This window comes from Palaemon carinicauda, chromosome 11 (assembly GCF_036898095.1).
Source record: "Palaemon carinicauda isolate YSFRI2023 chromosome 11, ASM3689809v2, whole genome shotgun sequence".
Classification (NCBI taxonomy): domain Eukaryota; kingdom Metazoa; phylum Arthropoda; class Malacostraca; order Decapoda; family Palaemonidae; genus Palaemon; species Palaemon carinicauda.
This window is the reverse complement of record NC_090735.1, coordinates 92,047,536-92,119,624: the sequence shown is the minus strand read 5'-3', so window position 1 is coordinate 92,119,624 and position 72,089 is coordinate 92,047,536. Positions and strand designations below refer to the sequence as shown.

At 44.8% G+C, this 72,089-nt stretch overlaps 2 protein-coding genes across 4 annotated transcripts; one reads left to right on the top strand and one right to left on the bottom strand.

The window, feature by feature from the left end:
- Positions 1-26,909: 26,909 nt before the first annotated feature.
- LOC137650092 (uncharacterized) lies at positions 26,910-31,132 on the top strand. 3 transcript variants are annotated; one of them, XR_011045910.1, is made up of 4 exons: positions 26,910-29,005; positions 29,528-30,052; positions 30,234-30,823; positions 31,014-31,132. XR_011045910.1 is itself a non-coding variant. In XM_068383185.1 (3 exons), the coding sequence occupies exons 1-3, from the start codon at positions 26,920-26,922 to the stop codon at positions 30,257-30,259; spliced, it is 2,637 nt and encodes an 878-aa protein (XP_068239286.1). In that variant the 5' UTR covers positions 26,910-26,919; the 3' UTR covers positions 30,260-31,132. The 3 variants fall into 3 exon arrangements, 2 of the variants coding, with proteins under 2 accessions (XP_068239286.1, XP_068239287.1); XM_068383185.1 differs by having other exon boundaries at positions 30,234-31,132; XM_068383186.1 differs by lacking the exon at positions 29,528-30,052 and having other exon boundaries at positions 30,234-31,132.
- A 4,930-nt stretch (positions 31,133-36,062) lies between these two features.
- On the bottom strand, positions 36,063-37,450 carry LOC137649383 (zinc finger BED domain-containing protein 5-like). The gene is made up of 2 exons (XM_068382365.1): positions 37,027-37,450; positions 36,063-36,481 (listed from the first exon to the last, which is right to left on the bottom strand). Exons 1-2 carry the CDS (start codon positions 37,448-37,450, stop codon positions 36,063-36,065), a joined length of 843 nt encoding a protein of 280 aa, XP_068238466.1.
- Between the last annotated feature and the right edge of the window lie 34,639 nt (positions 37,451-72,089).

The following is a 72,089-nucleotide window of genomic DNA, read 5'->3' as shown; positions in this document are numbered from 1 at the left end:
GGTTTTGGAGGTTGTTGTTTTGGCAGTTGTTTAGAGATTTTAAGGATTTTATGTCATTGGTTTTGGAGGTTATAGTTTTGGCAGTTGTTTAGAGATTTGAAGGATTTTATGTCATTGGTTCTGGAGGTTGTTGTCTTGGCAGTTGTTTAGAGATTTGGAGGATTACAAGTCACCGGTTTTTGAGGTTGTTATTTTGGCTGTTTACAGATTTGGAGGATTTTATGTCATTGGTTTTGGAGGTTGTTGTTTTGGCAGTTGTTTAGAGATTTTAAGGATTTTATGTCATTGGTTTTGGAGGTGGTTGTTTTGGCTGTTTAAAGATTTGGAGGATTTTATGTCATTGGTTTTGGAGGTTATTGTTTTGGCAGTTGTTTAGAGATTTGGAGGATTTTATGTAATTGGTTTTTGAGGTTGTTGTTTTGGCAGTTGTTTAGAGATTTGGAGGATTTTATAACATTGGTTTTGGAGGTTGTTGTTTTGGCAGTTGTTTAGAGATATGGAGGATTTTATGTCATTGGTTTTGGAGGTGTTGTTTTGGCAGTTGTTTAGAGATTTGGAGGATTTTATGTTGCTGGTTTTTGAGGTTGTTGTTTTGGCAGGTGTTTACAGATTTGGAGGATTTTATGCCATTGGTTTTGGAGGTTGTTGTTTTGGCAGTTGTTTAGAGATTTTAAGGATTTTATGTCACTGGGTTTTGAGGTTATTGTTTTGGCATGTTAAGAGAATTGGAGGATTTTATGTCATTGGTTTTGGAGGTTGTTGTTTTGGCGGTTGTTTAGAGATTTGGAGGATTTTATAACATTGGTTTTGGAGGTTGTTGTTTTGGCAGTTGTTTAGAGATATGGAGGATTTTATGTCATTGGTTTTGGAGGTGTTGTTTTGGCAGTTGTTTAGAGATTTTGAGGATTTTATGTTGCTGGTTTTTGAGGTTGTTGTTTTGGCAGTTGTTTACAGAATTGGAGGATTTTATGTCATTGGTTTTGGAGGTTGTTGTTTTGGCAGTTGTTTAGAGATTTTAAGGATTTTATGTCATTGGTTTTGGAGGTTATTGTTTTGGCAGTTGTTTACAGATTTGGAGGATTTTATGTCGCTGGTTTTTGAGGTTATTGTTTTGGCAGTTGTTTAGAGATTTGAAGGATTTTATGTCATTGGTTTTGGAGGTTATTGTTTTGGCAGTTGTTTAGAGATTTTGAGGATTTTATGTTGCTGGTTTTTGAGGTTGTTATTTTGGCAGTTGTTTACAGATTTGGAGGATTTTATGCCATTGGTTTTGGAGGTTGTTGTTTTGGCAGTTGTTTAGAGATTTTAAGGATTTTGTCATTGGTTTTGGGGGTTAATGTTTTGGCAGTTGTTTAGAGATTTTGAGGATTTTATGTTGCTAGTTTTTGAGGTTGTTGTTTTGGCAGTTGTTTACAAATTTGGAGGATTTTATGTCATTGGTTTTGGAGGTTATTGTTTTGGCAGTTGTTTAGAGATTTTAAGGATTTTATGTCGCTGGTTTTTGAGGTTATTGTTTTGGCATGTTAAGAGAATTGGAGGATTTTATGTCATTGGTTTTGGAGGTTGTTGTTTTGGCGGTTGTTTAGAGATTTGGAGGATTGTATATGGTTGGTTTTTTGAGGTTGTAGTTTTGGCGAGATTTGGAGTGCTGAATATCATTGATTTTTTTCGTTTCTGCTTAATCTTATTTACTGTGATTTGCAAATATATTACATCTCTTTTCCTTGTTACTCCTTCCGTGACCCTTCCCCTCCTCTCTACGCCGCCTCCTCCTTGTTCCTTGCCCCTTCACTTTCCTTGCTACCTACCCTCTTTTTAAGACTGAACCACGAATAGAGAAACTTAGCCTCATGATCCAGGACCAAGGCTCCCAATAAAATCAGTTTACCATGTAACAGAAAACCTTTATATATACTTTCAGTTTGTTTTTATGGAATGTGACAAAATATTATTCCAGAAGTGGGGTTTTTGATTAATATTAAGCCTTAGAATTTATAATGCTATAATAAAATTTAATGATGTTAATTTTGTCTTTTTACAGCCAACAACTAGTAATATATAAGAATACTTATACAACTAAACTAGTGGGGTCGCGGTCATAGCTTGAGGTGCATGATTGGGGTCGCCTGAAAAAAAGGTTGGGAACCACTGTTCTAGGCCCTCACAGAGAGTGTAGGTCCAGCAGGTGTCTCTTGGTCCTCGCAGAGAGTGTATGTCCAGCAGGTGACTTTAGAGCCTAGCAGACAGTTTAGGTCCAGCAGGTGTCTCTAGCCCCTTGCAGAGAGTGTGTGATCAGCAAGTGAGTCTAAAACCTCACAGAGAGTGTAGGTCCAGCAGGTGTCTCTAGGCCCTTGCAGGGAGTGTAGGTTCAGCAGGTGACTCTAGAACCTAGCAGAGAGTGTAGGTCCAGCAGGTGTCTCTAGGCCAGTGGTTCCCAACCTGGGGGGAAATATGAAGCTTCCAGGAGGGAAATAATAACACTACCTACTAACTAAAACAAGCGAAAAATGTCCTCATAGTACATGCGGCAATTTGTTTTTAGCCATTCAATTATGATATGATCATATCAGTTCTCAAAGACATGCTATTCAAGGGGAGAATTGGAGTGTCATGCCCATTTTTGAGGCAGGCGAGTGGGCATGAGGGCTGGGCGGGGCATGAAGGGGGAAATCTGGATGGTGGAACTGGGTGCAAGGGGGAAATGACAAAAAAGGTTGGGAACCACTGCTCTAGGCGTTCTCAGAGAGTGTAATTAAAGTAGGTGACTCTGGGCACTCACAGAGACTATAGGTGCAGTATGTGACTCTACGCCGTCGCAGAGAGTGTATGTCCAGCAGGTGACTATAGGTCCCTACAGAGAGTTGAGGTCCAGTAGGTGACTCCAGGCCCTCGCAGAGAATGTAGACCCAGCAGGTGACTCTAGGCCATCGCAGAGAGTGTAGGTCCAGTAAGTAACTCTAGGCCCTTGGAGAGAGTGTAGGTCCCGCAGGTTACTCTAGGCCTTCGCAGAGAGTGTAGATTCAGCAGGGGACTCTGGCACCTTGCAGAGTTCAAGTCCAGCTAGTATCTAGGCCCTCGCAGAGAGTGTAGGTCCAGCAGGTGATTCTAAGCCCTCACAGATAGTGAATGTCCCCTAAGGGACTTTAGGGACTCTTAGAGATTTTGGGTCCAGTAGGTGACTCTAGACCAGTGGTTCCCAACCTTTTTTTCAGGTGACCCCAATCATGCACCTCAAGCCATGACCGCGACCCCACTAGTTTAGTTGTATAAGTATTATTATATATTACTAGTTGTTGGTTGTAAAAGTAAGGGACAATAAATATCCTTCTATAAGATAGGTACTATAAGATTGGAAAAGACAGAACTAACATCACTAAATTTCATTATAGGATTATAAATTCTAAGGCTCATTATTAATCAAAAACCCCACTTCTGGAAAAATGTTTTATCACATTCCACAAAAACAAACTAAAAGTATATATAAATGTTTTCTGTTAAATGATAAACTGATTTTAATGGGAGCCTTGGTCCTGGATCATGATGCTAAGTTTCTCTATTTGTGGTTCAGTCTTAGAAATAGGGTAGGTAGCAAGGAAAGTGAAGGGGCAAGGAACAAGGAGGAGGAGGTGTAGAGAGAAGGGGAGGAGTCAAGGAAGGAGGAACAAGGAAAAGAGGTGTAAAATATTTGCAAATCGCAATAAATAAGACGAAGCAGAAACGAAAAAATATATGATTTACAGCACTCCAAATCTCGCCAAAACAACAACCTCAAAAACCAACCATATACAATCCTCCAAATCTCTAAACAACCGTTAAAACTACAACCACAAAAACCAATGACATAAAATCCTCCAAATCTCTAAACAACCGCCAAAACAACAACCTCAAAACCCAGTGACATAAACTCCTCCAAATCTATAAACAACTGCCAAAACAACAACCTCAAAACCCAGTGACATAAAATCCTCCAAATCTATAAACAACTGCCAAAACAATAACCTCAAAAACCAGCGACTTCAAATCCTCCAAATCTCTAAACAACTGCTAAAACAACAACTTCAAAAACCAATGACAAAATCCTCCAAATCTCTAAACAACCGCCAAAACAACAACCTCAAAAACCAGCGACATAAAATCCTCCAAATCTCTAAACAACTGCCAAAACAACAACCTCAAAACCCAGTGACATAAAATCCTCCAAATCTATAAACAACTGCCAAAACAACAACCTCAAAAACCAATGACTTAAAATCCTCTAAATCTCTAAACAACTGCCAAAACAACAACCTCATAACCCAGCGACATAAAATCCTCCAAATCTCTAAACAACTGCCAAAACAACCTCAAAAACCAATGACTTAAAATCCTCTAAATCTCTAAACAACTGCCAAAACAACAACCTCAAAAACCAATGACTTAAAACCCTCTAAATCTCTAAACAACTGTCAACACAACAACCTCAAAAACAAATGACAAAATCCTCCAAATTTCTAAACAACTGCCAAAACAACAACCTCCAAAACCAATGACTTAAAAGCCTCCAAATCTCTAAACAACTGCCAAAACAACAACCTCCAAAACCAATGACATAAAATCCTCCAAATCTGTAAACAACCGCCAAAACAACCTCAAAAACCAATGACTTAAAATCCTCTAAATCTCTAAACAACTGCCAAAACAACAACCTCCAAAACTATTGACATAAAATCCTCCAAATCTCTAAACAACTGCCAAAACAACCTAAAAAACCGGCGAAATAAAATCCTCCAAATCTCTGAACAACTGATAAAACAACAACCTCCAAAACCAATGACATAAAATCCTCCAAATCTGTAAACAACCGCCAAAACAACCTCAAAAACCAATGACTTAAAATCCTCTAAATCTCTAAACAACTGCCAAAACAACAACCTCCAAAACCAATGACATAAAATCCCCCCAATCTCTAAACAACTGCCAAAACAACCTAAAAAACCGGCGAAATAAAATCCTCCAAATCTCTGAACAACTGATAAAACAACAACCTCCAAAACCAATGACATAAAATCCTCCAAATCTCTAAATAACTGCCAAAACAACAACCTCCAAAACCAATGACTTAAAATCCTCTAAATCTCTAAACAACTGCCAAAACAACAACCTCCAAAACCAATGTTATAAAATCCTCCAAATCTCTAAACAACTGTCAAAACAACAACCTCAAAAACTAATGACAAAATCCTCCAAATCTCTAAACAACTGCCAAAACAACGACCTTTTCGACCGAGTGACCAGCGCCGGAGACGTGCCAACTTCACAAGAACATACAAATAAAATAACACATCTAATAACACAATTATTTTATTAAATGAAATAATAATCGAAACAATACAAATTTACAAGAGGTAAATAAAAAGGTAGGGGAGGAGTAAAGATGCGGAGAGGAAGGGAAATGGCAAGGAAATATCGAAGAGGAGGGGAGGGGGGGGGGGGTGTAAGAAGGAGGAGGAGAAGAGGGCAGGGGTAAAAAAGAAGCAGGGGGAGAAGGGGCCTGGAAAGACGGGGAAGGGGGGAGAGGAGCAAGGAAAAGGTGGCGAAGGTAAAGGGGAAAATGTAGGAGGAGAGGGCATGAAAAGTGCCCCTCTCCTTCTCTTCCTCTTCCCTTGCCCATCTCTCTCTTTAAAATCATGTGGTTTTAGAAGCCTTAATTATGAACACTGTGATAGGCTATCATCCACTGACATACTGTGATGCAATACTTCGTCAGTAAGGGAAGTACTCAGTTTCTATTGTTGGCATACCACTTTCTCATGAATGATTAAGAATTTTAAAGAAACAAAGATTGTGTAAAACTTACGCAGCACATTAAAAATCACTATACAGGTATAAATGCATCAACTATATAAGACGAACAAATAGTAGAGTGTTTCCTGCTGCGGCAATACAGCTGGAGTGGCTGCCTGGTTGGACGTGGACAGTGATGCTGTTCACGTATCAAATGTATACCGCACTCAAGGATACCACCATTAAAATTTAGTTTTTTATATTAATATATGAATAGATAGATATATAAAAGTCGATAAATGAAAATCCACAAATACGTTTATATATTTTTTCTTTACTGCAAGTTCTGCCATATTTTTAATTTTTATTTTTATTTTGGTATTTTGAGATTTTGGCGACCCCAGGAAAAGCACTTGGCGACCCCACTTGGGGTCGCGATCCTAGGGTTGGGAAACCTGAGCCTAGAGTTATCTGCTGAACTTACACTTTCTGTAAGGGCCAAGAGTCACCTACTGGACACACACTCTCTGCAAGGGCCTAGAGTCACTTACAGGACTTACATTCTCTCCGAGGGCCTAGAGTTACCTACTGGACCTACACTCTCTGTGAGATCCTAGACCTGCTCTACTTATACTCTCTGCAAGGGCCTAGAATCACCTGCTGGACCTACACTTTCTGCGAGTGTCTTGAGTCACTTGCTGGACCTACAATCTCCGCTAGGGCTCATAGTCCCTGCGGGATCTACACTCTCTGCAAAGGCCTAGAGTCACCTGCTGGACCTACACTCTATGCAAGGGCCTAGAGTTACCTACTGGACCCACACTCTCTGCGAGGGCCTAGAGTTACTTGCTACACCTACAATCTCTGCGAGGGCCTATAGCCCCTTGCTGGACCTACACTGTCTGCGAAAGCCTAGAGTCACCTACTGGACCTACAGTCTCTGTAAGGACATGGAATCACCTACTGGACCTACAATCTCTACGAGGGCCTAGAGTCACCTACTGGACCTACGCTCTCTGCGAGGGCCTAGAGTCACATGCTATGCCTACACTCACTGTGAATGCCTAGATTCACCTACTGGACCTACCTTCTCTGCAATGGTCTAGAGTCACTTACTAGACTTACACTCTCTGTGAGGGCCTAAAGTTACCTACAGGACCTGCACTCTCTGCCGGGGCCTATACCTGCACGACCTACACTCTCTGCGATGTCCTAGAGTCACTTGCTCGACCTACACTCTCTGCGAGGGTCTAAAGTCACCTACTGGACCTACAATCTCTGCGAAGGGCTAGACCTGCTCGACCTACACTCTCTTTGAGAAACTAGAGTCACCTACTGGACCTAAACTCTTGGCAAGGGCAAGAGTCAATTACTGAACCTACACTCTCTGCTAGGGCCTAGAGTTACCGACTGGACCTACACTCTCTGTGGGGGCCTACACCTGCTCTACCTACACTCTCTGTGAATGCCTAGTAACATGCTCTACCTACACTCTCTGCCAGGGCGTAGAGTCACCTACTAGAACTAGACTCTCTATGAGGGCCTAAAGTCCCGTAGTGGACCTTCACTATATACGAGGGCCTAGAAACACTTGCTATACCTACTCTCTCTGTGAGAGCCTAGACACACCTGATGGACCTATACTCTCAGTGAGGGCCTAGAGTCTCTTGTTGGACCTACACTCTCTGCGAGGGCCTAGAGTCACCTGCTGGAATTACACTCACTTCAAGGGACTAGAGTCACCTGCTAGACCTACACTCTCTGCAAGGGCTTGAAGTCACCTGCTGGAACTACATTCTCTGGGAAAGCCTAGAATCACGTGCTCACCGTACACTCTCTGCGAGGGCCTAGAGTCATTTGCTGGACTTACGCTCTCTGCGAGGGCCTAGAGGCACCTGCTGGAAATACACTCTCTGCGATGGCCTAGAGTCACCTGCTGGACTTACACTCTCTCTGAGGGACTAGAGTCATCTGCTGGAGCTACAATATCTGCGAGAGCCTAGTGTCACCTGTTTGACCTACAGGGCTTAGAGTCACACGCTGGATGTACACTCTCTGCAAGGCGCTAGAGTCTGCAGCTGGAGCTATACTCTGCATGAGGACCTAGAATCACCTGCTGGACATAAACTCTCCGCGAGGGCCTAGATTCCCCAACGGGTCATACACTTTCTGCAAAGGCTTAGTGTCACCTTCTAGACCTAAACTCTGCAAGGGCCTAGAGTCACCTACTGGACCTACAATCTCTGCATGGGCCTAGAGTCACCTACTGGACCTACACACTCTGCGAGGGGCTAGAATCACCTGCTGGACCTACACTCTCTGCGAGGGCCTAGAATCACCTGCTGGACCTACACTCTCGGCGAGGGCGTATAGTCACCTGCTGGACCTACGCTCTCTACGAGGGCCTGGAATCACATGCGGAATCTACACTCCCTATGACGGCCTAGAGTCACATACTGGACCTACACTCTCTGAGAGGGCCTAGAGTCATTTACTGGATTTGAACTCTCTATGAGGGCCTAGAGTTACCTACTGGACCTACAATCTCTGCTGGGCCCTAGACCTGCTCGACCTACACTCTCTGCGATGGCCTACAGTCACCTGCTTGACCTACACTCTCTACGAGGGTCTAGAGTCACCTACTGGACTTACAATCTCTGTGAGGGCCTAGAGCTGCTCGACCTACACTCTCTGTGAGGGCCTAGAGTCACCTACTGGACCTTCACACTCTGGAAGAGCCTAGAATCACTTACTGGACCTAGACTCTCCGCTAGGGCCTAGAGTTACTTACTGGACCTACACTCTCTGCTGGGGCATAGACCTGCTCGACCTAAACTCTTTGCGAAGGCCTAGACCTGCTTGACCTACACTCTCTGTGAATGCCTAGAGTCACCTGATGGCCCTACACTCTCTGTGAGGGCCTAGAGTCACTTGTCGGAACTATATTCTCTGTTAGGGCCTAGAGTCACTTGCTCAACGTACACTTTCTACGAGGGCCTAGAGTCATCTGCTGGACTTCCACTCTCTGTGAGGGCATAGAGTCATCTGCTGGACATACACACTCTGCTAGGTCCTAGAGTCACCTGCTGGACTTACACTCTCTTAGAGGGCCTAGAGTCACCAGCTGGACCTAAAATCTCGGCAGGGTGTAGAGTCACCTATTTGACCTACAGGGCCAAGAGTCCCATTCTGGATGTACACTCTCTGCAAGGCCCTAGAGTCTGCAGCTGGATCTACACTGTATGAGGGCCTAGAGTGACCTGCAGGACATACACTCTGCGAGGGCCTAGATCCACCAACGGGTCTTACACTTTTCGCGAAGGCCTAGAGTTACTTTCTAGACCTAAACTTTCTGCGAGGGCCTAGAGTCACCTACTGGACCTACACTCTCTGCAAGGGCCTAGAGTCACCTACTGGACCTACACTCTCTGCGAGGGCCTAGAGTCACCTGCTCGACATGAACTCTCTGCGAGGGCCTATAGTCAACTGATAGACCTAAACTCTCTGCGAGGGCCTGGAATCACCTGCCGAACATACACTCACAATGAGAGCGTAGATTCACCTAATGGACCTACACTCTCTGAGAGGCGCTAGAGTCACTTACTGAACTTGAACTCTGTGAGGGCCTAAAGTTACCTACAGGACCTGCACTCTCTGCTGGGGCCTAGACCTGCTCGACCTACACTCTCTATGACGGCCTAGAGTCACCTGCTGGACTTACACTCTGCGAGTGTCTAGGGTCACTAATGGACCTACAATCTCTGCGAGAGCCTAAAGTCCAATAGTGGACATTCACTCTCTGAAAGCCCCTAAAATCACCTGCTGGACCTACACTCTCTGTGAGAGCCTAGAGTCACTTGGACCTACACTCTCTGCAAAGGCCTAGAGTCACCTGCTGGACCTACACTCTCTGCAACAGCTTAGAGTCACCTACTGGACCTACACTCTCTGCGAGGGCCTAGAGTTACTTGTTAAACCTACAATCTCTGCGAGGGCCTATAGTCTCTTGTTGGCATTACACTCTCTGCTAAGGTCTAGAGTCACCTACTGGACCCACACTCTCTGTAAGGACATGGAATCACCTACTGGACCTACACTCTCTGCGAGGGCCTAGAGTCACCTACTGGACCTACACTCTCTGCGAGGGCCCAGAGTCATCTGCTAAACCTACACTCTCTGTGAATGCCTAGATTTACCTAATGGACCTACACTCTCTGCGAAGGCAAGAGTCATTTACTGGACCTACACTCTCTGCTGGGGCCTAGAGTTACTGACTGGACCTGCACTCTCTACTAGGGCTTTGAACTGCTCGACCTACACTCTCTGCAGTGGCCTGGACCACCTCTACCTACACTGTCTGTGAAAGCCTAGTCACATGCTGGACCTACACTCTCTGCGAGGGCGTAGAGTCACCTAGTAGACCTACACACTCTATGAGTGCCTAAAGGTCCGTAGTGCACCTTCACTCTCTACAAGGGCCTAGAATCATTTGATATTTCTACTCTCCCTGTGAGAGCCTAGAGTCAGCTGATGGACCTAAACTCTCTCTGAGGGCCTAGAGTCTCTTGTTGGACCTACACTCTCTGCGAGGGCTTAGAGTCACCTGCTGGAATTACACTCACTTCAAGGGACTAGAGTCATATGCTAGACTTACATTCTTTGCAAGGGCTTGGAGTCACCTGATGGAACTACATTCTCTTTGAGGCCCTAGAATCACGTGCTCAACGTACACTCTCTGCGAGGGCCTAGAGTCATCTGCTGGACTTACACTCTCTGCTAGGGCCTAGAGTCACCTGCTGGAAATACACTCTCTGCGAGGGCCTAGAGTCACCTGCTGGACTTACACTCTCTCTGAGGGACTAGAGTCACTTACTGGACCTACACTCTCTGCGAGAGCCTAGAATCACTTACTGGACCTACACTCTCTGCTAGGGCCTAGAGTTACTTACTGGACCTACACTCTCTACTAGGCCCTAGACCTGCTCGACCTACACTCTCTGCGAAGGCATAGACCTGCTCGACCTACACTCTCTGTGAATGCCTAGAGTCACATGCTGAATCTACACTCTTTGCGGGGGCCTAGAGTCACCTACTAGACCTATACTCTCTGTGAGGGCCTAAATTCCCATAGTGGACCTTCACTCTCTACGAGGGCCTAGAATCACTTGCTTGACCTACTCTCTCTGTAAGAGCCTAGAGTCACCTGATGGACATACACTCTCTGCGAGGGCCTAGAGTCACCTCCTGGACCTACTCTCACTTCAAGGGACTAGAGTCACTTTCTAGACCTACACTCTCTGCAAGGGCTTGGAGTCACCTGCTGGAACTGCATTCTCTGTTAGTGCCTCGAGTCACTTGCTCAACGTACACTCTCTACGAGGGCCTAGAGTCATCTGCTGGACTTACACTCTTAGTGAGGGCATAGAGTCACCAACGTGTCTTACACTTTTTGCGAAGGCCTAGAGTCACCTTCTGGACCTAAACTTTCTGTGAGGGCCTAGAGTCACTTACTGGACCTACACACTCTTAAAGGGCTAGGGTCACCTACAGTACTGGACCTACACTCTCTGCTAGGGCCTAGAGTCACCTGCTAGACATTAACTCTCTGCGAGGGCCTATAGTCAACTGCTTGACCTTCACTCTCTGCGAGGGCCTGGAATCACCTGCCTAACATACACTCACAGTGAGGGCGTAGATTCACCTAATGGACCTACACTCTCTGAGAGGCCCTAGAGTCACTTACTGAACTTGAACTCTGTGAGGGCCTAGAGTTACCTACTGGACCTACAGTCTCTGCTGGGGCCTAGACCTGCTCGATCTACACTCTCTATGACGGCCTAGAGTCACCTGCTGGACCTACACTTTCTGCAATAGCTTAGAGTCACCTACTGGACATACACTCTCTGCGAGGTCCTAGAGTTACTTGCTACACCTACAATCTCTGCGAGGGCCTATAGTCTCTTGTTGGACCTACACTCTTTGCGAAGGCCTAGAGTCACCTACTGGACCTACACTCTCTGTAAGGACATGGAATCACCTACTGGACCTACACACTCTGCGAGGGCCTAGAGTCACCGGCTACATCTACATTCCCTGTGAGTGCCTATAGACAGCTACTGGACTTACACTCTCCGCGAGGGCCTTGAGTCACCTGCTGAACCTATACTCACTGTGGATGTCTAGATTCACCTACTGGAAATACTTTCTCTGTGAGGGCCTAAAGTCATTTACCGGACTTACACTCTCTGTGAGGCCCTAGAGTTACCTACTGAACCTACAATTTCTGCTGGGGCCTAGACCTGATCGACATACACTCTCTGCGATGGCCTAGAGTCCCTTGCTGGACCTACACTCTCTGCAAGGGACTAGAGTCACATACTGGACCTACAATCTCTGCGAGGGCCTAGACCTGCTCGACCTACACTCTCTGTGAGGAACTAGAGTCACATACTGGACATATACTCTCTGCGAAGGCCTAGAGTCACTCACTGGACCTGCACTCTCTTCTAGGGCCTAGAGTTAACGACTGGACCTATACTCTACTAGGGCCTATACCTGATCGACCTACAGTCTCTGCGGGGGCCTAGACCTGCTCTACCTACACTCTCTGTGAATGCCTAGTCAAATGCTGGACCTACACTCTCTATGAGGGCCTAAAGTCCCATAGTGGACCTTCACTCTCTACGAAGGCCTAGAATCACTTGCTATACCTACTCTAGCTGTGAGAGCCTAGAGTCACTTGATGGACCTACACTCTCTGTGAGGGCCTAGAGTCACATGCTGGACCTACACTCTTTGCGAAGGCCTAGAGTCACCTACTAGACCTACACTCTCTATGAGGGCCTAAAGTCCCGTAGTGGACCTTCACTCTCTACGAAGGCCTAGAATCACTTGCTATACCTACTCTTGCTGTGAGAGCCTAGAGTCACCTGATGGACCTACACTCTCTGTGAGGGCCTAGAGTCAATTGTTGGAGCTACACTTTCTGCGAGGGCCTAGAGTCACCTGCTGGAATTACACGCACTTCAAGGGACTACTGTAGAGTCACCTGCTAGACCTACACACTCTGCAAGGGCTTGAAGTCACCTTCTGGAACTACATTTTCTGTGAGGGCCTAGATTCACGTGCTCAACGTACACTCTCTGCGAGGGCCTAGAGTCATCTGCATGACTTACACTCTCTGCAAGGGCCTAGAGTCACCTACTGGACCTACACTCTCTGCGAGGGCCTAGAGTCACCGGCTAGACATGAACTCTCTGCGAGGGCCTATAGTCACCTGCTAGACCTACACTCTCTGCTAGGGCCTGGAATCACCTGCTGAACATACACTCACAGTGAGGGCGTAGATTCACCTAATGGACCTACACTCTCTCGGAGGCCCTAGAGTCACTTACTGAACTTGAAATCTGTGAGGGCCTAGAGTTACCTGCTGGATCTACATTCTTTGCTGGAGCCTAGACCTGCTCGATCTACTCTCTCTATGACGGCCTAGAGTCACCTGTTGGACCTACACTCTCTACGAGTGTCTAGGGTCACTAATGGACCTATAATCTCTGCGAACGCATAAAGTCCCTTAGTGGACCTTCACTCTCTGCAATGTCCTAAAATCACCTGCTGGACCTACACTCTCTGTGAGAGCCTAGAGTCACTTGGACCTACACTCTATGTAAAGGCTTAGAGTCACCTGCTGAACCTACACTCTCTGCGAGGGCCTAGAGTTACTTGCTACACCTACAATCTCTGGGAGGGCCTATACTCTCCTGTTGGATCTACACTCTTTGCAAAGGCCTAGAGTCACCTGCTGAACCTACACTCACTGTGGATGTCTAGTTTCATCTACTGGAAATGCCTTCTCTGCGAGGGCCTAAAGTCACTTACTGAACTTACACTCTCTGCGAAGGCCTAGAGTCACTCACTGGACCTGCACTCTCTTCTAGGGCCTAGAGTTAACGACTGGACCTATACTCTACTAGGGCCTATACCTGATCGACCTACAGTCTCTGCGGGGGCCTAGACCTGCTCTACCTACACTCTCTGTGAATGCCTAGTCAAATGCTGGACCTACACTCTCTATGAGGGCCTAAAGTCCCATAGTGGACCTTCACTCTCTACGAAGGCCTAGAATCACTTGCTATACCTACTCTAGCTGTGAGAGCCTAGAGTCACTTTATGGACCTACACTCTCTGTGAGGGCCTAGAGTCACATGCTGGACCTACACTCTTTGCGAAGGCCTAGAGTCACCTACTAGACCTACACTCTCTATGAGGGCCTAAAGTCCCGTAGTGGACCTTCACTCTCTACGAAGGCCTAGAATCACTTGCTATACCTACTCTTGCTGTGAGAGCCTAGAGTCACCTGATGGACCTACACTCTCTGTGAGGGCCTAGAGTCAATTGTTGGAGCTACACTTTCTGCGAGGGCCTAGAGTCACCTGCTGGAATTACACTCACTTCAAGGGACTACTGTAGAGTCACCTGCTAGACCTACACACTCTGCAAGGTCTTGAAGTCACCTTCTGGAACTACATTTTCTGTGAGGGCCTAGATTCACGTGCTCAACGTACACTCTCTGCGAGGGCCTAGAGTCATCTGCATGACTTACACTCTCTGCAAGGGCCTAGAGTCACCTACTGGACCTACACTCTCTGCGAGGGCCTAGAGTCACCGGCTAGACATGAACTCTCTGCGAGGGCCTATAGTCACCTGCTAGACCTACACTCTCTGCTAGGGCCTGGAATCACCTGCTGAACATACACTCACAGTGAGGGCGTAGATTCACCTAATGGACCTACACTCTCTCGGAGGCCCTAGAGTCACTTACTGAACTTAAAATCTGTGAGGGCCTAGAGTTACCTGCTGGATCTACATTCTTTGCTGGGGCCTAGACCTGCTCGATCTACTCTCTCTATGACGGCCTAGAGTTACCTGTTGGACCTACACTCTCTACGAGTGTCTAGGGTCACTAATGGACCTATAATCTCTGCGAACGCATAAAGTCCCTTAGTGGACCTTCACTCTCTGCAATGTCCTAAAATCACCTGCTGGACCTACACTCTCTGTGAGAGCGTAGAGTCACTTGGACCTACACTCTATGTAAAGGCTTAGAGTCACCTGCTGAACCTACACTCTCTGCGAGGGCCTAGAGTTACTTGCTACACCTACAATCTCTGGGAGGGCCTATACTCTCCTGTTGGATCTACACTCTTTGCGAAGGCCTAGAGTCACCTGCTGAACCTACACTCACTGTGGATGTCTAGTTTCATCTACTGGAAATGCCTTCTCTGCGAGGGCCTAAAGTCACTTACTGAACTTACACTCTCTGTGAGGGCCTAGAGTTACCTACTGGACCTACACTCTCTGCTGGGGACTAGACCTGATCGACATACACTCTCTGCGATGGCCTAGAGTCCCCTGCTGGACCTACACTCTCTGCGAGGGACTAGAGTCACCTACTGGACCTACTATCTCTGCGAGGGCCTAGACCTGCTCGACCTACACTCTCTGTGAGGAACTACAGTCACATACTGGACATACACTCTCTGCGAGGGCCTTGAGTCACTCACTGGACCTGCACTCTCTTCTAGGGCCTAGAGTTAACGACTGGACCTACACTCTACGAGGGCCTATACCTGCTCGACCTACAGTCTCTGGGGGGGCCTAGACCTGCTCTACCTATACTCTCTGTGAATACCTAGTCAAATGCTGGACCTACACTCTCTGCGAGGGCGTAGAGTCACCTACTAGACCTACACGCTCTATGAGGGCCTAAAGTCCCGTAGTGGACCTCCACTCTCTACGAAGGCCTAGAATCACTCTCTATACCTACTCTCGCTGTGACAGCCCAGAGTCACCTGATGGACCGACACTCTCTGTGAGGGCCTAGAGTCAATTGTTGGACCTACACTTTCTGCAAGGGCCTAGGGTCACCTGCTGGAATTACACGCACTTCAAGGGACTACTGTAGAGTCACGTGCTAGACCTACACTCTCTGCAAGGGCTTGAAGTCACCTTCTGGAACTACATTCTCTGTGAGGGCCTAGAGTCACATGCTCAACGTACACTCTCTGTGAGGGCCTAGAGTCATCTGCTGGAATTACACTCTTTGCGAGGGCCTAGAGTCACCTGCTGGAAATACACTCTCTGCGAAGGACTAGAGTCACGTGCTGGACTTACACTCTCTCTGAGGGACTAGAGTCACTTGCTGGACCTACAATCTCTGTGAGAGCCTAGTGTAACCTCTTTGACCTACAGGGCCTGTAGTCACACGTTGGATGTACACTCTCTACAAGGCGCTAGAGTCAGCAGCTGAACCTATACTCTGCATGAGGACCTAGAATCACCTGCTGGACCTACACTCTCCGCGGGGGCCCAGATTCACCAACGGGTCTTACACTTTCTGCAAACGCCTAGTGTCACCTTTTGGACATGAACTCTCTGCGAGGGCCTATAGTCACCTGCTAGACCTACACTCTCTGCGAGGGCCTGGAATCACCTGCTGAACATACACTCACAGTGAGGGCGTAGATTCACTTAATGGACCTACACTCTCTGAGAGGCCCTAGAGTCACTTACTGAATTTGAAATCTGTGAGAGCCTAGAATTACCTACTGGATCTACAGTCTCTGCTGGGGCCTAGACCTGCTCAACCTACACTCTCTATGATGGCCTAGAGTCACCTGCTGGACCTACACTCTCTGCGAGTGTCTAGGGTCACTAATGGACCTATAATCTCTGCAAAGGCATAAAGTCCCTTAGTGGACCTTCACTCTCTGCAATGTCCTAAAATCACCTTCTGGACCTACACTCTCTGTGAGAGCCTAGAGTCACTTGGACCTACACTCTATGTAAAGGCTTAGAGTCACCTGCTGGACCTACACTCTCTGCGAGGGCTTAGAGTTACTTGCTACACCTACAATCTCTGGGAGGGCCTATACTCTCTTGTTGGATTTACACTCTTTGCGAAGGCCTAGAGTCACCTGCTGAACCTACACTCACTGTGGATGTCTAGTTTCATCTACTGGAGATGCCTTCGCTGCGAGGGCCTAAAGTCACTTACTGAACTTACACTCTCTGTGAGGGCCTAGAGTTACCTACTGGACCTACACTCTCTGCTGGGGCCTAGACCTGATCGACATACACTCTCTCGGATGGCCTAGAGTCCCCTGCTGGACCTACACTCTCTGCGAGGTCCTAGAGTCACCTACTGGATCTACAATCTCTGCGAGGGCTTAGACCTGCTCGACCTACACTCTCTGTGGAGAACTAGAGTCACATACTGGACATACACTCTCTGCGAGGGCCTTGAGTCACTCACTGGACCTGCACTCTCTTCTAGGGCCTAGAGTTAACGACTGGACCTACACTCTACGAGGGCCTATACCTGCTCGACCTACAGTCTCTGGGGGGGCCTAGACCTGCTCTACTAATACTCTCTGTAAATGCCTAGTCAAATGCTGGACCTACACTGCGAGGGCGTAGAGTCACCTATTAGTCCTACACTCTCTATGAGGGCCAAAAGTCCCGTAGTGGACCTTCACTCTCTACGAAGGCCTAGAATCACTTTCTATACCTACTCTCGCTGTGACAGCCTAGAGTCACCTGATGGACCTACACTCTCTGTGAGGGCCTAGAGTCAATTGTTGGAGCTACACTTTCTGCGAGGGCCTAGAGTCACCTGCTGGAATTACACGCACTTCAAGGGACTACTGTAGAGTCACCTGCTAGATCTACACTCTCTGCAAGGGCTTGAAGTCACCTTCTGGAACTACATTCTCTGTGAGGGCCTAGAGTCACGTGCTCAACGTACACTCTCTGTGAGGGCTTAGAGTCATCTGCTGGAATTACACTCTTTGCGAGGGCCTAGTTTCACCTTCTGGAAATACACTCTCTGCGAGGGACTAGAGTCACGTGCTTGACTTACACTCTCTCTGAGGGACTAGAGTCACTTGCTGGACCTACAATCTCTGTGAGAGCCTAGTGTAACCTCTTTGACCTACAGTGCCTGTAGTCACTGTAAGGGAATTTCATGTTAGTAACGCCATCTATTGATTGGTTTTGAAGTTACCGTATTTGCGAAGTTTCTGTTTATGATTTTATCCTTGTATTTTTAGTTTCATAATAGACTTTGAAAGATAAATTTTGTATTTTCTTTAGTCACGTTATAATCACCTAGCCGTGCAGTAAGTGGATTAACTGCTTGTGTTTATATGGAATATTGTTATCAGTTTTGTGAAATGTGTTAATCTTTGAAATTTTTGTCTTTAAAAGTGTTGTGAAGAATTTTCTTCACTCTTCTCCTTTTAATCGTATTTTTAGCTCTCTTCTACTAATACTATAGCTACCCCTTAAACATTCTCTCCTACATCTAGTTTTCTTTAACGAAACATAGGGAGGACTAACCTAAACTTGTTGACAGTGGCGCACGCCATGCTCGTGACGTCACAGCGTAGATACGCACGTTAGAGGGCCTTAGTGTAACCACGGCGTATGTTGGTTCTTTTCTTAAACTACGTGGGTTGAGATTAAATTCCTAAACTGCACATTTTAAATAAATTCCAATACTGCTGAATTAATGCATCTTATATTTCTCAATACCAATTAAGGTTTGTTAATTTTAAGATGTATGCCCATTGCACCAGTCCATTGCTAATTAATCATTTTGAATATTAATTTTTAGCAAGCCAGAATAGGTAGGATTATTGTATATATAAACTCCCTTAGAGCAGCAAGATTTATCTGAGTATTTAGTACAAAATCCTGCCTCCTCTGCACTCCTTGCAACAAAATGTTGCCCTGTCCTGAAGTCCCGATATGGCACCCTCAATGGATTACCGCGCGCATCAAGCTCTTCACCTGTCTGGAAAGGTGAAGCCAGGTGATCTCTTCGACCGTAGTGTCGACCCCATTCTACGAGAAGCTGCCCTGGCTAGCTGACCTGCCTGGTCATTGAACCCATGTACTTCTGGCTCACCCCCCCCTCTCTCTCCCAAAACTCGACTCACAAAAGGTTGCTGCCGGTCGGAGAGATTGAGAAGAAGAGGACCCTGATGTACCTAGTTACAGCTACAGTGAGAATTCTTGGGGTGAGCCAGGCAAGAAATTAGTGCGACAACCAGGTCAACAGCTATCAAGGGCATAGGACTAATCTTAAAGGAGTGCAGGTACTACATCAATGGCCATTTAGTTTTCCCCCATTTTTTATTAGCTTAGACTAATTTTAACTTGATAGGGAACCTGGCTCATTACACTATTCGGACTGTGTGCGGTGGGATTGTGTGTAAATATTTTTCCATTATTATTTCTTGCTTGGAGACTAGCATAGTCTCGGGGTCACGTGGGCCACGTGCCAGACCCCATTTGATTTTTTATTGTTGAAGACCACGTGTCTAACCCATCATTTTCATTATTTTAATTGCATCTCTTTCGATACCATTTTTTGTGTTGTTAAGATGTCTGTTTTGTTTTAATGTCAACTTGTGAAATAAATCAATATTAGGTTAATTAAACCTCCTTAGTATTTTTGCTCCCTCATTTATTTTAATGTGTGAAATGAATAGTTGATCACGGGACAAAGTACCCAATATTTAAAGAGAAAACCTAAGTAAGTCTATAGGTGGTAACAGCGAGGTACTTTGCATTAATATATTTGCTTCGAAGGTAAAGATCCTTATCTTTAAACTTTTAAACTACTTTACATCACTGCTCCCATTTTGGATTTTGTCTACCTTACATTAACGTAAAATAACTGTCCAGCATTTCATTGGGGTAGCTGGGACGGAGCCGGAACAGAGCCTGAGAATGAGATGACTATAGACCTGACAAAGCTAGAGTAGGCCATAAATTATTGTTAATCCTACGTGTGGAGTGCTTCGGCCTCTGGACAGTAAAATTTCCCCCTTTTGTATTTAGAGTGATGGTTAGTGAATTGTGACAGTAAAGTATTAGCAGGGTGTTTGTGCCCCGAGAGTAAGTGCTCATATCCTCCCCTGTTGAACTTTATGTAACTGTTATAAGGAGACTTTCCCGGACTAAGTTCCCACTCAGAACATAACCATTAAAAAATTCTCCACACGAGTGGTCCTTCGAACCGGATCTTTTACCTTTGACTTATGAAGCATTAACGTAATTAATCAGCTTGATTAAGCATATAGTAACTCGCTATATCACTTACCCACACGCACACAGCCAGTTTGTCGAATGTGTAATGCCCAGACTTTAATTGGGAAGAGAAATTTGTAATCAACATGATCTTTTTGTATCGACCACGTGTTTAAGGAAAGAGCTACGTAACCAGGTTAATTTGTTGCTTGAATGTTCTCTACAGAAAGACTAGAATTTGTCGTAGGAACTTCACTCTGTCTCGGATCCGTTCACCCACGTGTTGTGGCGGAATCCACTTATACCAGAAAGTTCTAAGCTACTTGAACTGAGGTTTTTTGTTGTTCAGACGCCCGTGTTTACTGCTCAGCTAGAGCGCCGGTGTACTCGTCCTGTCAACTAATTTTGCTAGCTAAGCATCTAATTTGTAACATTTTGTACCTTGGTCTACCTTCCTTTGTGTCGTTTACCTTCCCTAACCAACCTTAACCTTTTTAACTAACATCACCGTATACCTAGCACGTGTCCTTGTCCTAAAGAGCGAATTGGCGTAACATAATTTTAAGTCTTCTTACGAGTAACGTAGAAACTGAATTTCACCAAGTCCGTTTCATTCCACGTGTTTGTTCCGAGATGGCGGATCTTGTTTACAGCCCAAACTAAGGGTTAGTAATTGGTTGCTACCGTAAGTAAATAACTTCGTGTAGTTCATTTAATTTCCTTTAGCGAGGAAATATTGTTTTTGTCCTTTTGCGAGGATATTTTTGTTTTACCTCCGCGTGAGGGAAATTTCATTTTGTTTAGCCTCCAAGAGAGTGCACTTTAAAAACTAAGTCGCTGCCTTGTGCGCCAATCTACATTTTGAGTAGTTCAGTGGCTGCCTTAGTGCGCCCGTAATTGTGAAATCGTCACAACAGTGTCAGCCTCCACCTGTTATTTTAACTTTTAACTTGAGTCTTTGCATTCATAAGCCCGTGTGCTTTCTAATATGTTCTACTTTAAAGTAAATTAATTAGTCATTATCGCCACGTGCGTATATAATTCATTTTAGCAAAGTCTAAAGTCACGTGACCTGGGCATCGTCTGCTTTGTTGGACCCGGTCACTTTGAATTTTAAAGTAGTTTTGTTATTTACCTTTGTGTTGTCATTTAACCCTTTTTTCTCATCATGAGTAAATTTAAATATTCAATTGCCACGCTAGTAAATGTGTAAAGTTTCATTTTTACATTTCTTTTGAAAATTCAGTTACCCTTTGTTTGCTTTTACGAATCCGTTCATCAAAACGTGGTCATTCCAAGATGGCGGACTTCATGTTTAACGTAAACAACCCTCCACCGCCTAAGGCGGAAACGCTGAGCCCAGAGGAGATTAACGCTAGGCTTAAGGAACAGGAGTTGACGTTCACCTTTGTGTGTGAGGACGCAGACCTAGCACTTCATGCTCTTGCTTCTGTAGATTTTCCCAGCATGGGTTCAGAAGCCGTAAATCATTTTAAAAACCTTATTGGTAAAGTAAAAGATGAACTTTTTAATTACAAGAATTTTTGGAGACGTCATTACGGCCATCCTATTGTCAAATCAAATTATCCAGTGCTTGCTGCCTGTTCGAGTAAAGTTGAAATTGCATTCAACAGCCTCATGGCTCATCCTAATTTAATAATTAATCCTAATCAGTCTTTTTCTTCAACGAAGACGACACCTTCAGTGACACGTCCCGTTGAAAATTTTATTAACGATCCCCTAGTTGATCCTTTTAATGTCTTGGCAGTAAAGCACAATGTAATTAATTTTGCATTAAAACCCCAACCTGTTCAATCATCTCATTTCAATACTATGTTGCCAACACGGCATACAATTAGTAATTTTGTGTCAGCCCCACCTGCTCTGCCTTCATCTCCAAACCTTAAGCCACCAGCGTATGATCACCCTCAACCCCCTTTTTCTTTGCCGCCGGTGACAGTCCGTCCCGGAGGAAATACCATTCATCGTCTTAACATAGACCCCCCAAGTGGTAGCTCAAATACCACACAACTTAACCGTGTGCGTGATGGCCAGCAGAGGCCTGTACCGGTTGTAAATTCAATAACTAAAACCGTAGTTACCGTACCATTCCATGGACCAGTGCCCACGTTGCCTGATCGTCCTATCTTTAAGCCAGTAACTTCCGCTCCTACCCGTGTTGACGCTAAAATATCCACGTCAAAATCTGAAACTCGCTCTCAGAAGGAGCTGCGTGATCGCAAGGTTGAGACTTTAGTTGTCAGAAAGGAACCTTTTGCGCTGACGGCGGATTTAGCGAAGGTCACACATGTAGACCTAGCACCGGAGCTTAGAGCCTGTCTACGATTCACCTTGCTTAAGGATAACGGTACATTGAACGCCATTCATTATTTTCATTCACTTTTATATGGCGCAACTGTAAGCATTTATTATTTTTGCCACGTCATTCAGCAGCATTTTTTCAATCAATCCCATGCTTTAACTTTAAAACGTAAGTTTAATTCTTGCCTTGACAATTTGTCATTTTATTATAATCCCCCTGACATCCTTCAGCTCGTGCTGAATATAAGCTTTGTTTTTAATGTTCACCGTGCAAACATTTCCCTTGAAGATGACATCCAAGACCATAGCTGTCAGAAATACGATGTCCCCATAGACCTAGTTTGTCAAGATTTATCATTCAGGCTAGTGTCAAATAACTTTTCACCTTTTAACGCCGAGAAGGAGGTAACTTTTCTCCTTTTGGCAGGCGACGAATTCAAAGCTTTCATTACGCCAGTAATTTTATATGTAAAATCATTTCATGTAAAACGTTGGGTGTCAGACCGGGATTGGGATTCACCCCCATAATTTTTAATTTGTCATTTGGCCTGACTTGTTGCTGAACTCGACCGTTATTGGCTTTCGTTTTGTTTGCTCTATCCGTACCCCTAGGGTGGGAAGAATTGAGTGTTTTTAATCCTTTAATTACTATTGCATCGTACGTTTCAAGTTAACACTGATCATTTACTTATATTAACGCTTCCGTGAAGCATTGCCTGCGGGTTCAATATTCCCCAAATTCACGTGAAAGTATAACTTTTGATTCAATTGATTTCAATTAACGTTAAAGGCGTTTTGTTAACTTTAAACGGACGTTGATTTGAAGAACAACTTCTTTCTTCGTTCAGCCAGTAAGCTTATCTCACTCATACTAACAAGTAGTTGAATCACATTTGCCGGAACTAACCCCTCTCCCTTTTTTCTCCCCTTTATCCCCAGGGTGTGAAGAATTTTCTTCACTCTTCTCCTTTTAATCGTATTTTTAGCTCTCTTCTACTAATACTATAGCTACCCCTTAAACATTCTCTCCTACATCTAGTTTTCTTTAACGAAACATAGGGAGGACTAACCTAAACTTGTTGACAGTGGCGCACGCCATGCTCGTGACGTCACAGCGTAGATACGCACGTTAGAGGGCCTTAGTGTAACCACGGCGTATGTTGGTTCTTTTCTTAAACTACGTGGGTTGAGATTAAATTCCTAAACTGCACATTTTAAATAAATTCCAATACTGCTGAATTAATGCATCTTATATTTCTCAATACCAATTAAGGTTTGTTAATTTTAAGATGTATGCCCATTGCACCAGTCCATTGCTAATTAATCATTTTGAATATTAATTTTTAGCAAGCCAGAATAGGTAGGATTATTGTATATATAAACTCCCTTAGAGCAGCAAGATTTATCTGAGTATTTAGTACAAAATCCTGCCTCCTCTGCACTCCTTGCAACAAAATGTTGCCCTGTCCTGAAGTCCCGATATGGCACCCTCAATGGATTACCGCGCGCATCAAGCTCTTCACCTGTCTGGAAAGGTGAAGCCAGGTGATCTCTTCGACCGTAGTGTCGACCCCATTCTACGAGAAGCTGCCCTGGCTAGCTGACCTGCCTGGTCATTGAACCCATGTACTTCTGGCTCACCCCCCCCCCCCCTCTCTCCCAAAACTCGACTCACAAAAGGTTGCTGCCGGTCGGAGAGATTGAGAAGAAGAGGACCCTGATGTACCTAGTTACAGCTACAGTGAGAATTCTTGGGGTGAGCCAGGCAAGAAATTAGTGCGACAACCAGGTCAACAGCTATCAAGGGCATAGGACTAATCTTAAAGGAGTGCAGGTACTACATCAATGGCCATTTAGTTTTCCCCCATTTTTTATTAGCTTAGACTAATTTTAACTTGATAGGGAACCTGGCTCATTACACTATTCGGACTGTGTGCGGTGGGATTGTGTGTAAATATTTTTCCATTATTATTTCTTGCTTGGAGACTAGCATAGTCTCGGGGTCACGTGGGCCACGTGCCAGACCCCATTTGATTTTTTATTGTTGAAGACCACGTGTCTAACCCATCATTTTCATTATTTTAATTGCATCTCTTTCGATACCATTTTTTGTGTTGTTAAGATGTCTGTTTTGTTTTAATGTCAACTTGTGAAATAAATCAATATTAGGTTAATTAAACCTCCTTAGTATTTTTGCTCCCTCATTTATTTTAATGTGTGAAATGAATAGTTGATCACGGGACAAAGTACCCAATATTTAAAGAGAAAACCTAAGTAAGTCTATAGGTGGTAACAGCGAGGTACTTTGCATTAATATATTTGCTTCGAAGGTAAAGATCCTTATCTTTAAACTTTTAAACTACTTTACATCACTGCTCCCATTTTGGATTTTGTCTACCTTACATTAACGTAAAATAACTGTCCAGCATTTCATTGGGGTAGCTGGGACGGAGCCGGAACAGAGCCTGAGAATGAGATGACTATAGACCTGACAAAGCTAGAGTAGGCCATAAATTATTGTTAATCCTACGTGTGGAGTGCTTCTGCCTCTGGTAACAGCGAGGTACTTTGCATTAATATATTTGCTTCGAAGGTAAAGATCCTTATCTTTAAACTTTTAAACTACTTTACATCACTGCTCCCATTTTGGATTTTGTCTACCTTACATTAACGTAAAATAACTGTCCAGCATTTCATTGGGGTAGCTGGGACGGAGCCGGAACAGAGCCTGAGAATGAGATGACTATAGACCTGACAAAGCTAGAGTAGGCCATAAATTATTGTTAATCCTACGTGTGGAGTGCTTCGGCCTCTGGACAGTAAAATTTCCCCCTTTTGTATTTAGAGTGATGGTTAGTGAATTGTGACAGTAAAGTATTAGCAGGGTGTTTGTGCCCCGAGAGTAAGTGCTCATATCCTCCCCTGTTGAACTTTATGTAACTGTTATAAGGAGACTTTCCCGGACTAAGTTCCCACTCAGAACATAACCATTAAAAAATTCTCCACAAGTGTATCTAAAATTGTTTAAGTGCATATTTAATTAAGTCTTTACGAATTGTTATTAATCATAAGTGTTGTTAAATTTCACAAGTTATGTTCTTTCGTTTTCAGCTAGGGTAATCCTCGACCCTTGGGGAAACAGTGCACGACCTTAAGCAATCCCGAACCAAGAGATGCACTTTTTATAAATACTCGAACTATAATCACAGGTTCCCGCTGTTACATCGAAACATACGTTATATAGGGGACTCTGAATCCGAAATCCAAATTGGTGTTATTTAGCGTATGATAAATGTCAGACCCATGAACAGTGACTTGTGTTATGTTCTGTGTTGTAAGGGTTATTTTTCTCGAGCAATTTTTGAGGTATTTATTCGTAACAAGACCTTTGGTGATTTATTATTTTTGTAATGGATGTTAAAAGGGTGTCAGACAGATAAGTTAATTAATATTTTTATTGTTCATCATTTGTTTATTTCTTTATTTCAGTATCATATCTTTCAATTTCATAATCCATAGTGGTGTTAATAAACTATAAATTGTAATTAAACTTTGTTTCTAAATTTCTGTATTTGTTTTACCATACCTAATCACAAATAAGCAGTACTATCTTTACCAGGGAAAAATGTCTGAGGAATTCCCTGACATTAAGTGGTGTGCTCACCAGGGCTAATTTAAATATTTCCTTGTTAATACTGGCCTGCGTTACTTTGTGATTGGTTTGGTGATAGTCATTTATTTTCTATTACAACACATAAAAGTGCAATTAATTGGAGTGGCTGAAATTTATTTCGAGTATGTGGGCATTTTAAGAATACGGCTGGAAGGTCGCAAGTGGGAGACTTCCGATAGTTAATGGAATGTAAACCGAATTCTTGAAACAGTGTCCGGTAACATTGTTGTTACGTAAGAGTCCAGTTGACTCCAGAGATATACTGGTTTGACAATTTTAAAGTTATTGTTTTGTACTTCATATTTATTTTTATTAACTTTATTGTTGAATCTTGATGCTTGGTGAATGGTTACTGTTATTTAATGAAAGTGTGTGATTGTCCTTTATTCATAATAATTATTTCTAGTACAATTCAGTTCCCGCTTATTGTCATTGTGTAACAGGTATCTTAATGTTTCTTAAATTAAGTTGTTTGTAGGCAATGGTTAAAAACTGGATAATTTAAAATGGAATTTTATAAATTCTGGAAGGATGAAGGTTTGTCCATGGGACTCTCGGATGAAGCTCTTTTGAACTTTATAGAGAAGAAAATCAAAGATAGTGATGAGCGTAATAGAAGACATGCTGAAAGAGAAGAAAGGGTTTTGATGATTAAATACGAAGAAAATGAAAAGCAGAGGGAAGAAAATGAAAAGCAGAGGGAAGAAAATGAAAAGCAGAGGGAAGAAAATGAAAAGCGGAGGGCACATGAACTTGAATTGCAAAAGATCAGAGGAGCACCATCTAACCCTAGCCATGTAACAGTTGCTGTGGATACTACAAGACCTCTTCCATTTTGTGATACTGATGATATCACCGCCTACCTAGTAAGGTTTGAAAAGGTAGCAGTTTCTCTCAACTCTTGGTCAGTTCAGTTGGCATCACTTTTAAGAGGTAAGGCATTAGATATCTACACGTCGCTCTCAGATGATGTTACAAGTGACTATGCATCATTGAAGGAAGCTCTTTTGAAAGGATTCAAGAAGACTTGTGACTGGTACAGGACTGCGTTTAAAACTGCAAAAATGGATTCCAAGAGCACATATGAACAATATTTGAATATGTTATTTCGAAATTTTGACTTGTGGATAAATAGTCTTAGTGTAACGAAAGACTACGAAGATTTGCGAAACATTATAGTCTGTGATCAGTTCATGTCTACTTTACCTAAGGAAATGCGTCTTTTTCTTAAGGAGCGTAAACCTAGAACTCCAGAGGATTATTCATCATTGGCAGACACATATGCTTCAGCACACAAATGTTATCCTAAAGATGAGCAGAAGTACTTTAGGCATAATGCGAATTTATCTAGTTCCAGTGATAAGATCAGTGCGAGTGAGAAACCAGAGAAAACTAATTTGTCACGTCCTGGTAAGATTGCATGTTACGGTTGTGGTCAGAGTGGACATATTTCGAGAAACTATCCTAACAAGGTACCCAAAAAGAAATCTGAATCTTCTCTTGAGATAGGTCAAGTTCTGAATAACACTGGAGTATGTGGACCTATGGTATGTGGAACAGTGAATGGTGTTACAGTATCTACAATACTTAGAGATACAGGTTGTACAGGAGTAGTGGTATCAGAGGATTTGATTCCTGATCCTGGAACAAATTGTTCATATTCTACTCTTATTGATTATTTGGGCAGGAAGGACAGATTCCCTATTGTCAAGATTTATTTGAAATGTAATCTCTTTACAGGTTGGGTTAATGCTGTTCGGGCTCCAATAAAGTACTGTACTGTCTTATTAGGCAATATTCCAGGTGTTCAGGACCATAATTTGTTTCCTCTGAAAAATACGGATTCTTCCATAGACGTAAATGCAGTAACAAGAGCACAGGTAAAAAGGAGAAATATTGTACACCCTCTTTCTTTGCCAGAACCATTTGATATATCCATTGATCAAGAATCTTTTCTTAGAGAACAGCAGAATTGCGAAGCTTTGAAATATGCAAGAGAAATGAGTCAGTCTGGAGATGTCAAACGTTGCAAGAATGGTTTGCAGTACGAGTTCGTGATGAGAAATGGACTTCTCTACAGGAAAATACAGAAATGTAAAAAGCCTCAGTTACTGGGAAAGGAACAGTTGGTTGTACCAGTTAAATGCATAAAATTAGTTTTGCGCCTTGCACATGATATTCCGGTAAGTGGACATTTTTCTCATAGGAAAACCTTTAATAAGATTAATGAAATTTTCTGGTGGCAGGGTATGACGTCTGACATATATAAATATTGCAAATCTTGTGATGTATGCCAAAAATCTTCCCTTGTTGGAAAAGTAGAGAAGGCTCAGATGGTTAAATTACCAGTGATCTCTACGCCATTTTATAGAGTTGCTATTGACTTAGTGGGCCCGATTTCTCCTCCTAGTGAAGCAGGGCATAGATATATTCTGACTATGGTAGATTATGCTTCAAGCTTCCCGGAAGCAGTCGCTTTGAAGAACATAACATCTGAAGACATTGCAGAAGCCTTAATATCTATTTTTTCCAGAGTGGGAGTGCCGAAAGAAATTCTTTCTGACAGAGGACCACAATTTCGATCAGAACTTATGTTGCAAGTACACAAGTTATTAGGAGTGAAACCTCTTTTTAGTACCCCCTATCATCCTGCTGCCAATGGAAGAATAGAAAGGCAACACCAGATTTTAAAGAGTATATTGAAGAAAATATGTGAGTTAAAACATAATCAGTGGCATCGTTTCCTTCCAGCAGCACTGTTCGCCATGAGGGAAATTCCAAGTGATACAACAGGTTTCTCACCATTTGAGATTTTATATGGCCGTCAAGTGAGAGGTCCCTTGACAATATTGAAGGAACTATGGACAAATTCGGATATGTCTACAGGGGAAACTGATCTTTATTCTTTTGTTTTGGAACTACGTGAAAAGTTGTCCGATGTTTCTGATTTGGCTGTTCAAAACATGAATATATCTTCCAGTACATATAAGTCTTATTTTGATTTGAAGAGTAGTAAGCGCCGATTTAAAGCTGATGATGAAGTACTTTTGCTTATTCCAGAAAAACAAGGTAAATTGCAGTTCTCATGGAGAGGTCCATACAAGATAATTGATAAGCATGGTCCAGTTGACTACTGGGTAAACGTAGAAGGTAAGAAGAGACTGTATCATATCAATCTTATGAAGAAATATTACCGTAGAGAGAATGTTAGTATGTTACATGTAGCAGATGAAGATATGACAGGAATGATAAACACTGTTCATGTTAACCAAGTTGCTGTTATTAATGCCGATGAGGATGATTATCTGAAAATTGAAACTGTGGATACCAATCAGAGTACGTGCAACATAAACCCTAATCTTTCAGATGTACAGAAAGATGATCTTTGTAACTTATGTCAGAAGTACAAACATGTATTTTCAGATAAACCAGGTAAAACTTCTTTACAAGAGCATAATATTAAGATTAAGACTACTGAACCCTTTGTTCGTAAATATTATCCAATCCCAGCTCATTTAACTAAGGATTTTGATGACGAAGTACAAAGTTTGCTTGATCTTGGAATAATAGAGCAATCATCTTCTAATTATTCATCTCCTGCATTGCTTGTCAAAAAGAAAGAAGATAACTACAGATTGGTTGTTGATTTTAGAACTTTAAATGCAATTACAGATTTTGATTGTGAGCCCATGCCAAGCTTTGAGCAAGATCTTCATAAGTTTGCAGATTTTATGTACATTACAGAACTTGATATCTGCAAAGCATATCATCAGATTCCTCTAACACCAGAAAGTCGCAAGTATACAGCCTTTTCAACTAATCTTGGACTAATGCAATATGTAAGATTACCTTTTGGCCTTAGCACAGCTTGGGCGACGTATATTAGATTAATGAGGCAAGTATTGAAAGGTCTTTCTTTCGTAGTTTGCTATTTTGATAATATCTTTATTGTATCCAAAGACTGGAAAATTCATATGGCAGATTTGGAAACAGTCATATTGCGACTGCAAGAAGCAGGATTAACTGCCAAACCAGGAAAGTGTTTCCTCGGTTATGAAGAGATACAATATTTAGGATATGTAATAAAAAAAAGGGGTATTTTTCCTCAACAGGATAAAATTGGAGCTATTTTGGATATGCCTGCTCCCACTACCAAGAAACAGTTACGAAGCTTTATTGGATCTGTAAATTTTTATGGTAGATTTATTCCAAATTTGTCAGATAAACTAATTCATCTTACGAAGTTTTTGAAGAAGGGTAGTTCAGAAAAATTTTATTTTGATGAAGATGCATTGTGCAAATTTAATGAACTGAAATCTTGTTTAACTTCTCCTCCTATTCTTCAGGTGCCTGATCTAAATAACATTTTCTGTTTAAGAACGGATGCATCGTCTACAGGTCTAGGAGCAGTTTTGCTGCAGTATATAGACGGTGAACCTTATCCAGTAGCATTCGCAAGCAAGAAACTTCTTCCCCCCGAGACTCGATATGCAGCTATCGAGCGAGAATGCTTGGCCATAGTATGGGGAATAAAGAAGTTTGAGTACTACTTAATGGGGAGAAAATTCCTCTTGGAAAGTGATCATAAGCCACTCATGTATTTAGAGACTTCAAAGTCTAGTAATGATAGACTAATGCGTTGGTCTTTGGCATTACAAGTTTATTCTTTTTCTGTTGTTCATGTGAAGGGTACCAATAATATATTTGCTGATTTGTTAAGTAGAGGTTAAGGTATTTTGTCTTTTCTATGAAATTCCATGTTATTTACCTTTTATATATAAAAGGCTTAATGGGGGGTTTTGTAAGGGAATTTCTTGTTAGTAACGCCATCTATTGATTGGTTTTGAAGTTACCGTATTTGCGAAGTTTCTGTTTATGATTTTATCCTTGTATTTTCAGTTTCATAATAGACTTTGAAAGATAAATTTTGTATTTTCTTTAGTCACGTTATAATCACCTAGCCGTGCAGTAAGTGGATTAACTGCTTGTGTTTATATGGAATATTGTTATCAGTTTTGTGAAATGTGTTAATCTTTGAAATTTTTGTCTTTAAAAGTGTATCTAAAATTGTTTAAGTGCATATTTAATTAAGTCTTTACGAATTGTTATTAATCATAAGTGTTGTTAAATTTCACAAGTTATGTTCTTTCGTTTTCAGCTAGGGTAATCCTCGACCCTTGGGGAAACAGTGCACGACCTTAAGCAATCCCGAACCAAGATATGCACTTTTTATAAATACTCGAACTATAATCACAGGTTCCCGCTGTTACATCGAAACATACGTTATATAGGTGACTCTGAATCCGAAATCCAAATTGGTGTTATTTAGCGTATGATAAATGTCAGACCCATGAACAGTGACTTGTGTTATGTTCTGTGTTGTAAGGGTTATTTTTCTCGAGCAATTGTTGAGGTATTTATTCGTAACAAGACCTTTGGTGATTTATTATTTTTGTAATGGATGTTAAAAGGGTGTCAGACAGATAAGTTACTTAATATTTTTATTGTTCATCATTTGTTTATTTCTTTATTTCAGTATCATATCTTTCAATTTCATAATCCACAGTGGTGTTAATAAACTATAAATTGTAATTAAACTTTGTTTCTAAATTTCTGTATTTGTTTTACCATACCTAATCACAAATAAGCAGTGCTATCTTTACCAGGGAAAAATGTCTGAGGAATTCCCTGACAGTCACACGTTGGATGTACACTCTCTGCAAGGCGCTAGAGTCTGCAGCTGGACCTATACTCTGCATGAGGACCTAGAATCACCTGCTGGACATACACTCTCCGCTGGGGCCTAGATTCACCAACGGGTCTTACACTTTCTGCAAACGCTTAGTGTCCCCTTTTGGACATGAACTGTCTGCGAGGGCCTATAGTCACCTGCTAGACCTACACTCTCTGCGAGGGCCTGGAATCACCTGCTGAACATACACTCACAGTGAGGGCGTAGATTCACCTACTGGACCTACACTCTCTGAGAGGTCCTAGAGTCATTTACTGAACTTGAAATCTGTGAGGGCCTAGAGTTACCTAATGGATCTACAGTCTCTGCTGGGGCCTAGACCTGCTCAACCTACACTCTCTATGACGGCCTAAAGTCACCTGCAGGACTTACACTCTCTGCGAGTGTCTAGGGTCACTAATGGACCTATAATCTCTGCGAAGGCATAAAGTCCCTTAGTGGACCTTCACTCTCTGCAATGTCCTAAAATCACCTGCTGGACCTACACTCTCTGTGAGAGCCTAGAGTCACTTGGACCTACACTCTCTGTGAGAGCCTAGAGTCACTTGGACCTACACTTTATGTAAAGGCTTAGAGTCACCTGCTGGACCTACACTCTCTGCGAGGGCCTAGAGTTACTTGCTACACCTACAATCTCTGGGAGGGCCTATACTCTCTTGTTAGATCTACACTCTTTGCAAAGGCCTAGAGTCACCTGCTGAACCTACACTCACTGTGGATGTCTAGTTTCATCTACTGGAAATGCCTTCTCTGCGAGGGCCTAAAGTCACTTACTGAACTTACACTCTCTGTGAGGGCCTAGAGTTACCTACTGGACCTACACTCTCTGCTGGGGCCTAGACCTGATCTACATACACTCTCTGCGATGGCCTAGAGTCCCCTGCTGGACCAACACTCTCTGCGAGGGACTAGAGTCACCTACTGGACCTACTATCTCTGCGAGGGCCTAGACCTGCTCAACCTACACTCTCTGTGAAGAACTAGAGTCACATACTGGACATACACTTTCTGCGAGGGCCTTGAGTCATTCACTGGACCTGCACTCTCTTCTAGGGCCTAGAGTTAACGACTGGACCTACACTCTACGAGGGCCTATACCTGCTCGACCTACATTCTCTGTGAGGGCCTAGAGTCACATGCTCAATGTACACTCTCTGTGAGGGCCTAGAGTCATCTGCTGGAATTACACTCTTTGCGAGGGCCTAGATTCACCTGCTGGAAATACATTCTCTGCGAGGGACTAGAGTCACGTGCTGGACTTACACTCTCTCTGAGGGACTAGTCACTTGCTGGACCTACAATCTCTGTGAGAGCCTAGTGTAACCTCTTTGACCTACAGGGCCTGTAGTCACACATTGGATGTACACTCTCTGTAAGGCGCTAGAGTCTGCAGCTGGACCTATACTCTGCTTGAGGACCTAGAATCACCTGCTGGACATACACTCTCTGCGGGGGCCTAGATTCACCAACGGGTCTTACACTTTTTGCAAACGCCTAGTGTCACCTTTTGGACCTAAACTCTCTGCGAGGGCCTAGAGTCACTTACTGAACCTAAACTCTCTGCAAGGGCCTAGAGTCACCTACTGGACCTACACTCTCTAGCAGGGCCTAGAGTCACCTGCTAGATTTACATTCTGTGCGAGTGCCTAGAATCACCTACTGGACCTACATTCTCTGCATGGACCGAGAGTCACCTGCTGGACCTACATTCTCTGCGACGGCCTAGAGTCACATGCTGGACCTAAAGTCTCTGCTAGGTCCTAGAGTCACCTGCTGAATCTACACTCCCTGCAAGGACTTGGAGACACCTGCTGGACCTACACTCTGTTAGGTTCTAGAGTCACCTGCTGATCCTACACTCTCTGCAAGGGGCTAGAGACACATGCTGAACCTACTCTCTTTGCTAGGTCATAGTCACCTGCTGGACTTACACTCTCTGCGAGGGCCTAGAGACACCTGCTCAACCTACACTCTCTGTGAGGGCATAGAGTCACCTGCTGAATTTACATTCTCTGGGAGGGCCTTGAATCAAGTACTGGACCTACACTCTCTCCAAGAACCTAGATTCACCTGCTGGACCTACTCTCTCTCGAACGGCCCAGAGTCACATGCTGGACCTATAGTCTCTGTGAGTGCTGAGTGTCACCTACTGGACTTACACTCTCTGCAAGAGCCTAGGCACACCTGTTGGACATACACTCTCTGCTAGGTCTTAGAGTCACCTGCTGGACCTACGCTCTCTGCAAGGGCCTAGAGACCCCTGCTGGACCTACACTCTCTGTGAGGGCCTAGAATCACCTGCTGAAACTGCATTCTCTACAAGGGGTAGAGTCACCTGCTGAACCTACACTCTCTGCAAGGGGCTAGAGTTACCTATTGGACCTACACTCTCTGCTGGGGCCTAGACCTGTTTGACCTACAATCCCTGTGAGGACCTAGAGTCACCTACTGGACCTACACTCTCTGCAAGGGTCTAGAGTCACATACTGGAACTACAATCTCTGCGTGGGCCTGAAGTATCTTAGTGGACTATTAATCTCTGTGAGGGCCTAGAATCACCTGCTGGACCTACACTCTCGGCGAGGGCCTAGAACAGGGATGGGGAACGGCTGCATGTGGCCTTCTGGACCATCAAGTGCAGCCTTCCACGGCCTTTGATATATGTACAGGATGTGTAGTATATTTCTGCTTCGACACTGAATATTGTGTGTTTGAAATCATTCTACTGTATGTACACACATACAAATATGTACACACAGACAATAGGAAAGTTGTGTACAGTAATGGAATCAATTTTTCCTTGAATTCAATTAATCCTAATTTATCACACCTAGCAGTTTTTCCTTGTCAGCTGCAACAGCTGTTGTAGCTGACAAGGAAAAACTACTAGTTGCAGTGAGTGAGTGATTTAACGTATGATGGACGAGAGAGTTCCAGTTTTGATCATCTCCTTGCTGTGATCTATGTTAGTTTTAGATGAATCAACAGGTTACAGATATTTGGCATAAAAATATTTTATTTGTTCTTTCACTGATAAGTTTTGATATTATGAAAAACATCTTCCCTTAGGTAACCTTAACGTAAGGACAAGAGGAACAGACATTTTAACAACAATAATCAATGTCACAAGGGAGGACTAAATTTTACTTCCTTATTACAATAAGTTATGCACTGATGGTGTTCCAGGTATGATGGCTAAAAGCTAGGGATTTATTGAACATCTCAAGAAAGCAAATAATTGATTTTTTTTCAATGAAAACTGCTGAGTTTTTTTTTAAACAGATACAATATCTTTACTGGGATGTGGCATTTTTATGAGGTATGATTGTTTAAAAGTACCTACTTGACAATATAGAACATTTGAAAAGGTTATATTGTTGATATTTATAAGCTATCTTTTCCAAAAGATTATTATTTTATTTATCACTTCGATACAAAGAACGTACTTGCATAACTAAAGTAATTTGAAAATGACATGCTTTCGATATTATTCATTTACTTACGGTAGTTTGAAAACTACCCAAACTCGAATGAAATATTTTTAAATTTAGTTTTAAATGTAATGCATTTACTGATTACTTGTATATAAAGTACTTAATTCAAATATTTGAAATTGTAATGCTTTAAAGTTTTATAAACCTGTCACTCTTTCTTTAGATTACTAATAAATTACTTGGAGGATAAAATAACCTACAAAATTCTATGTGGCCTTAAAGGGCATTGAGGAATTGCAAGATGGCCTTCATCCAAAAAAGGGTTCCCCACCCCTGGCCTAGAATCACTTGCTGGACCCACACTCTCTGCAAGGGGCTAGAGAAACCTACTGGACCTACACTCTCTGCTTGGTCCTAGAGTCTCCTGCTGGACCTACACTCTCTGCGAGGGACTACAGACACTTGCTGGACCTACACTCTCTGAGAGGGCCTAAAGTCACCTGCTGAATCTAGACTCTCTCCAAGGGGCTAGAGACACCTGCTCGACCTACACTCTCTGCTAGGTCCTAGTGTCACCTGCTGGACCTACTCTCTCTGCAAGGGCCTAGAGCAGGGCTACTCAACTATTATGAGGAAAGGTCCAGTTAGACAAGTTCCACTGTATACATAGGTCCGGAAATTTTTATTACATGAAATCATCAAAATAAAACAACCAATTCGAGAACAGGGTAGTAAACCATGATTTTTATTAATTTCATATTTACTGTTTGTTTTATTTATACAAATTTTCAAAACGTGGAAATAAAAGTATTATATTTTATACCTAAAGTATAGCAAGACGAATGTCTTTCTCTATAAAAACAACTGAAATTGAGAGTTCTAAAATGAAGTACTGTTTCATATTATGGTATTTTAATAATAAAAATTACCTCTTTTAAAACATAACAGGATATGAACATTTCCTCTCAGAAAATAAAATGAGTTTTCAAATTTAAAAAAATCAAAACACCACAACAAGAATTTAGTGAGAGAAATTGCACTTTTTGCTTTTTGCTAGTTCCCGAAATTTTGGTACTAATGGAGTAATAGCGAGTCGAAGACAGTGGTGGAGGTGTTCATTGGTCATACAGGAGCGAAAATTGTTCTTCACTAGATTCACAGTTGAGAAAGCAGATTCGCAGCAGTAAGTGGAGCCAAACATCGTGAGAATTTGCACTGCTAATCTGTGAAGAGTAAGAAAATTAGCAAGGGATCCTTCTTTTGACCAAAATGTTTCTGGTGTACAATCACAGAATACTTTTTTCAGCGCTACATTCTCTTGAAAGTCAAAAAGTTTCAGTTGGATTTTAGCAGCATCTACCCATTTCCAGGTGAGATTTGCTTCGACTGAAAATTCTGTGATATCTGTCACTAGAAATGGTTTTGAATGAACAGCAGCAACTGTTTTCCAAGAACAAAATCATCAAAGCGAACCTTAAAATTGTTGATCAGCTTCTTAATAAATTGGACATATTTGGTGTCTATTTCATCTTTACGTTCCTCCACAAGTCTTGAAAAATGGAAAAGTTGGCTCTGATTATCGTCCTTGAAAAGTTAATTTTTTTTCTGGAAAGCTCGAATTGCTGAGATCAAGTTGGAGATGGTGTGTTTTTCCCCTTGCAGTTTGACATTGAGATCATTCAAATGTGACATTATGTCTGCCAAAAATCCAACACTTTCAATTTTCTTGTCATCTTTCAAAAATTCAGAAAATGCCTTTGCCTTCAAACTGTTTTGATCCTCCAGGAAAGTCTGCAACTCCTTCCTAATTGCCCAAAATCGCTCCAAAACTTTTCCCTTACTTAGCCATCTCACATTATTGTGCACAAGTAAATCGTCTTAGCTTGCATTGACCTCGGTAAGAAAGGTTAGTAGTAGACGATGTTGTAGTGCTGACGTTAATCGAAGGAAGTTTACTAGCTTCATAATAGTCTCCATTACTTCACAATATTCATCTCCCAGACTGGCACACAAAACTGATTGGTGGATTATGCTGTGGTAACTTATCATGTCCGGATTATCTTCCTTTAATCTTGCAAATAGTCTCCTCTCTCGACCAACCATGGCTGGTGCTCCATCTGTAGTCACTGAAATGATGGATTTGACATCAATATTTCTTGATTCTAACATGCTTTTCAAGGATCCATAAATATCCTCTCCTCGTGCTCTTCCTTTAAGGTCAGTCACACCCAACAAGTCCTGGCAAAATTTTTTCTCCCCTGCATCATAATATCTCACAAAAACAATGAGTTGAGCATTGTCGGTACTGTCTGTTGATTCATCAATAGCCAGTGAGATACAAGGTGCTTTTCTCAGTCCTTGATCAAGTTGTGACATAAGATACACAGCCAATAGTTCCGTTCTCCTCATTGATGTGGAATCAGATAATGGAATCTGCTTTATTCTATCTTTTATTTAATTTTTCTGTTTATCATCAAACAATGTATCTGCTGTTTCCAGCAAACATTCTTTAACAATTTCCGCGTCAGTGAAGGATTTCTTGTGTTTTCCAAAGATCCAGGCTATTCTCAGTGAACACTCCGTTGTTCTCTCCTGGGCTGTCATGGTATTGGCAAGAACTATAGTTGACTTTTCATACTGCGATTTTAACTTATTTATTTCATTTTTTCTCTCTTCAGTTCCTTGTTGATACATCTTTTCAAATCCACTGTGTTCAGTTTCATAATGGCGTTTAATATTACTGCTCTTCACTAAGGCAATGGTTTCGCTACATATAAGGCAAATCGGCTTAGAGCTGGTTTTGGGAAGAATGAAAGCAAACTGTTGTATCCATTCTTCCTTGAAGGAACGATTATCATCATCAAACTTTCTTCTCTTCGAACATATATATATATATATATATATATATATATATATATATATATATATATATATATATATATATATATATATATATATATATATATATATATATACACATACATATATATATATATATATATATATATATATATATATATATATATATATATATATATATATATATATATATATATATATATATATATATATATAAGGTCCTGGGAGCATTCGTAAGTTAAATACTGTACATAAGTACTATAGACCCCTGACTCACAGCTGAGGAAATACACTTGCAAGAATCCATCACCAGGATCTTCGTGTTACTTAAATATATTTTCTTCTCCAGGGCCCTGAGGTCCAACTACAACACTCAGAAGGTCCGGATTCGGACCGCGGGCCGCCAGTTGAGTAGCCATGTCCTAGAGTCACCTGCTGGGCCTACACTCTCTGCGAGGGCCTAGAGACACTGGCGGGACCTACATTCTCTCTGAGGGCTTAGGGTCACATGCTAGATCTACACTCTCTGCAAGAGCCTAGAGTCACATACTGGACCTACACTCTCTGCAAGGAGCTAGAGTGTTTTGATGGACTTACACTCTCTGCGACGGCCTAGAGTCACATGCTTGACCTACATTCCTTGCAAGGGACTGGAGTCACCTACTGAACTTACACTCTCTGCGAGGGCCAAGAGACACCTACTGGACCTACACTCTCTGCAATGGCTTAGAGTCACCTGCTGGACCTACACTCTGCGAATGCCTAAAGGCACCTGCTGGACCTACACTCTCTGCAAAAACCTAGAGTCACCTGTTATCCTACACTAACTGTGAGATCCTAGAGTCACCTATTTGACCTAGAGGGCCTAGAGTCACTCGCTGGACCTTCACTCACTGCAAGGGACTAGAGTCCCCAGCTGGACCTACACTCTACATGAGGGCCTACTATCACCTGCTGAACATTAACTCTATGCAAGGGCCTAGATTTTCCTGCTGGAATTACACTATCTGAGAGGGCATAGATTTACCTCAGGGTTTTACATTTCCTGTAAGAGCCTATAGTCATTTACTGGACCTACATTCTCTTCGAGGGCCTAGAGTCACCTGCTACACCCACACTTTTTGTGAGGGCCTATAGTCACCTGCTGGAGCTAAACTCTCTGCGACGGCCTAGAGTCACATGGTGAACCTACACTCACTCTGAGGCCCTAGATTCACCTACTAGACCTACACATTCTGAGAGGGACTAGAGTCATTTACTGAACTTACACTCTTTGTGAGGGCCTAGAGTTACCTAATGAACCTACAGTCTCTGCAAGGGCCTAGAGTTATTTACTGGACTTACACTCTCTGCAAGGGCCTAGTGTCACTTTCTGGACCTACACTCTCTGCGAGGGTCTAGAGTCCCATACTGGGCCTACAATATCTGCGAGGGTCTAAAGTCCCATACTGGGCCTACAATATCTGCGAGGGCCTAGCCTTGCTTGACCTGCACTCTCTGTGAGGGCTTAGAGTCACCTACTGGATCTACACTCACTGAGGGATCTTAGAGTCAATTACCGGACCTACACTATCTGCCAGGGCCTAGAGTTACCTACGGGACCCACACTCTTTGCGAGGGCCTAGACCTGCTCGACCTACACTCTCTCTGAGGGCCTAAAGTCACCTGCTGGACCTACACTCTCTGTGAGGGCCTAGAGTCACCTACTGGACCTGTACTCTCTGTGAGGTCCTAAAGTCCCCTTTGTGGACCTTCACTCTCTACGAGTTCCTAGAATCACCTGCTGGACCTACTCTCTCTACATGGACCGAGAGTCACCTGCTGGACCTACATTCTCTGAGAGGGCCTAGAGTCACCTGCTGGAAATACACTCTCTGCGAGGGACTAGAGTCACGTGCTGGACTTACACTCTCTCTGAGGGACTTGCTGGACCTAAAAAGTCTTTGAGGGCCTAGAGTCACCTGCTAAACCTACACTCTCTGCGAGAGCCTAGAATCACCTAGTGGACCTACAATCTCTGCGAGGGTCTAGAGTCACCTGCTGGACCTACACTCTCTGTTAGGGCCTAGAGTTACGTACTGGACCTACACTTTCTACGAGGGCCTAGATCTGCTCGACCTACACTCCCTGTGAAAGCATACACCTGCTCGACCTACACTCTCTGTGAATGCCTAGAGTCATATGCTCGACCTACACTCTCTGTGAATGCCTAGAGTCATATGCTCGACCTACACTCTCTGCGAGGGCCAAAAGTCACATACTAGACCTACACTCTCTGTGAGGGTCTAAATTCCCGTAGTGGACCTTCACTCTCTACGAGGGCCTAGAATCCCTTGCTTGACCTACTCTCTCTGTAAGAGCCTAGAGTCACCTGATGGACCTTCACTCTCTGTGAGGGCCTAAAGTCACTTGTGGGACATACACTCTCTGCGAGGGCCTATAGTCACCTGCTGGACCTACTCTCACTTTAAGGGACTAGAGTCACCTGCTAGACCTATACTCTCTGCAAGGGCTTGGAGTCACCTGCTGGGACTATATTCTCTGTTACGGCCTAGAGTCACTTGGTCAACGTACACTCTATGAGGGCCTAGAGTCACCTGCTGGACTTACACTCTCTTTGAGGTCCTAGAGTCACCTGCAGGACCTACAATCTCTGTGAGGGCATAGATCACCCATTAGACCTACAGGGCCTAGAGTCACATACTGGATGTACACTTTCTGCAAGGCCCTAGAGTCTAGAGCAGGACCTACACTCTGCATGAGGGCCTAGAGTCACCTGCAGGACATACACTCTCTGAGAGGGCCTAGATTCACCATCAGGTTTTACACTTTTTTGCAAAGGCCTAGAGTCACCTTCTGGACCTAAACTTTCTGCGAGGGCATAGAGTCACCTATAGTCTCTGTTAGTGCCCAGAGTCACCTATTGGACTTACACTCTCTTTGAGGGCCTAGTGGCACCTGCTGAACCTACACTCTCAGCTATGTCCTAGAGTTATCTGATAGACCTACACTGTCTGTGAGGGCCTACACACACCTGCTGGACCTACACTCTCTATGAGGGCCTAGAAACACCTGCTGAACTAGACTCTCTGCAAGAGGCTAGACACACCTGCTGGACCTTCACTCTCTGCAACGGCCTAGAGTCACAGGCTGGACCTATAGTCTCTGTAAGTGCCAAGAGTCACATACTGGACTTAAACTCTCTGCGAGGGCCTAGAGACACCTGCTGGACTACACTCTCTGGTAGGTCCTAGAGTCACCTACTGGACCTACACTCTCTGCAAGGGCCTAAAGACACTTGTTGGACCTACAATCTCTGCAAGGGTCTAGAGTCACCTACTGGGCCTACACTATCTACGAGGGCCTAAATACCCCTAGTGAACCTTCACTCTCTACGAGGCCCTAGAATCACCTGCTGGACCTACTCTCTCTCTCTGAGGGCCTAGAGTCACCTGATGGACGTACACTCTCTGCAAGGGCCTAGAGTCACTTGTTTGACCTACACTCTCTGCAAGGGCCTAAAGTCATCTGCTGGACCTGCACTCCCTTCATGGGACAAGAACACCTGCTGGAAAAACACTCTGCAAAAGCCTGGAGTTACCTGCTGGACCTACATTATCTGTGAGGTCCTAGAGTCACCTGCTCAACCTACAATCTCTGAGAGAGCCTAGAGTCACCTACTGGACATACACTCTCTGCAAGGGCCAAGAGTCACCTGCTAGACCTAACTCTCTGTGAGGGCCTACAGTCAACTATTTGACCTACAGGGCTTAGAGTAACCCGCTTGATGTAAACTCTCTGCAGGGCCCTAGTGTTCGCAGCTGAACCTACACTCTCGGCGAGGGCCTAGAATCACTTGCTGGACCCACACTCTCTGCAAGGGGCTAGAGAAACCTGCTGGACCTACACTCTCTGCTTGGTCTTAGAGTCACCTGCTGGATCTACACTCTCTGCGGGGGACTAGAGGCACTTGCTGGACCTACACTCTCTGAGACAGTCTACAGTTACCTGCTGAACCTAGACTCTCTTCAAGGGGCTAGAGACACCTGCTCGACCTACACTCTCTGCTAGGTCCTAGTGTCACCTGCTGGACCTACTCTCTCTGCGAGTGCCTAGAGTCACCTACTGGACCTACATTCTCTGCGAGGGCCTAGAGACACTGGCTGGACCTACACTCTCTCTGAGGGCTTAGGGTCACATGCTAGATCTACACTCTAAGTGAGAGCATAGAGTCACTTACTGGACCTACACTCTGCAAGGAGCTAGAGTGTTTTGATAGACTTACACTCCCTGCGACGGCCTAAAGTCACATGCTTGATCTATAGTCTCTGTGAGTACCCTGATTCACCTACTGGACTTACATTCTCTGCTAGGTCCTGGAGTCACCTGCTGGACCTACACTCTCTGCGAGGTCCTAGAGTCACCTACTGGACCTATACTCTCTGCGAGGGCCCAGATCACCTGCTTGACCTACACTCCCCGCATGGGACTGGAGTCACCTACTGAACTTACATTCTCTGCGAGGGCCAAGATACACCTACTGGCTTGGAGTCACCTGCTGGACCTACACTCTCCGCAAAAGCCTAGAGTCACCTGTTATCCTACACTAACTGTGAGAGCCTAGATTCACCTATTTGACCTACAGGGCCTAGAGTCACTCGCTGGACCTTCACTCTCTGCAAGGGACTAGAGTCCCCAGCTGGACCTACATTCTACATGAGGGCCTCGAATCTCCTGCTGAACATTAACTCTATGCAAGGGCCTAGATTCTCCTGCTGGACTTACACTATCTGAGAGGGCCTAGATTTACCTCAGGGTATTACACTTCCTGTAAGGGCTATAGTCACTTACTGGACCTACATTCTCTGCAAGGGCCTAGAGTCACCTGCTACACCTACACTCTTTGTGAGGGCCTATAGTTACCTGCTGGAGCTAAACTCTCTGTGACGGCCTAGAGTCACATGGTGAATCTACACTCACTGTGATGTCCTACATTCACCTACTAGACCTACACATTCTGCAAGGGACTAGAGTCATTTACTGGACTTGCACTCTTTGTGAGGGCCTAGAGTTACCTAATGGACCTACAGTCTCTATGAGGGCCTAAAATTATTTACTGGACTTACACTCTCTGCGAGAGCCTAGTGTCACTTTCTGGACCTACACTCTCTGCGAGGGTCTAGAGTCCCATACTGGACCTACAATCTCTGCGAGGGCCTAGCCCTGCTTGACCTACACTCTCTGTGAGGGCTTAGAGTCACCTACTGGATCTACAATCACTGCGGGATCTTAGAGTCACTTACCGGACCTACATTATCTGCCAGGGCCTAGAGTTACCTACTGGACCTACACTCTTTGCGAGGGCCTAGACCTGCTCGACCTACACTCTCTCTGAGGGCCTAAAGTCACCTGCTGGACCTACACTCTCTATGAGTTCCTAGAATCACATGCTGGACCTACTCTCTCTGTGAGGGCCTAGAGTCACTTGCTGTACCTAAAAAGTCTTTGAGGGCCTAGAGTCACCTGCTAAACCTACATTCTCTGCGAGGGCCTAGAATCACCTAGTGGACCTACAATCTCTGCGAGGCTCTAGAGTCACCTGCTGGACCTACACTCTCTGTGAAAGCCTAGACCTGCTCGACCTACACTCTTCTTGAATGCCTAGAGTCACATGCTCGACCTACAGTCTCTGTGAATGCCTAGAGTCACATGTTCAACCTACACTCTCTGCGAGGGCCTAAAGTCACCTAAATTCCTGTGGTGGACCTTCACTCTCTACGAGGGCCTAGAATCACTTGCTTGACCTACTCTCTCTGTAAGAGCCTAGAATCACCTGATGGACCTACACTCTCTGTGAGGGCCTAAAGTCACTTGTGGGACCTACACTCTCTGCGAGGGCCTAAAGTCACCTAAATTCCTGTGGTGGACCTTCACTCTCTACGAGGGCCTAGAATCACCTGCTTGACCTACTCTCACTTCAAGGGACTAGAGTCACCTGCTAGACCTACACTCTCTGTAAGGGCTTGGAGTCACTTGCTGGAACTATATTCTCTGTTACGGCCTAGAGTCACTTGGTCAACGTACACTCTCTACGAGGTCCTAGAGTCACCTGCTGGACCTAAAATCTCTGTGAGGTCGTAGATCACCTATTAGACCTACAGGGCCTAGAGTCACATTCTGGATGTACACTTTCTGCAAGGCCCTACAGTCTGTAGCTGGACCTACACTCTGCAGGAGGGCCTAGATTCACCTGCAGGACATACACTCTCTGAGAGGGCCTAGATCCACCAACGAGTTTTACACTTTTTGCGAAGTCCTAGAGTCACCTTCTGGACCTAAACTTTCTGCGAGGGCCTAGAGTCACCTACTGGACCTACACTCTCTGCAAGGGCCTAGAGTCACCTACTGGACCTACACTCTCTGCGAGGACCTAGAGTCACCCGCTAGACATGAACTCTCTGCGAGGGCCTATAATCCCATGCTGGACCTACACTCTCAGCGAGGGCCTGAAATCACCTGCTGAACATACACTCACAGTGAGAGCGTAGATTCACCCAATGGCCTTACACTCTCTGAGAGATCCTAGAGTCACTTACTGAACTTGAACTCTGTGAGGGCCTAGAGCTACTTATTGGACCTACACTCTCTGCTGGGTCCTAGACCTACTCGACCTATACTCTCTATGACGGCCTAGAGTCACCTGTTGGACCTACACTCTCTGAGGGTGTGTATGGTCACTACTGGACCTACAATCTCTGCGAGGGCTTAAAGTCCCTTAGTGGACCTTCACTCTCTGCTAGGTCCTAAAATCACCTGCTGTACCTACACTCTCTGTGAGGGCCTAGAGTCATTTGTATGACCTACACTCTTTGCAAGGGCATAGAGTCTCCTGCTGATTCTTCACTTTCTGTGAAGCCCTAGAGTCACCAGCTGGACCTATACTCTCAGCGAGGGCCTAGAATCACCTGCTAGATATACACTCTCTGCAAGGGTCTAGAGTCACCTGCTGGACCTACACTTTTTACGAGGGCCTAGGTTCACCCACGGGACTTACACTTTCTGCAAGGGCCTAGAGTCATCTTCAAGACATACACTCTTTATGAGGGCCTAGAGTCACCTACTGGACCTACAATCTCTGCAAGGGCCCAAAGTCTTCTACGGGACCTACACTCTCTGCGAGTAGCTATAGTCACCTGCTACACCTAAAGTCTCTGCGAGGGCCTCTAGTCACCTGCTGGAACTACACACTCTGCGAGGGCCTAGAGTCACCTGCTGAAACTACACTCACTGTGAGGGCCTATATTCACTTACTGGACCTACACTTTCTGAAAGGGCATAGGGTCACTTTCTAGACTTAAACTCTCTGTGAGGGTCTAGATTTACCTACTGGACCTATACTTTCTGCTAGGGCCCAGACTTGCTCGACCTACACTCTTTTCGAGGTCCTAGAGTCACCTGCTGGACATACACTCTCTGCGAGCGTCTATAGTCACCAAATGGACCTACAATCTCTCCGAGGGCCTAAAGTCCCTCAGTGTACCTTTACTCTCTGCTATATCCTAGAATCATATGCTGGACCTACACTCTCTGTGAGAGCCTAGAGTCTCTTGCTCGACCTATACTCTCTGCAAGGGTCTAGAGTCCCCTGCTGATTCTACACTCTCTGCGAAGCCCTAGAGTCACCTGCTGGACATACACTCTCTGTGAGGGCCTAGAGTCACTTACTGGATCTACACTCTCTACAAGGGCCTATGGTCCCCTGCTGGAACTACACTCTGTGGGAGGGTCTAGAGTCACCTATTTGACCTACAGGGCCTAGAGTCACCCACTGGACCTACACTCTCTGCAAGGGCCTTGAGTCCCTGGCGGGACCTTCACTTTCCGTGAGGGCTTAGAATCACCTACTGGACATACACTCTCTGCGAGGGCCTAGAGTTACCTGCTGGACCTATACTCTCTGCCAGCAACGGGACTTACACTTTCTGCAAGGGCCTAGAGTCACCATCTGGACGTACACTCTCTGCGAGGGCCTAGAGTCACCTACTGTACCTACACTCTCTGCAAAGGCCTAGAGTCTCCTACTGGACCTACAATCTCTGCGATGGCCTAGAGTCACCTGTTACACCTACACTCTCTGTGAGGGCCCATAGTCACCTGCTGAGCCTACACTCACTCTGATGGCCTAGATTCACCTACTGGACCAACACTCTCTGCGAGGCCCTAGAGTCATTTACTGGAGTTATACTCTCTGTGTGGGCCTAGAGTTACCTACTGGACCTACTTTCTCTGCTTTGGCCTACACCTGCTTGACCTACACATTCTGCGAGGGACTAGAGTCACCTGCTGAACCTACACTGTCTGCGAGGGTCTAGAGTCACATACTGGAACTACAATCTCTACGAGGGAATAGAGTCCCTTAGTGGGTCTTCAATTTTTGCGAGGGCCTAGAATCACCTGCTGTACCTACACTCTATGCAAAGGCCTAGAGACACATCCTACACATACAGTCACTGTGAGGGCCTAGATTCACATACTGGACCTAAACTCTCTGCTAGGTCCTAGAATCACTTACTGGACTTACACCCTATGTGACAGCCTAGAGTTACCTACTGGACTTACATTCTCTGCTTGGGCCTAGACCTGCTTGACCTACACTCTCTGCGAGGGACTAGAGTCACCTGCTGGACCTCAACTCTCTTTAAGGGACTAGAGTCACTTACTTGACCTACAATATCTCTGAGGGCCTAAAGTCACTTATTGGAACTTCACTCTCTGTGAGGGCCTAGAATCACCTCTTGGACCTACACTCTCTGTAAGGACCCAGAGTCCCCTACTTAATCTACACTCTCTGCGAAGGCCTAGATTCACATGCTGGACACACACTCTCTGCAAGGACCTTGAGTCATATGCTGGACCTACACTCTCTGTGACAGCCAAGAGTCATATGCTGGACCTATAGTCTCTGAGAGTGCCCAGAGTCACCTATTGGACTTATACTCTCTTCGAGGGCTTGAGACAACTGTTGAACCTACACTCTCTGCTAGGTCCTAGAGTTACCTGCTTGACCTACACTGTCTGCGAGGGCCTAGTGACACCTGCTGGACCTACACTCTCTGTAAGGGCCCAGAGTCATCTGCTGAACATAGACTCTTCGCAAGGGGCTAGCCACACCTGCTGGACTTTCACTCTCTGCGACGGCCTACGGTCACATGCTTGACCTTTAGTCTCAGTGAGTGCCCAGAGTCACCTACTGGACTTACACTCTCTGCCAGAGGCTAGAGACACCTGGTGGACCTACACTCTCTGCTAGGTCCTAGAGTCACCTGCTAAACCTACACTTACTGCAAGGACTCAGAGAAAACTGCTGGACCTACATTCTCGTTGAGGGCCTAGAGTCACTTGCTGGATCTACACTCTCTAAGGGAGCCTAGAGTCTCTTGCAGGACATACACTCTCTGCGAGGGCTCAGAGTCATCTACTGGACCTAAACTGTCAGCAAGGACCTGGTCCTATAGTCTCTGTTAGTGCCCAGAGTCACCTATTGAACTTACACTTTCTTTGAAAGCCTAGTGGCACCTGCTGAACCTACACTCTCAGCTATGTCCTAGAGTCATCTGATAGACCTACACTGTCTGCGAAGGCCTACACACACCTGCTGGACCTACACACACCTGCTGGACGACACTCTCTGTGAGGGCCTAGAAACACCTGCTGAACCTAGACTCTCTGCAAGAGGCTAGACACACCTGCTGGACCTTCACTCTATTCAATGGCCTAGAGTCACATGCTGGACCTATAGTCTCTGTGAGTGCCCAGAGTCACATACTGGACTTAAACTCTCTGCGAGGGCCTAGAGACACCTGCTGGACTACACTCTCTGGTAGGTCCTAGAGTCACCTACTGGACCTACACTCTCTGTGAGGGCCTAGAGACACTTGTTGGACCTACAATATCTGCAAGGGCCTAGAGTCACCTACTGGACATACTCTCTCTAAGAGGGCCTAAATACCCCTAGTGGACCTTCACTCTCTACGACGGCCTAGAATCACCTGCTGGACCTACTCTCTCTCTCTGAGGGGCTATAGTCACCTGATGGACCTACACTCTCTGCAAGGGCCTAGAGTCACTTGTTTGACCTACACTCTCTGCAAGGGCCTAGAGTCATCTGCTGGACCTGCACTCCCTTCATGGGACAAGAGTCACCTGCTGGAAAAACACTCTGCAAAAGCCTGGAGTTACCTGCTGGACCTACATTATCTGTGAGGTCCTAGAGTCACCTGATCAACCTACAATCTCTGAGAGAGCCTAGAGTCACCTACTGGATATACAATCTCTGCGAGGGCCAAGAGTCACCTGCTGGACCTAAACTCTCTGTGAGGGCTTACAGTCAACTATTCGACCTACAGGTCCTAGAGTAACCCGCTGGACGTAAACTCTCTGCAGGGCCCTAGTGTTCGCAGCTGAACCTACACTCTCGGCGTGGGCGTAGAATCACTTGCTGGACCCACACTCTCTGCAAGGGGCTGGAGAAACCTGCTGGACCTACACTCTCTGCTTGGTCCTAGAGTCACCTACTGGACCTACACTCTCTGTGAGGGACTAGAGACACTTGCTGAACCTAGACTCTCTCCAAGGGGCTAGAGACACCTGCTCGACCTACACTCTCTACTAGGTCCTAGTGTCACCTGCTGGACCTACTCTCTCTGCGAGTGCCTAGAGTCACCTGCTGGACCTACACTCTCTGCGAGTGCCTAGAGACGCTGGCTGGACCTACACTCTCTCTGAGGGCTTAGGGTCACATGATAGATCTACATTCTCTGCGAGAGCCTAGAGTCACCTACTGGACCTACTCTCTCTGCAAGTGCCTAGAGTCACCTGCTGGACCTACACTCTCTGCGAGTGCCTAGAGACGCTGGCTGGACCTACTCTCTCTGAGGGCTTAATGTCACATGCTAGATCTACATTCTCTGCGAGAGCCTAGAGTCACCTACTGGACCTACACTTTCTGCAAGGAGCTAGAGTGTTTTGATGGACTTACACTCTCTGCGACGGCCTAGAGTCACATGCTTGATCTATAGTCTCTGTGAGTGCCCTGAGTCACCTACTGGACTTACACTCTCTGCTAGGTCCTGGAGTCACCTGCTGGACCTACACTCTCTGCGAGTGCCTAGAGTCACCTACTGGACCTACACTCTCTGCGAGGGCCCAGATCACCTGCTTGATCTACACTCCCCGCATGGGACTGGAGTCACCTACTGAACTTACACTTTCTGCGACGGCCAAGAGACACCTACTGGACCTACACTCTCTGCAATGGCTTAGAGTCACCTGCTGGACCTACACTCTCTGCAAAAACCTAGAGTCACCTGTTATCCTACACTAACTGTGAGAGCCTAGAGTCACCTATTTGACCTACAGGGCCTAGAATCACTCGCTGGACCTTCACTCTCTGCAAGGGACTAGAGTCCCCAGCTGGACCTACACTCTACATGAGGGCCTAGAATCACCTGCTGGACTTACACTATCTGAGAGGGCCTAGATTTACCTCAGCATTTTACACTTCATGGAAGGGTCTATAGTCACTTACTAGACCTACATTCTCTGCGAGGGCCTAGAGTCACCTGCTACACCTACACTCTTTGTGAGGGCCTATAGTCACCTGCTGGAGCTAAACTCTATGTGAGGGCCTAGAGTCACATGGTGAACCTACACTCACTCTGTGGTCCTAGATTCACCTACTAGACCTACATATTCTGCAAGGAACTAGAGTCATTTACTGGACTTGCACTCTTTGTGAGGGCCTAGAGTTACCTAATAGACCTACAGTCTCTGGGAGGGCCTAGAGTTATTTACTGGACTTACACTCTCTGCGAGGGCCTAGTGTCACTTTCTGGACCTAAACTCTCTGCGAGGGTCTAGAGTCCCATACTGGACCTACAATCTCTGCGAGGGCCTAGCCCTGCTTGACCTACACTCTGTGAGGGCTTAGAGTCACCTACTGGATCTACACTCACTGCGAGATTTTAGAGTCACTTACAGGACCTACACTATCTGCCAGGGCCTAGAGTTACCTACTGGACCTACACTCTTTGCGAGGGCCTAGACCTGCTCGACCTACACTCTCTCTGAGGGCCTAAAGTCACCTGCTGGACCTACCCTCTCTGTGAGGTCCTAAAGTCCCCTTTGTGGACCTTTACTCTCTACGAGTTCCTAGAATCACCTGCTGGACCTACTCTCTTTGTGAGGGCCTAGAGTCACCTGCTGTAACTAAAAAATCTTTGAGGGTCTAGAGTCACCTGCTAAACCTACACTCTCTGCAAGGGCCTAGAATCACCTAGTGGACCTACAATCTCTGCGAGGGTCTAGAGTCACATGTTGGACCTACACTCTCTGCTAGGGCCTAGAGTTACCTACCGGACCTACACTTTCTACGAGGGCCTAGCCCTGCTCGACCTACACTCTCTGTAAAAGCCTAGACCTGCTTGACCTACACTCTTCTTGAATGCCTAGAGTCACATGCTCGACCTACAGTCTCTGTGAATGCCTAGAGTCACATGCTCGACCTACACTCTCTGCGAGGGCCTAAAGTCACCTACTAGACTTTCACTCTCTGTGAGGGCCTAAATTCCCGTAGTGGACCTTCACTCTCTACGAGGGCCTAGAATCACTTGCTTGACCTACTCTCTCTGTAAGAGCCTAGAGTCACCTGATGGACCTACACTCTCTGTGAGGGCCTAGAGTCACCTGCTGGACCTACTCTCACTTCAAGGGACTAGAATCACCTGCTAGACCTACACTCTCTGCAAGGGCTTGGAGTCCTCTGTTACGGCCTAGAATCACTTGCTCAACGTACACTCTCTGCAAGGGCCTAGAGTCACCTGCTGGACTTACACTCTCTTTGAGGTCCTAGAGTCACCTGCTGGACCTACAATCTCTGTGAGGGCGTAGATCACCTATTAGACCTACAGGGCCTAGAGTCACATTCTGGATGTACACTCTCTGCAAGGCCCTAGAGTCTGCAGCTGGACCTACACTCTGCATGAGGGCCTAGAGTCAGCTGCAGGACTTACACTCTGAGAGGGCCTAGATTCACCAACAGGTTTTACACTTTTTGCGAAGGCCTAGGGTCACCTTCTGGACCTAAACTTTCTGCGAGGGCCTAGAGTCACTTACTGGACCTACACTCTCTGCAAGGGCCTAGAGTCACCTACTGGACCTACACTCCCTGCGAGGACCTAGAGTCACCCGCCAGATAGATAGATAGATAGATATTTTATTGACCACAACATATACAGCTCATATTTACAATAATTATTTACTTCTGGTCCAAATAAAGGTAAAATACTACTCTTGGCAATACAATACATTATATACACAAAGGTAAGAATAACAGGTTTTTAACGTATACAAGACATTATTTTGTGAACATGTACAGATAATAAAACAAACGCTGGTAGTTATCAAAAAAAAAAAAAAAAAAAAAAAACTAACAACCAAATTTGGCATTTATATACAAAATCATACTCCAAAAAGCTGTTTTTTCCTTAATTCAGAAATATTCACAAATATTTACAAATACTCGTAGAGGATTAAGCTGATAATCTTACATTGCTCTTCCAGGGTTCGCTGATCTGAAAATATATCCCTCATGTTAGAAAAATTATAAGTATCTTTGATATTTTGTGTCCTTGGGCATATTTGTGTTAGACATGAACTCTGCGAGGGCCTATAGTCACATGCTGGACCTACACTCTCTGCGAGGGCCTGAAATCACCTGCTGAACATACACTCACAGTGAGAGCGTAGATTCACCTAATGGCCTTACACTCTCTGAGAGGCCCTAGAGTCACTTACTGAACTTGAACTCTATGAGGGCCTAGAGCTACTTACTGGACCTATACTCTCTGCTGGGTCCTAGACCTACTCGACCTATACTCTCTATGACAGCCTAGAGTCACCTGCTGGACCTACACTCTCTGCGGGTGTGTATGGTCACTACTGCGAGGGCTTAAAGTCCCTTAGTGGACCTTCACTCTCTGCTAGGTCCTAAAATCACCTGCTGTACCTACACTCTCTGTAAGGGCCTAGAGTCATTTGTTGGATCTACACTCTCTGCAAGGGCATAGAGTCTCCTGCTGATTCTTCACTTTCTATGAAGCCCTAGAGTCACCAGATGGACCTATACTTTCAGCGAGGGCCTAGAAACACCTGCTAGATATACACTCTCTGCGAGGGTCTAGAGTCACCTGCTGGACCTACACTTTCTATGAGGGCCTAGATTCACCCACGGGACTTACACTTTCTGCAAGGGCCTAGAGTCATCTTCAAAACCTTCACTCTCTATGAGGGCCCAAAGTCTCCTACGGGACCTACTGGACCTAATATCTCTGCAAGGGCCCAAAGTCTCCTACGGGACCTACACTCTCTGCGAGTACCTATAGTCACCTGCTACAACTAAAGTCTCTGTGAGGGCCTCTAGTCACCTGCTGAACCTACACTCAATGTGAGGGCTCATATTCACCTACTGGACCTACACTTTCTGCAAGGGCATAGAGTCACTTTCTGGACTTAAACTCTCTGTGAGGGGCTAGAGTTACCTACTGGACCTATACTTTTTGCTAGGGCCCAGACCTGCTTGACCTATACTCTTTACGAGGTCCTAGAGTCACCCGCTGGACATACACTCTCAGCGAGGGTCTAGAGTCACCAACTGGACCTACAATCTCTCCGAGGGCCTAAAGTCCCTTAGTGGACCTTCACTCTCTGCTATGTCCTAGAATCACATGCCGGACCTACACTCTCTGTGAGGGCATAGAGTCTCTTGCTCGACCAATACTCTCTGCAAGGGCCTAGAGTCCCCTGCTGATTCTACACTCTGTGCGAAGCCCTAGACTCACCTGCTGGACATAAACTCTCTGCGAGGGCCTAGAGTCACTTACTGGATCTACACTCTCTACAAGGGCCTATGGTCCCCTGCTGGAACTGCACTATGTGCGAGGGTCTAGAGTCACCTATTTGACTTACAGGGCCTAGAGTCACCCACTGGACCTAAACTCTCTGCAAGGGCCTTGAGTTAAACACACACTCTCCATGAGGACTTAGAATCACCTACTGGACATACACTCTCTGCGAGGGCCTAGAGTCGCCTGCTGGACCTATACTCTCTGCGAGGGCCTAGGTTCAGCTACCGGACCTACACTTTCTGCAAGGGCCTAGAATCACCTTCTGGACCTACACTCTCTGCGAGGGCCTAGAGTCACCTACTGTACCTACACTCTCTGCAAAGGCCTAGAGTCTCCTACTGGACCTACAATCTCTGCAATGGCCTAGAGGCACCTGTTACACCTACACTCTCTGTGAGGGCCTATAGTCATCTGCTGGACCTGCACCCTCTGTGAGGGCCCACAGTCACCTGCTGAACATACACTCACTCTGTATGGGCCTAGAGTTACCTACTGGACCTACAATCTCTGCTTGGGCCTACACCTGCTCGATATACACTCTCTGCGAGGGACTAGAGTCACCTGCTGGACCTACACTGTCTGCAAGGGTCTAGAGTCACATACTGGAACTACAATCTCTACAAGGGAATAGAGTCCCTTAGTGGGTCTTCACTTTTTGCGAGGGCCAAGAATCACCTGCTGGACTCACACTCTTTGCAAAGGCCTAGAGTCACATGCTACACCTACAGTCACTGTGAGGGCCTAGATTCACCTACTGGACCTAAACTCTCTGCGAGGCCCTAGAATCACTTACTGGACTTATACCCTATGTGACGGCCTAGAGTTACCTACTGGACTTACAGTCTCTGCTTGGGCCTAGACCTGCTCGACCTACACTCTCTGCGAGGGACTAGAGTCACCTGCTGGACCTCAACTCTCTTTAAGGGACTAGAGTCACTTACTTAACCTACAATCTCTGTGAAGGCCTAAAGTCACTTATTGGAACTTCACTCTCTGTGAGGGCCTAGAATCACCTCTTGGACCTACACTCTCTGTAAGGACCCAGAGTCCTCTTCTTAATGTACACTCTCTGCGAAGGCCTAGATTCACCTGCTGGACCCACACTCTCTGCAAGATCCTATAGTCACTTGCTGGACCTACACTCTCTGCAAGGGCCTAGAGTCCCCTACTGGACATACACTCTCTGCAAGGACCTTGAGTCACATGCTGGACCTACACTCTCTGCGATGGCCAAGAGTCACATGCTGGACCTATAGTCTCTGTGAGTGCCTAGAGTCACCTATTGGACTTATACTCTCTTCGAGGACTTGAGACATCTGTTGAACCTACACTCTCTGCTAGGTCCTAGAGTTACCTCTGTGAGGGTGTAGAGTCACTTACTTACCTACACTCTCTGAAAGGGCCTGGAGTCACCTAATAGACCTACATTTTCTGTGAAGGCCTAGAGTCACCTGCTGAACCTACAATCTGTGAGGCCTCTGAGACAGCTACTGGACCTACACTCTCTGTGAGGGCCTAGAGTTACCTGCTGGACCTACACTCTCTGCAAGGGCCTAGAGTCACCAGCTGGACCTACACTCTCTTCGAGGGCCTAGAGTCACCCGATGGACCTAAACTATCTGTGAGGGCCTAGAGTCACCTACTTGACCTACAGAGGCTTGAGTTACCTGCTTGACCTTCACTCTCTGCAAGGGCTTAGAGTCCCCAGCTGGACCTACACTCTCTGCGAGGGCCTATATTCACCTACGGGACATATAATCTCTGCGAGGGCCTAGATTCACCTACGAGACCTACACTCTATTCAAGGGCCAAGTGTCAACTTCTGGACCTACACTTTATGCGAGGGCCTAGAGACACCTATTGGACCTACATTCTCTGTAAGGGCATAGAGTCACATACTGGACCTACACTCTCTGCGAGGGCCTTGAGTCACTTGCTACACCTACAATCTCTACAAGGGCTTATAGTCACCTGCAGGATATACACTCTCTGCGAGGGCCTAGAGTTAACTGCTAAACCTACAATCTCTGCGAGGGCCTAGAGTCACTTACTGGACTTACACTCTCTGGGAGGGCCTAGAGTTACTTAGTGGACCTACACTCTCTGCAGGGGCTTAGACCTGCTGGACCTCTACTCTCTGTGAAGGCCTGGAGTTACCTGCTGGACCTACACTCTCAGCGAGAGTCTAGAGTCACTTACTGGACCTACAATCTCTGCCAGGGCCTAAAGTCCCATAGTTCACCTTCACTCTCTGCTAGTGCCAGGAATCACCTGAAGGACCTAAACTTTTTGCGAAGGCCCAGAGTCACCTACTCGACCTACACTCTCTGTAAGGACCTAGAATCTTCTACAGGACCTACACGCTCTGTGAGGGCCTAGAGTCACCTGCGACACCTAGAATCTCTGCGAGGGCTTATAGTCACCTGCTGGACCTATGCTCTCTGCGAGGGTCTAGAGTCACCTACTTGACCTACAATCTCTGCCAGGGCCTAAAGTCCCATAGTTCACCTTCACTCTCTGCTAGTGCCAGGAATCACCTGAAGGACCTAAACTTTTTGCAAAGGCCCAGAGTCACCTACTCGACCTACACTCTCTGTAAAAACCTAGAATCCCCTACAGGACCTACACGCTCTGTGAGGGCCTAGAGTCACCTGCGACACCTAGAATCTCTGCGAGGGCTTATAGTCACCTGCTGGACCTACGCTCTCTGCGAGGGCCTAGAGTCACTTACTGGACTTACACTCTTTTTGAGGGCCTAGAGTTACCTATTGGACCTACGCTCTCTGCTGGGGCCTAGACCCGCTCGACCTACACTCTTTCCGATGGCCTATAGTCTCTTGCTGGACTTACACTCTTTGCGAGGGTCTAGATTCACCTGCTGGACCTACAATCTATGTGATGGCCTAGACCTGTTCGACCTACACTCTCTGTGAGGGCCTAGAGTCACATACTGGAACTACACTCTCTGCGAGAGCCTAAATTCACCTATTGAACCTTCACTCTCTACGAAGGCCTAGAATCACATGCTGGATTTACTCTCTCTGTGAGGGCCTAGAGTCACATGATGGACCTACTCTCTCTGCGAGGGCCTGGAGTCACTTGTTTGACCTTCACTCTCTGCAAGGGCCTAGAGTCAACTGCTGGACCTACACCCTCCGCGAGGGCCTATATTCATCTGCTGGCCATACACTCACTTCAAGGGACTAGAGTCACCTGCTGGAAATACACTTTGCAAAAGCCTAGAATTACCTGTTGGAACTACACTCTCTGCGAGAGACTAGAATCAACTTCTGGACCTACACTCTCTGCGAGGGCCTTAAGTCCCCTAGTGGACCTTCACTCTCTACGAGGGCATAATATCAACTGCTAGATTTACTCAATCTGTGAGGGCCTAGAGTCACCTGCTGGACCTAAACTCTCTGCGAGGCCCTAGAGTCACTTACTGGACTTACACTCTCGGTGAGGGCCTAGAATTACATACTGGACTTACACTCTCTACTGGGGCCTAGACCTGCACGACCTACGCTCTCTGCGAGGGCCTAGAGTCCCCTGCTGGATCTACACTCTCTGTGAGAGACTTGAGTCACCTAATAGACCTACATTTTCTGTGAAGGCCTAGAGTCACCTGCTGAACCTATAATCTGTGAGGCCTCTGAGACAGCTACTGGACCTACACTCTCTGTGAGGGCCTTGAGTTACCTGCTGGACCTACACTCTCTGCAAGGGCCTAGAGTCACCAGCTGGACCTACACTCTCTGCGAGGGCCTAGAGTCACCCGATGGACCTAAACTATCTGTGAGGGCCTAGAGTCACCTACTTGACCTACAGAGGCTTGAGTTACCTGCTTGACCTTCACTCTCTGCAAGGGCCTAGAGTCCCCAGCTGGACCTACACTCTCTGCGAGGGCCTATATTCACCTATGGGACATATAATCTCTGCGAGGGCCTAGATTCACCTACGAGACCTACACTCTATTCAAGGACCTAGTGTCAACTTCTGGACCTACACTTTATGCGAGGGCCTAGAGACACCTACTGGACCTACATTCTCTGTAAGGGCATAGAGTCACATACTGGACCTACACTCTCTGCGAGGGCCTTGAGTCACTTGCTACACCTACAATCTCTACAAGGGCTTATAGTCACCTGCGGGACATACACTCTCTGCGAGGGCCTAGAGTTAACTGCTAAACCTACAATCTCTGCGAGGGCCTAGAGTCACTTACTGGACTTACACTCTCTGGGAGGGCCTAGAGTTACTTAGTGGACCTACACTCTCTGCAGGGGCTTAGACCTGCTGGACCTCTACTCCCTGTGAGGGCCTGGAGTTACCTGCTGGACCTACACTCTCAGCGAGAGTCTAGAGTCACTTACTGGACCTACAATCTCTGCCAGGGCCTAAAGTCCCATAGTTCACCTTCACTCTCTGCTAGTGCCAGGAATCACCTGAAGGACCTAAACTTTTTGCGAAGGCCCAGAGTCACCTTCTCGACCTACACTCTCTGTAAGGACCTAGAATCTTCTACAGGACCTACACGCTCTGTGAGGGCCTAGAGTCACCTGCGACACCTAGAATCTCTGCGAGGGCTTATAGTCACCTGCTGGACCTACGCTCTCTGCGAGGGCCTAGAGTCACTTCCTGGACTTACACTCTTTTTGAGGGCCTAGAGTTACCTATTGGACCTACGCTCTCTGCTGGGGCCTAGACCCGCTCGACCTACGCTCTTTCCGATGGCCTATAGTCTCCTGCTGGACTTACACTCTTTGCGAGGGTCTAGAGTCACCTGCTGGACCTACAATCTATGTGATGGCCTAGACCTGTTCAACCTACACTCTCTGTGAGGGCCTAGAGTCACCTACTGGAACTACACTCTCTGCGAGAGCCTAAATTAACCTAGTGAACCTTCACTCTCTACGAGGGCCTAGAATCACATGCTGGATTTACTCTCTCTGTGAGGGCCTTGAGTCACATGATGGACCTACTCTCTCTGCAAGGGCCTGGAGTCACTTGTTTGACCTTCACTCTCTGCAAGGGCCTAGAGTCAACTGCTGGACCTACACCCTCTGCGAGGGCCTATAGTCACCTGCTGGCCATACATTCCCTTCAAGGGACTAGAGTCACCTGCTGGAAATACATTTTGCAAAAGCCTAGAGGTACCTGCTGGACCTACACTCTCTGCGAGAGACTAGAATCACCTTCTGGACCTACACTCTCTGCGAGGGCCTAAAGTCCCCCAGTGGACATTCATTCTCTACAAGGATGTAAAATCAACTGCTAGATCTACTCTCTCTGTGAGGGCCTAGAGTCATCTGCTTGACCTACACTCTCTGTGAGGGCTTAGAGTCACCTGCTAAACCTACACTCTCAACAAGGGACTAGAGTCCCTTAGTGAACCTTCACTCTCTGCGAGGGCCTATAATCACCTGCTGGACCTACTCTCTCTAGGAAGGCTTAGAGTCACCTGCTACACCTACACCCACTGTGATGGCCTAGATTCACCTACTGGACATAAACTCTCTGCGAGGCCCTAGAGTCACTTACTAGACTTACACTCTCGGTGAGAGCCTAGAATTACATACGGGACTTACACTCTCTACTGGGGCCTAGACCTGCACGACCTACACTCTCTGCGAGGGCCTAGAGTCCCCTGCTGGATCTACACTCTCTGTGAGGGACTAGAGTCACCTACTGGACCTACATTCTCTGCGAGGGCCTAGAGCCACTTAATGGACTTACACTCTCTGCGAGGGCCTAGAGTTACCTACTGGACCTACACACTCTGCGAGGGCCTAGATATGCTCGACCAACACTCTCTGTGAGGGTCTAGAGTCACTTGTTTACCTACACTCTCTGAAAGTGCCTGGAGTCACCTAATTGACCTACATTTTCTGTGAGGGCCTAGAGTCACCTGCTGAACCTACAATCTGCGAGGCCTCTGAGACAGCTACTGGACCTACACTCTCTGCGAGGGCCTAGAGTTACCTGTTGGACCTACACTCTCTGCGAGGGCCTAGAGTCACCTGCTGGACCTAAACTATGTGTGAGGGCCTAGAGTCACCTACTTGACCTACAGGGGCTTGAGTCACCTGCTGGACCTTCACTCTCTGCAAGGGCCTAGAGTCCCCCAACTGGACCTACACTCTCTGCGAGGGCCTAGATTCACCTACGGGACATATAATCTCTGCGAGGGCCTAGATTCACCTTCGGGACCTACACTCTATTCAAGGGCCTAGTGTCAACTTCTGGACCTACACTTTATGCGAGGGACTAGAGACACCTACTGGACCTACATTCTCTGTAAGGGCCTAGAGTCACATACTGGACCTACACTCTCTGCGAGGGCCTTGAGTCACTTGCTACACCTACAATCTCTACAAGGGCCTATAGTCACCTGCGGGACATACACTCTCTGCGAGGGCTTAGAGTTAACTGCTAAACCTACAATCTCTGCGAGGGCCTAGAGTCACTTACTGGACTTACACTCTCTGTGAGGACCTAGAGTTACGTAGTGGACCTACACTCTCTGCAGGGGCCTAGACCTGCTGGACTTTTACTCTCTGCAAGGGCCTAGAGTTACCTGCTGGACCTACACGTTCTGCGAGGGTCTAGAGTCACCTATTGGACCTACAATCTCTGCCAGGGCCTAAAGTCCCATAGTTCACCTTCACTCTCTGCTAGTGCCTGGAATCACCTAAAGGACCTACACTTTTTGCGAAGGCCCAGAGTCACTTACTTGACCTACACTATCTGTAAGGACCTAGAATCCCCTAGAGGACCTACACGCTCTGCGAGGGCCTAGAGTCTCCTGCAACACATAGAATCTCTGCGAGGGCTTATAGTCACCTGCTGGACCTACGCTCTCTGCGAGGGCCTAGAGTCACTTACTGGACATACACTCTCTGCAAGGTCCTAGAGTCACCTGCTACACCTGCACTCTCTGTGAGGGCCTATAGTCACCTGCTAGACCTACAATCTATGCGTTACCTATTGGACCTACACTCTCTGCTGGGGCCTAGACCCACTCGACCTACACTCTTTCCGATGGCCTATAGTCTCCTGCTGGACTTACACTCTATGCGAGGGTCTAGAGTCACCTGCTGGACCTACAATCTATGTGATTGCCTAGACCTGTTCGACCTACACTCTCTGTGAGGGCCTAGAGTCACCTACTGGAACTATACTCTCTGCGAGGGCCTAAATTCACATAGTGAACCTTCACTCTCTACTAGGGCATAGAATCACATGCTGGATTTACTCTCTCTGTGAGGGCCTAGAGTCACATGATGGACCTACTCTCTCTGCGAGGACCTGGAGTCACTTGTTTGACCTTCACTCTCTGCAAGGGCCTAGAGTCAACTGCTGGACCTACACCCTCCGCGAGGGCCTATATTCACCTGCTGGCCATACACTCCCTTCAAGGGGCTAGAGTCACCTGCTAGAAATACACTTTGCAAAAGCCTAGAGTTACCTGCTGGACCCACATTCTCTGTGAGGTCCTAGAGTCATCTGCTCAACCCACACTCTCTGCAAGGGCCTAGAGTCACTTACTGGACCTACACTCTCTGCGAGGACCAAGAGTCACCTGCTGGACCTAAACTCTCTGCGAGGGCCTAGAGTCATCTCCTTGACCTACACTCTCCGTGAGGGCCCACAGTCACCTATTTGACCTACAAGGCCTAGAGTCAACCCTCTGGACGTAAACATTCAGCAAGGCCCTAGTGTCCGCACCTGAACCTACACTCTACATGAGGCCCTAGAACCACCTGCCTTACATACACTCTCTCCGAGGGCCTAGAATCACCTGCGGGACCTACACTCTCTGCAAGGGCCCATAATCCCCAGCTGGATGTACACTCTCTGCGAAGGCCTAGAGTCACCTACTGGACCTACACTCTCTGCGAGGGCCTAGTGTCACCTGCTGGACCTACACTCTCTGCGAGGGCCTAGAGACACCTGCTGAACCTACGCTCTCTGCTAGGTCCTAGAGTCACCTGCTGGACCTACACTGTCTGGGAGAGCCTAGAGACGGCTGCCGCATCTACACTCTCTGTGAGGGCCTAAAGTCACCTTCTGAACCTGCAATCTCTTCAAGGGGCTAGAGTCACCTACTGGACCTACACTCTATGCAAGGGCCTAGAGTCACTTACGGGACCTGCACTCTCTGCAAGGGCCTAGAGACACCTTCTGGACCTACACTGTCTGCGAGGGCCTATAGACACCTGCTGGATCTACACTCTCTGTGAGGGCCTAGAGTTACCTGCTAAACCTGCACTCTCTTCAAGGGGCTAGAGTCACCTACTGGACCTATACTCTTTGCAATTGCCTAGAGTCACTTGCTGGACCTACAATCTCTGCGAGGGCCTTGAGTCACCTGCTGGACCTAATCTCTCTGTGAGAGCCTAGAGTCACTTACTAGGCCTACAGGGTCTAGAATCACCTGTTGTACCTACACTCTCTGCATGGGCTTAGAGTCCTCTAATGGACCTACACTCTCCGTGAGGGCCTAGAAATCCCCACTGGACATGCACTCTCTATGAGGGCCTAGCCCTAGAGTCACATACTGGACCTACACTCTCTGCAAGGGCCTAGAGTCACCTACTGGACCTAAAGTCTTAGCGAGGGCCTAGAGTCTCTTAATGGAGCTACACTCTCTGCAAGGGCCTAGAGATACCTACTGGACCTACACTCTCTGCGAGGTCCTAGACATGCTTGACCTACACTCTCTGCGAGGGCCTAGAGCCACTTACTGAACCTACACTCTCTGCAAGGGCCTAGAGTCACCTACTGGACCCACACCCTCTGCAAGATATGGGGACAATTGCAGGTATACACACAAAAATAAATATGAAGGCAAAAGAGCAAATATAATAGAAAAGTTGGATTTTTTAATGGCAGAATTCCGGGAAATGAAGAAAAGAACATCATATCAGAACAGGAAGGAAGCATGGGAGAATCCATATTATTACCAATATTAAATAATGGGGATGAAACACAAACCATAATAGTGATGAATGCACAGGGTTTAGTCACGAGTAACTCTAAAAGGAAAATAGAGTTCTTAGAAGAACTAACCCAAATTGAAAAAATAGATATATTAAATATAAGTGAAACATGGTATTCCCAAGAGACTGGCAGTGATGACCAGATAAAGGGTTTTCAAACTTATAGATCAAACAGAAAAAATAGGAATCGAGGGGGAACCGCAATATATGGAAGAGACATAAATCAAGGAAAAGTCTGTGAAAAATACAGCAACACAGAATGTGAATTGATTGCGGTAGAATTTGAATCTGAAAAACTAGTGAATATTGTAGTTTACAGACCCCCAAACACTAAGGAGTTTGACATAATAATAGAAAAAATAGATGATATATGTAGAAACCATAAAGACTGGAATATACTCCTATCCGGAGATTTTAACTTTCCTTTCGTGGATTGGAAAGAACGGATAGAAGAAAGTGGTTGTATGTATACATATAAAAAAGATAGTAATAGTAGAGCAGAAGATAAGAGGCAATTTGAAAAGCTTCAAGATATGCTATTAGAACATAATATGCAACAAATAAACCACATTCCAACAAGAAAGGAAAATGTCCTAGATCTAGTATTTGTGAATGAGGTGAATTATGTTAAAGAAATAATAGTGTACAACACGGGAATTTCAGACCACAATGTCATAGAATTGATAGTCCATTCCAAAGCAAGTGATCGCAGAATTAATAAAAGCACAAAACTTTGGGAAGGATATGGAAAATATAATTTTTACAGTAAGAATATAAAATGATCAGAAATAAATGAAGAACTGAATAGAGAATGGAAAAATGTATTTGTAAGTGATAATATACAGGTAAATACGGACATACTGTACAAAATACTGGAGAAAACAATAAACAAAAGACGTGCATACCAAGAGACAGAAGGGTCTTATTTCAGAAAATTAGAAAGTGGAAGAAAAATCTTGCAAAAGAAAAAAATGTGTGGAAAATGAGGGAAATCAAATGTAAGATAGAAAATGCAGAACAAAAGATTATACAGTCGAAAGAAAATGAAAAAAGGGACTTAGAAGAAAGGACACTTCAAAATATAAAAAGAAACCCCAAAGTACTTCACTCCTATGCAAAAAAGATGAATAAAGGGAGATTAGAAATAGGCCCTCTAAGAATTGAAGGACGGCTAACGAATGAAAAAAAGGAAATATGCAACATATTAGCAGAAAAATATAAGAGTGAGTTCACACCAAGAATTGCGAATGAGAATAATGAAACAGAAATGAGAGAAGAAAATGTTGAATATCTAACGGATATAGATATTAATGAAGCAGATATTGTCACGGCTATAAACGAAATTAAAAATGGATCGGCAGCCGGACCAGATGGAGTTCCAGCGATTTTGTTGAAAAAAACTGCAAACACTATCGCGAAGCCGCTTGCAATACTGCTAAGACAAAGTGTAGGTATGAGCGAGATATATGTTAAACATTAATTAGCTTATATAACCCCTATCTTCAAAAGTGGATCAAGACTAGAGGCAAGCAATTATAGACCTGTTAGTCTAACATCACATATTATGAAAGTGTATGAGAGGGTAATAAAAAAGAAAATAATTAACCATTTGGTTAAAAATAATTTGTTTAATATAGGTCAACACGGTTTCGTGCCTGGAAAAAGTACACAGACCCAACTGATAGCACACTATGAAAACATATACAAAAATATGATAAATGAAAAAGACACAGATGTGATCTATCTAGATTTTGCAAAAGCCTTTGACAAGGTAGACCATAACATATTGGAGAAAAAAATGAAAAAGCATAATATTGTGGGAAAGATAGGAAAATGGGTAAAAGAACTCCTGCAAAACAGAAAACAGATAGTGATTGCAAATGACGAGAAATCAGATGAAGCCCAGGTAATATCTGGTGTGCCACAAGGTACGGTATTAGCTGCACTGCTGTTTGTTATTATGATCTCAGACATAGACTGTGATGTTGAAAACTCCGTAGTGAGAAGTTTCGCCGATGACACAAGAATAAGTAGAGAAATTACTTGTGATGAAGATAGGAACGCACTACAAAGAGATCTAAACAAAATATATGAATGGGCGGAGATAAATAGGATGGTATTTAACTCCGATAAATTCGAATCAATAAATTATGGAAACAGAGAAGGAATGGTATATGCATACAAGGGACCTAATAATGAGACAATCACAAACAAGGAAGCAATTAAAGACCTTGGTGTAATGTTAAATAGGAATATGTTATGCAACGACCAAATAGCAACACTGTTGGCTAAATGTAAAGAAAAAATGGGAATGTTATTCAGATACTTTAAAACAAGGAAAGCTGAACACATGATTATGCTTTACAAAACTTATGTACGTAGTACACTCGAGTATTGCAATGTGATATGGTACCCACACTACCAAAAGGATATTGCGCAAATAGAGAGTGTACAAAGGTCCTATACTGCTAGAATAGAAGAAGTTAAGGACCTTGACTACTGGGAAAGACTGAAATTTTTAAAACTATACAGTCTAGAAAGGAGAAGAGAACGCTACATGATAATACAAGCATGGAAGCAAATAGAAGGAATTACTGAAAACATCATGGAGCTAAAAATATCAGAAAGAGCAAGCCGAGGTAGATTAATAGTGCCAAAAAATATACCAGGTAAACTAAGAAAGGCGCACAGGACATTAATCCACTACGCACCAGCATCGATAATGCAGCGACTATTTAATGTGCTGCCAGCTCATCTAAGAAACATATCAGGAGTGAGCGTAGATGTGTTTAAGAATAAGCTCGATAAATACCTAAGATGCATCCCAGACCATCCAAGACTGGAAGATGCAAAATACACCGGAAGATGCATTAGCAACTCTCTGGTGGATATACTAAGGTGCCTCACACTGAGGGACCTGGGGGAACCCAAACAAAAAATAAGGCAATAAGGTAAGGGCCTAGAGTCACCTTCTGGACCTAAACTTTCAGCGAGGGCCTAGATTTACTTACTGGACCTACACTCTCTTCGAGGTCCTAGAGTTACGTACTGAACCTAAACTCTCTGCAAGAGTCTAGACCTGCTCGACCTACACTCTTTGTGAGGGTCTAGAGTCACCTACTGGACTAACACTCTCTGCGAAAGCCTAAAGCCAATTACTGGACCTACACTCTCTGCTAGGTCCTAGAGTTACCTAATTGACCTACACTCTCTGCGAGGGCCTAGACGTGCTCGACCTACTCTCTCTTTGCGCGCCTAGATTCACCTGCTGAACCTACACTCTCTGCGAGGGCCTAGATTCACCTACTGGACATACACTCTCTGTGAGGGCATAAAGTCCTTTCGTGGAACTTCAATGTCTAGGAGGGCCCAGAATCTCCTGCTGGACCTACTCTCTCTTTTAGGGCCTAGTTTCACCTAATGGACCTACAGTCTCTGCAAGGGCCTAGAGTCACTTGCTGGACCTACACTCTTTGCAACGGCCTAGAGTCAACTGTTGGTTCTACACTCTCAGCGAGGGCCTAGAGTCACCTGCTGGAGCTACACTCCCTGCAAGGGACTAGAGTCACCTGCTGGATCTACAATCTCTGTAGGGGCCTAGAGTCACCCGCTGGACCTACACTTTCTGTGAGGGATTAGAGTCACCTGCTGGACCTACATTCTCTATGAGGGCCTAGAGTTACCTACTTGACCTACAGAGGCTAGAGTCACCTGCTGGACCTACACTCTCTGCGAGCGCCTAGAGTTACCTACTTGACCTACAGAGGCTAGAATCACCTGCTGGACCTACACTCTCAACGAGGGCCTAGAGTTCCCAACTGGACCTACACTCTCCACGAGTGCCTAGAATCACCTGCTTGACATACACTCTCTGCGAGGGCGTAGAGTCAACTGCTGGACCTACACTCTCTGCGAGGGCTTAGATTCACTTACGGGACCTACACTCTCTTCAAGGGCCTACAGACACCTTCTGGACCTACAGTCTCCGCAAGGGCCTAGAGTCACCTACTGGACCTACACTCTCTACAAGGGCCTAGAGTCACTTACTTGACCTACACTCTTTGCGAGGGCCTAGAGTCAATTGCTACACCTTCACTCTCTGTGAGGGCCTATAATCACCTGCTGGACCTACACTCTGTGTGAGGGCCTACACTCACCTGCTGAACCTTCACTCTCTGTGAGGGCCTAGAGTCACCTTCTGGACATACACTCTCTGCGAGGACCTAGAGTCACTTACTGGTCTTACACTCTCTGTGAGGTCCTAGAGTTACCTACTGGACCTACACTCTGCGAGGGGCTAGACCTGCTCGACCTATACTCTCTGCGAGGGCCTAGAGTCATCTGCGGGATATTATTACTTTTCGCTTGCCTCCTCCTTTCTGGACCCTCTCCCCTTTTAGTATGTATGTGTTGATGACCTTTCTTTAATCGTGTAATTGTTTTCTTTTGCAGGGAGTTTAAGAGTGAGTGTTTCATATTAATTATTGTATTGTTGAGGTTCAGGTGTTATTTCTGTCTGAAAATTGTGTATGAAAATTAAGTATATTTTGTGGTATTTTCTTTGTCCCCTTGAATTGACTTTGCACTTTTATTGATATTGGATACTATTCCACCTTTTGTGGACTTAGTATGGTATTTTGGTGAATACTATTTGATAAAAGTTTAGTGTTTTGTGTGGTGGTCAAGCCAGCCATCACAAAGTGGCGTCCGTGACAGGATCTTTCGTTCCTAAGTATTCACCGGTGTATGTGCAAAGTTAATTCTTGGGGTTATTTTTCAGGCAGCATATTTTCACCTCCTCGTGGTTGTCTTGTGTAAATTTAGTATTCTGTTTGAATAATAGTGGTCACTATGGTTGATAATGTATTAGAACTCCTTAGCGGAGAGGGGTGGCAAGAGAGGCTTGCAGAGTTGAATAGGGAAGACTTGGAAATTGTAGCGCAGCATTTGAATTGGAATATGAAGTGTCCATAAGAAAGGGTGTATTGCTATTGCAACTTTATGAATATGTTAAAACTGTAAAGGCAGGTAGGGAACAAGAAGTGAAACCTGATAAAGGACTGTTGTCTTTAAAAATTTTGGATAGGCAAATTGCTCTGAGGCAGATGGAGTTTGAAATAGAAAATTTTAAGGCAGAGGAAAGAGAAAAGGAGAGGCAGCATGAGATTGCCATGAGAGACACAGGTTCCTCTTCTCCCCCCCCCCCTTCCCCAAATAGGTCAGTAACGCCTGCTATCAATTTAGCGTAGGCTCTCAAATTTGTGCCTAAATTTGTGGAAGACAATGTAGCAGAGTTTTTTGTATCATTTGAGAGGATTGCAGCAAGGTTGGAGTGGCCCCAAGAGTATTGGACCACTCTTATACAAAGTAAATTGGTTGGAAGAGCTCAGAGGGTGTATGTAACTCTGGAGGAGGATCTGTCATCAGATTATGAGAGTGTGAAGGCTATTGTCTTGAAGGCCTATGAGTTAGTCCCTAAAGCCTATAGGCAACGCTTCAGGAACTTGGAAAAAAGTAGGGAACAAACTTTTATTGAATTTGTAAGGTCGAATGAACAATATGCTAGTGATTGGCTCAAGTCTAAGGTAGATTTTAAAAAAATTGAAGGAATTAACGTTGGTGGAGGAGTTTAAGAGGTGTGTTCCGAATAAACTGAAGGTCCACCTCGAAGAGTTAAAACTCGAGACCGTTCAGGAGGTAGCCATCGCTAGTGATGAATATTATCTGTCTCATAAGAGTGAGTTAGGGGGAGTAACGACAAATGTGAAGTCTAGTTGGGGTAAAGTAGGTAGGGATAATAATTCTAACAATAATAATGCAGGGATGTTTACTAGAAATGATTATAGAGGTAATGATCAGGGTAATGCTAATACTAATATTAATTTTTCTCCTAACTGAGGTAATAGACCTAATATATATAATCCAGAGAAATTGAAGACATTGACGTGCTTCTTTTGCAATAAGAAGGGGCACGTAAAGAGCATGTGTTATGCGTTTAGTAAATCGCAAAATGCTAATGGTAGGCCAGTGATGGGTGTGGAAGAGAGAGAGAGAGAGAGAGAGAGAGAGAGAGAGAGAGAGAGAGAGAGAGAGAGAGAGAGAACCTATCCCAACAAGGTCCACTGACCAATGACTACATGGCTGTTTTGATAAGTATTTGTCCTTCGGTAGTGTCTCTTCCGCAAGTTCGTCCGAGAAAAGACTAGTACGTATTTTGCGTGATACTGGAGCAGCTCAGTCTTTGATCCTTAGGGAGGCATTGCCTTGTAATTTTGTTCCTGAAAGTGAGGAATTCGTGGTATTGTCTGGTTTTCCTGATACGGTAAAGTCTTATGCTATTGAAAATTTTAATTTAATTTGCCCTTCCTTTGCAGGGAATTTGGAATTGGCCATCATTGATAAATTTCCGGTTAAAAATGTTGATGTTGTGATAGGGAATGATGTTGCTTTTAAGAATAATACCTATCCCATATTGATAAATCCTGATAGTGAGATAGCAGCAGTTACTCGTTCTAGTGCTAGAATTGTTGACGCTGCAGAGTCAACAATTGATCTAGATTTAAGTAGTTTAGAACGTAGTGATAGCGTAGTTGTAGATCTTGGGATTTTGAAGGACAAACTGAATTGGACTACTGAAGAGCTTATCGAAGCTCAGAAAAAGGATTTTCGGGATCTCCCTATTGAGTCAGGTGAGGTGTCTGATATAACTGGTCCCAAATTTAAGATAATTAATAATATTTTATATAGGTTGAGTAGGCCTATGGAGGCTGATAATATTGATTATGAAATTTTGAAACAGATAATGGTTCCATTTGTTTACAGGAATGAGTTGATATCAATGGCGCATGAAAGTGGTTTGGCCGGACATTTTGGCATTCATAATACTTCCGGCATGTTGTTAATGAATTGTTATTGGTTGAAGTTGAAGGCGGACATAAAGAAATTTGTAAATAGCTGTAATGTCTGTCAGAAGGTCGGTAAACCCAATGAGCTTATTCCAAAACCACCTCTATGTCCTATTCCAGTGGTTTCCGAACCTTTCAAGGGGGTCATTATTAATGTTATTGGACCATTACCAAGGACTCGTGGTGGAAATGAATATATATTGACTATCATGGATAGAATGTCTCGATATCCCGAGGCAATACCACTACGTACTATAAAAAGTGTAAAAATTGTAGATGTACTAATTGACTTTTTCACCAAGTTTGGGATGCCTAAAATAATTCAATCGGATTGTGGTTCTAATTTTGTTAGCAGGCACTTCAGAGATACAATGGCAGAGTTGAATATAAAACATGTGACCTCTTCTCCATATCATCCAGAAAGTCAGGGAGCTCTGGAGAGATTTCATCAAACCCTGAAATCGATGGTAAAGAAATATTGTTTGATTAATGGTTCTGAATGGGATAAGGAATTACCTTATTTGTTGTTCGCTTTTCGTTCTGTCCCAAGTCAGTCTTTAGGTTTTTCGCCTTTCAGCCTTGTGTTTGGCCATTGTGTTCCAGGTCCTCTCGATGTTGTTCGAGAGTCCTGGGAGGGAGACGTCCTGAGATCAATTTATTAGAATATGTGTCTAATCTAGGCGATAAGTTAACTAAGGCTTGGAAATTTGCAGGTGAAAATTTGTATAGCCAAAAAAGAATGAAGTACTTTTTTGACAGAAGGTCTAAAGCACGTGGCTTTGCGGTAGGCGACAAAGTTTAGGTTTTGTTACCCATTCCAGGAAATCCATTGAAGGCTTCTTTTTCAGGTCCTTGGAAAATTTTGAAAAAAATTAGTGAAGTTAATTATTTAGTAAAGACTCCTGAGAGAAGGAAACTTTTTCAGCTTTGTCACGTAAATATGTTTAAGGCTTATATGGAACGGGAGAAAGTCATTCCCGTGGCAACCATAGGGAATGCTGTAGTTTCCGAAAACGATATCCATTTTTCTTTTTCAGAGGGTGAAAGTAATGATGATAATTGTTTTAATGGAAGTGAATGGCGTTCGGATAATAAGAATTCTTTAAAAAAATTTTGTAATGATTTCTCATTTACGTAATGAAGAACAAAGGTCTTTAAGGAAATTGGTATTTAATTATAAGGAATTATTTTAGGATGTACCGGGAAGGACTTCTGTCCTTGAGCATGACGTGGACGTAGGTAGGGCCACTCCTGTAAAAACTATCAACTTACAAGTTGAATCCCTTCAAAAATGAGGTTATAGCGAAGAAAGTTGATTATATGGTAAAACATGACCTAATTGAACCTAGTCAAAGTCCTTGGTCATCCCCTGTTGTATTGGTAAAGAAACCCGGCGGTGATTTCAGGTTATGTTTTGATTACCGTAAATTGAATGAATTGTCTAAGTCTGATTGTTATCCATTACCTCGAATTGAGGATTGCATTGATCGTATGGGTAAGGCCAAATACATTAGTAAATTTGATTTGCTGAAAGGTTATTGGCAGGTTTCTCTTTCGAAGCAGGCAAGGGCCCTCTCCGCTTTCGTAACACCCCAAGGACTGTTTCAATGTAAAGTGATGCCGTTTGGTATGAAGAACGCGGCTGCCACCTTTCAGAGGTTAATGAATACTTTGGTCAATGGTTTAAAAGGGTGTGTTGTTTATATTGATGATATTGTTATTTTAGTGATGATTGGGAAACACATTTAAAACGTAATAGGGCACTGTTTGAGGTTTTGAAAAAAGCAGGTTTAGTAATTAATTCAAAGAAAAGTGAATTCGCAAAGGCGAGGGATATATATTTGGGTCATAAAGTTGGTAATGGTAAAGCTGCTTCTAAGCAAGCAAATATCGAATGTATTGAAAAAAATGTTGGTCCCTAAGTGCAGGAGGTATGTCAGAAAATCCTTGGTTTGGGTGGGTACTACCGAAGGTTTGTTAGAAATTTTTCTGACATCGCCGATCCTTTGACTAATCTCTTAAGAAAGAAGGTAGCTTTTGTCTGGACTGATGAAACACAAAGGGCATTTGATAATTTGAAAAGAGTACTAATTAATATCCCTGTCTCGAGGGCTCCTGATTTTGACCTTCCTTTTTCTCCTGCCACGGATGCAAGTGGCGTTGGTGTAGGAGCGGTGTTGTTGCAGAATGACGAACAGGGAGTTTCTCATCCTGTCGCAGTCTTTTCAAAAAAGTTGTCCTCTGCCCAACGTAGGCATTCCACTGTGGAGAAAGAGACTCTTGCTTTAGTATTTGCTATTAACCATTTTCAGGTTCATCTCTCCTCTACAGAAACACCTATTAAGGTCTTGACGGATCATAATCCCCTGACCTTCATCAGTAGATACAAGAATAAAAATCAACGATTGATGAGGTGGAGTCTCATGCTGCAAGAGTGGAATTTAGAAGTTTCCCACATCCAGGAAAAGATAATATTGTTGCCGATTTTCTCTTTCGAAGCGTTGAATAGTGGTTATTGGCAGAGAGCTATACAGTTATTAAAGGTAGTATCTGTATCGTTCTAATTATGGTGTGTGTGTGTGTGTGCTGTTGAAGTGGGCACGTAGAAACAAATGTATATTTAAGATTTATTAATCATGGTTTCTTTACAGAGGATGATAATGTTTTAGGTGTAGTATACGGGATATATAAGGTTAAAAGGTGAGGGTAATCACTGGTACCTGCTAATGGTTGATTAATTAGGTAGTCTAAGGTTTTGAGGTGTCAGGTACGATAAGGTTTATAATAAGCTAAGAAAAGAGATAGTCACTAATCCGGTTATTTTGTATTTTCAGGCTAATAATTACGCTTCATTGATATTGTGTGTTCGTTTGCGCAGGGGAGTCTTGTGGTGGTCTTCTCTGTGTCGTTCGGTGTGTGTGTAAGTATTGAACACTGTGGTGATAAGTGTGATATAACACTGAAATAGACAGTGGTTTATGAGCCCAACATTTATTATTTTTGGATGTACCGGGAAGGACTTCTGTCCTTGAGCATGACGTGGACGTAGGTAGCGCCACTCCTGTAAAAACTATCTCCTTACAAGTTGAATCCCTTCAAAAATGAGGTTATAGCGGAGAAAGTTGATTATATGGTAAAACATGACCTAATTGAACCTAGTCAAAGTCCTTGGTCATCACCTGTTGTATTGGTAAAGAAACCCGGCGGTGATTTCAGGTTATGTTTTGATTACCGTAAATTGAATGAATTGTCTAAGTCTGATTGTTATCCATTACCTCGAATTGAGGATTGTATTGATCGTATCGGTAAGGCCAAATAC

Excerpts from the sequence above, each read along its gene's own strand:
- LOC137650092 (XM_068383185.1), top strand. The coding sequence starts at position 26,920 with ATGGATTCCAAGAGCACATATGAACAATATTTGAATATGTTATTTCGA. Across the intron at positions 29,006-29,527 it reads CTACTGGGTAAACGTAGAAG|ATTTTGATTGTGAGCCCATG; the intron begins GTAAGAAGAGAC and ends ATGCAATTACAG. Across the intron at positions 30,053-30,233 it reads TGGATCTGTAAATTTTTATG|AACGGATGCATCGTCTACAG; the intron begins GTAGATTTATTC and ends TTTCTGTTTAAG.
- LOC137649383 (XM_068382365.1), bottom strand. The coding sequence starts at position 37,450 with ATGAGGAGAACGGAACTATTGGCTGTGTATCTTATGTCACAACTTGAT. Across the intron at positions 36,482-37,026 it reads CAGTCTGGGAGATGAATATT|TTGCTGCTGTTCATTCAAAA; the intron begins GTGAAGTAATGG and ends CTTGGAAAACAG.